The 60,948-nt window shown below is 53.0% G+C and overlaps 4 protein-coding genes across 15 annotated transcripts; 1 reads left to right on the top strand and 3 right to left on the bottom strand.

Annotated features, from left to right (window-relative positions):
* Nucleotides 1–6,103: 6,103 nt before the first annotated feature.
* On the top strand, nt 6,104–6,917 carry SFTA2 (surfactant associated 2). Its single transcript, XM_003272065.2, has 3 exons — nt 6,104–6,238; nt 6,479–6,567; nt 6,701–6,917. The coding sequence occupies exons 1-3, from the start codon at nt 6,178–6,180 to the stop codon at nt 6,785–6,787; spliced, it is 237 nt and encodes a 78-aa protein (XP_003272113.2). The 5' UTR covers nt 6,104–6,177; the 3' UTR covers nt 6,788–6,917.
* A 4,696-nt stretch (nt 6,918–11,613) lies between these two features.
* VARS2 (valyl-tRNA synthetase 2, mitochondrial) lies at nt 11,614–23,952 on the bottom strand. Of its 3 annotated transcripts, none has more exons than XM_030803221.1 (30): nt 23,821–23,952; nt 23,128–23,355; nt 22,928–23,009; nt 22,710–22,810; nt 22,296–22,417; nt 22,116–22,182; nt 21,922–22,019; nt 21,209–21,290; nt 20,944–21,063; nt 20,362–20,473; nt 19,241–19,329; nt 18,307–18,397; nt 17,922–18,049; nt 17,702–17,805; nt 17,389–17,470; nt 16,999–17,075; nt 16,834–16,909; nt 16,446–16,548; nt 16,142–16,212; nt 15,896–16,021; nt 15,583–15,687; nt 15,363–15,431; nt 15,161–15,239; nt 14,906–15,033; nt 14,632–14,784; nt 13,510–13,716; nt 12,687–12,798; nt 12,354–12,529; nt 12,065–12,193; nt 11,614–11,964 (listed from the first exon to the last, which is right to left on the bottom strand). In XM_030803221.1, exons 2-30 carry the CDS (start codon nt 23,326–23,328, stop codon nt 11,863–11,865), a joined length of 3,192 nt encoding a protein of 1,063 aa, XP_030659081.1. In that variant the 5' UTR covers nt 23,329–23,355; nt 23,821–23,952; the 3' UTR covers nt 11,614–11,862. The 3 variants fall into 3 exon arrangements, with proteins under 3 accessions (XP_030659081.1, XP_030659083.1, XP_030659082.1); XM_030803223.1 differs by lacking the exon at nt 23,821–23,952 and adding an exon at nt 23,701–23,793 and having other exon boundaries at nt 23,128–23,365; XM_030803222.1 differs by lacking the exons at nt 21,922–22,019; nt 22,116–22,182; nt 22,296–22,417; ... (2 more) ...; nt 23,128–23,355; nt 23,821–23,952 and having other exon boundaries at nt 20,944–21,073; nt 21,209–21,279.
* A 106-nt stretch (nt 23,953–24,058) lies between these two features.
* GTF2H4 (general transcription factor IIH subunit 4) lies at nt 24,059–30,000 on the bottom strand. Of its 4 annotated transcripts, none has more exons than XM_003272061.4 (14): nt 29,750–30,000; nt 28,985–29,124; nt 28,619–28,723; nt 28,097–28,228; nt 27,412–27,508; nt 27,232–27,320; nt 26,905–27,016; nt 26,675–26,743; nt 26,407–26,490; nt 26,034–26,166; nt 25,722–25,852; nt 25,013–25,060; nt 24,782–24,860; nt 24,059–24,354 (listed from the first exon to the last, which is right to left on the bottom strand). In XM_003272061.4, exons 2-14 carry the CDS (start codon nt 29,119–29,121, stop codon nt 24,182–24,184), a joined length of 1,389 nt encoding a protein of 462 aa, XP_003272109.1. In that variant the 5' UTR covers nt 29,122–29,124; nt 29,750–30,000; the 3' UTR covers nt 24,059–24,181. The 4 variants fall into 4 exon arrangements, with proteins under 4 accessions (XP_003272109.1, XP_030659110.1, XP_030659111.1 ...); XM_030803250.1 differs by having other exon boundaries at nt 29,717–29,962; XM_030803251.1 differs by having other exon boundaries at nt 29,775–29,962.
* Nucleotides 30,001–38,235: 8,235 nt separating this feature from the next.
* On the bottom strand, nt 38,236–57,577 carry DDR1 (discoidin domain receptor tyrosine kinase 1). 7 transcript variants are annotated; one of them, XM_030803229.1, is made up of 21 exons: nt 57,361–57,439; nt 53,771–53,943; nt 52,785–52,840; nt 49,634–49,760; nt 49,438–49,540; nt 49,018–49,246; nt 47,332–47,479; nt 46,970–47,069; nt 46,263–46,449; nt 45,909–46,155; nt 45,293–45,388; nt 45,033–45,184; nt 43,792–43,957; nt 42,888–42,998; nt 41,539–41,783; nt 41,252–41,379; nt 40,793–41,011; nt 40,081–40,315; nt 39,351–39,500; nt 39,098–39,232; nt 38,236–38,868 (listed from the first exon to the last, which is right to left on the bottom strand). In XM_030803229.1, exons 4-21 carry the CDS (start codon nt 49,716–49,718, stop codon nt 38,722–38,724), a joined length of 2,883 nt encoding a protein of 960 aa, XP_030659089.1. In that variant the 5' UTR covers nt 49,719–49,760; nt 52,785–52,840; nt 53,771–53,943; nt 57,361–57,439; the 3' UTR covers nt 38,236–38,721. The 7 variants fall into 7 exon arrangements, with proteins under 7 accessions (XP_030659089.1, XP_030659088.1, XP_030659087.1 ...); XM_030803228.1 differs by lacking the exon at nt 57,361–57,439 and having other exon boundaries at nt 53,771–54,118; XM_030803227.1 differs by lacking the exons at nt 52,785–52,840; nt 53,771–53,943 and having other exon boundaries at nt 57,361–57,577.
* Nucleotides 57,578–60,948: the final 3,371 nt, after the last annotated feature.

The following is a 60,948-nucleotide window of genomic DNA, read 5'->3' as shown; positions in this document are numbered from 1 at the left end:
AGGGTGAATGGGATAGGGGAGTCTGGGAATGAGACTATTTGGGAGAGGAAGAAGGAAGGCGAAAGGGTAGGCACTCAGCTGCCCCTGCCCCACCTTTCATTTGACAGAGTAGCGCTGGCTGGCAGCCTCCCCTTCATGGTGGCAGCTGAAAGGGGTCACGGAGCCACAGCCCCACCCCAGACTCATCTCCCTCTGGAATTGGCAGGCCTGTGAGATGAGGGGAGGGTACAATGGGTTAATCTAGGGACCCGGGAACCTGCTGCTCAGCCCAGCCCTTCCCATGAACTGCTGCTTCCTCTTGGCAACCCAGGCACTCAGCGTTCCTCTTTGAGCAAAAACAGCAATAATAATGAATAAGGCTGTATATTGAGCACTTACTATAATACATGCCAAGCACCATTAGTGCTCTCTCTGCATAAGCTTATTTGATCCTCCCAACCACCCTTTGAAATGGATGCCATCATTTTCATTTCATCCAGGACTCAATTACCTCATCTGTAAAATGAGAAGTAATATTTCCTATATCACTGGCTTGCTGTGAACTAAAATATGTACAGCACCTAGCACATAATCAGTGCGATGCAGTATTATTATTATTTAAGTATTATTATTAATGAAGAATCCGGAGCACAGACAGGTTAAGTAACTTGCACAAGGATTCAAGCCCAGGTGAATGTGGCTCCACAGAACTGGTCCTTCATTGCCTAGAGCTGAGTTGAGTGCTTCCATGTGCCAGTCAGCCTCCAGCACTCCCCCGCCTCTTTCAGTGGCCCCAACACACCGTCCCTGCCAGACTGGTGTTTTTCTCGGCCACTGAGACAAGGGCTGTCTTTCCCCTCCCTGCAACAAGCCCTCCAAGCTGTCATTCCCCTCCCCAAAGCCCTGTTCTCCTCTGAATCCTGGGGCACCAGGTCCCAGCCCCACTGGCACAGGGATCCCACACATTGAACCACAGCGTTGCTCATCTTCTTGATACCGTACATTAGGCTGATAATTGCTGCCAACAATGTGAGAGTGATCAACACAATGGCCTAGTCCGAGACAGAGTCCTTCTGGGGCTTTGGACCTGGGGCACAAAGACAGGGCCAGTGACGGAGGTAAGTGGTGCCTCCAGCCCCCCAGACCCCCACTGCCCTCTGACTTTCCATCTTTCTTTCTGTGACTGATGTCTCTGACTCTGAGACCTCATCTCTCTGTGTTCTCCTATCACCTTGGGAGCAGAATCTCAGAGGGGCTGGGGGTGGGGGTTTAAAGGGCTTCAATCCGAGTCTCAATTGCTTCTTCCCTGTGGACGCATCTGTCAGTCCCAGACTCATCACTGAGGTCCTCACCTCGCTGTCTTTCTCAGGCCCTATTTTCTGCATCCCTGGGTCTGTGATGCCTCTGCACTGGGAGGGTCCTCAGTAGGCACTCTCCTTCCTCCAAGCCCCAGTTCTCCCCACCACTCCACCCTGATTCTTGTCCTTAAGGGGAACCAGAGCCTGATCTGTCTTCCTTCCATTCGTTTCCTGCCATCAGACTTCCTGTGTGGTATTCCCTAAGCTCCCCTTCTAGGAATGAAAGGGAGGGGAGGAGGAAGATGGAAGAAGGAGGGGTGATCTCTGGAAGGAATGCCTCTCGCCCAGGACAGAGAGATTAGATCATGAGGAAGAAAGATTAAAATCTTTCAAGAAAGCAGCCAGGTAACAGACATCTGGCAGTTGGTCTGACCAGAGGCCACCAAAACCCCTTTGAGCTACAGACACATCCTCAGACAGGTTTAAAACACAGTTGAAAGCAGGTGCTAATGACTATCCCTGAACTCCTCCCAAGGAGCCAGGGGTGGCTGCAGGGGAATGAGAGAGAATAGGCCCACCAACCTTTTACTGTAAGTGACCCAATGCCTAGAAGAGTGCCTTAACTGGCCAGGATGCTGAGCCCAGGGGACGTGGTGGCCACCCAGCCATGGTGGCAGTGGAACCCCTAAGACAGCAACACTCAGTGCTGAAGTCCCAGGCACAGGTGGAGCAGTTCCGGGAGCACCGGAGGAGGCAGGTCCTAAGAGGGCAGAGGGAAAAAACAGAAGGGATTCAAGCAAGAGCAAAGCAGAAGTCACATCAAATGCACCCACAGGCAAGACCCTAGCAAGTTTTTGGAATAAATTGATGAACTGATGTTATGAAAATCAAGACTGAGAATAACCAAGACAGTCTCTTAAAAAAAAAATAAGGAGAACTTACACTATCAGATCTCAAGACTTGCTACAAAGCTGCAGTCCTTAAGCGCTGTGGCCCTGGAGTAAGAACTGACTGACAGGCCAGGTGCAGTGGCTCACGCCTGTAATCCCAGCACTTTGGGAGGCCGAGACAGGCGGATCACCTGACATCAGGAGTTCGACACCAGCCTGGCCAACATGGTAAAATCCCGTCTCTACTAAAAATACAAAAAAATTAGCTGGGTGTGGTGGCAGGTGCCTGTAATCCCAGCTACTCAGGAGGCTGAGGCAGGAGAATTGCTTGAACCCAGGAGGCGGAGGTTTCAGTGAGCTGAGATCGCGCCATTGCACTCCAGCCTGGGCAACAAGAGTGAAATTCCATCTCAAAAAGAAAAAACAAAAAAAAAAACCGACCGACAAACCCACACAAATACAGTCACTTGACTTTCAGGATAGATGCTCACCGTTCAATGGTGGGGACAGGGGAGGGTCCTTGGAAATAATGGTTCTGGATATTCATAAGAAGAAAAAATGAATCTTGACTTCCACCTCGCTCCATACACATAAATTAATTTGAGATGGATAATAGACTTAAATTTGAAAGCTAAAATATTAACGTTTCTGGAAGAATGCAGAGGAGAATATTTTCACGACCTTGAAGTAGCCAAAAGAGTCTTAGGATACAACAGGCACTAATCATGACAGAAAAAGGCGATGAATTGGAAAACAGAAAGAGAGGCCCTTGTATAGCCACAAAGGCAAGGGAGCTGCTTCCAGTGAGGTTCTGGGAAACTGCCAGGCTTGCAGGAAGCCCCACCCCAGAGCTACAGACCAAGCGGAAGGGTTCTCCAGAGATGGGTTGAGCAACAGAAATATCACCTGATGATGTGGAGACTGTTCCTGAAGTGCTCCCAGAAACAGCTGGAGCTAAAGGCTGAGGACTGCTGGGAAAACTCCCAGAGGTTGAAGAAACTGTTGAGACACTCCCAGAGGCAGTGGGGAGACTTCTAGAGATAGTGGGGACAGTTGCAGAGATAGTGGGGAGACCTCCAGAGACAGAGGGCAGACTTCCAGAGACAGTAGGGAAACTTTTGGAAATAGTGGGGACAGTTGCAGAAACGGTGGGGAAACCTCCAGAGATAGTGGGAAGACTTCCAGAAACAGTGGGAGACTTCCAGAAACCGGGGAGAGCTCCAGAGACAGAGGGGAGACTTCCAGAGACAGTGGGGAGACTTCCAGAGACAGTGGGGGAAACTTTCAGAGACAGAGGGGAGGCCTGGGGATACTGTGTCAGAAGTCCCCAGTAGGGTCAGCTGAACTGTTGAAAAAAAAGAAAAACCATAGAACGGGGTTAGAAGAGTTGGCCATCCCACTGCGTCCCAAGTTCATGTCCTCCCTCAAGACCCCGTGTCTGGGCCTGAGTGCTCACTGGGTCCGGCCAAGGCCTGCAGGCCCAGGAGCAGCACCAGCACCGTGTCCGTGGCACCAGCTGAAGCGTGTTGGCCAGGCCCATCTCCCAGGCTCTTTAAAGGCTCTGGGGCCTATTACCAGTCCCGGGAGAACCAGGTGTGCCAGGGCCTCCACCAACACCAGAATATCCATCCCCGGGGAGAGGTCACCAAGCTGTCCCAGGGGATTAACCTGTCCCAGCCTGATCCCAGGAAGCACTGGGTGAGGGGGAGAGTAAGTAAGAGCCTGTGGGCTCCCCCACCTGGCCCTTGGGCTCTTCCCGGACTAGGGTCCTGTCCCCCAGGTCTGAGTCAATCCACAGCCCAGACCCTCCTTTAAAAGGGGAGACACAAATATCCTATCCCAAGGTCATCCTCTTGTTCCTAGAAGTACAACCGTTGGAAGTCAGGATGTATGAGTCCCTCAGGGAAGCAGGATTTGGAAGCTGGGGTTGTAGGGGGACCATGAGGGTCTAGGACTGCATCTGACCTTCTGGAAACCTAAGGGTGGGCTGGGAAGGTCAATACCTGAGCCATCTCTCACCCTAGATGGCTGCAGCTTACAGAGCTTTCCGTTCCTTTGACAGGGAAGGGGAAAGGGGAGATTAGGGGCACCAAGGAAGACACATGTCATGTTTGGGGACAGTGTGATATGGAAGGTCAGAACCCAGCTCTGGAGCCAGACAGCCCTGAGTCCTTGGAAGCTCAGCACCAGGGCTGAGTCCACTGCACTGGAATCCACCACTGCTGAGCTGTGCATTCTCTGGCAAGTCACAAGGCCTAAGTCTTAATTTCACCTCTAAAATCGGGGTAATCTAGTACCTACTTCACAGGTGCTTATGAGCTATAAAGGAATACTCAGTGATGAGCCTAGCACATGGCTGCAGAAAGTGTTGGGGAGGCCAGGTGTGGTGGCTCACGCCTGTGATTCCAGCACTCTGGGAGGCCAAGGTGGGTGGATCACCTGAGGTCAGGAGTTGGAGATCAGCCTGGCCAACATGGTGAAACCTCATCTCTACTAAAAATACAAAAATTAGCCAGGTGTGGTGGCGGATGCCTGTAATCCCAGCTACTCTGGAGGTTGAGCCAGGAGAAGATCGCACCACTGCACTCCAGCCTGGGTGACAGGGATGAGACCCTGTCCAAAAAAAAAAAGGAAGGAAAGGAGGGAGGGAGGGAGGGAGGAAGGGAGGGAGGGAGGGCTCCTACTCTTCTCCGAGGAAGATCTCTCTGCGTTCCCAAATTCTACCTCCCGTTGTTCCTCCTGTGCCTGCTGCTCTTCTCCTCCATGCTTTCTTCCCACTGTGGTCTTCCTGTTGTCCTGTGCAAGTCTGGGAGTCATTGGTTGCCCCACTTTACACTTACAGTGCAGACCAGGCCTCTATCTCGGTTTCCCCATCTTGCTTTTGCTCTCCCCGCCTCTGCCCAGTGCTCTCTCTGCCTCTGTCCGTCTGTGCTCAGTCCCGCTGGCTTTGGGGAAGGTGGAGAGGCTGCATAGGGAAGTGGCAGATAGGAAGATGCCGGCCTGTGCCCTTGTGTGTTCAAGCGAGTTTCCATGGCTGGTGTGTCCCTGTGTCTGGCTAGAGGGATGGGTTCTAATCTCTCTGCTACTTGTTGGCTGGGTGACCTTAGCAGGTCACTTACCCTCTCTGTGCCTTACTTTCCTAGTTTCTAAAGAGGGTCAGTAACTCCCTCTGCACATCTGTCCTGTGCTTGCCTGTCCCAGCACTTGCCTGTAGGCATCTCGGCCGGGAGTAGGTGGATGTCCCCTTTTCACGGGTGCGCAAGGCAGGGGTGAGAGGATGTCTGAGGTAACTCGTGTCTCCACCTGACAATCTAGGATGCATTAGAGTAAGTAAAACAGAATGTTCAGCAATGGAAGTTCCCAAGACCAGATTTTTCATCTAGAAAGCCACCAAGGCTGGGGGAGCAGTGTTCACAGTCCATTATAGACCCAACTCCTTGTTCTACTCCTTCTCCTCTTTTCACTACTGCACTTGACTAGTCTTTAAAAAAAATAAAATCCTGAGGGAGCAGGACACATGGGTTCTGGAAGAAACTTGGCTTAATCCACCCCTCCCTTTTGGGCCCACATTCCTGAGCCCTTCGGTGTCAAGAATGATGAAAATTAACTGCAGTTAATAATTAATCTCTAAAGATCCTTGGGAGGCCCAGGCCTGGGTGGGGGCCCAGACACCTGCAGGAGGGACACCTCCCTGGTCCCTGCTTCCCTCTCCATTTCCCTGTCTGTAGGACCAGCACTCACTCCCTCAAACCTGGAGACACAAGGGAGGGGTGGGACACAGAGTGGAAGAGAGGGGACCTCCTTCTATTTTCCCCAAGAGCACAGTGAATGGTCCTCTCCTGGGTCCTCTCTTACTGGGAGAACTGGAAAATCCAGTTGACCAGATTCCCCCTCCCATTTCCCCTCAAACACTTATGCTAAGGCTTGAGTGGGGTGTAGAAAGCAGGCCCGGTAAGGAGAGGCCACCGGGACTTAAGTGTCCCCTCCATCCCAGGAGCGCGGTGGCCACTATGGGGTCTGGGCTGCCCCTTGTCCTCCTCTTGACCCTCCTTGGCAGCTCACATGGAACAGGTGAGGGCTAGAGGGCAGGACTCCTGGGTCCCTGTTGCAAGAAGAGGCCAGAGAAAGGGAGTGGGACTCCATGGTCCCTGAGAAAGACAGAGACACCCCAGTCCTGAGCTTCCAAGAGGCTCTGGAGGGGCATTGCTGGGGAAGAGGAACTGTGCCGGGGAGCGTGGGCAGGAAGGTGCTGTGTCTCCGGAGGAATCAGCCCTGACTGCTGGGTCCTAAGCTGTACTTCTGGATCCGCAGGGCCAGGTATGACTTTGCAACTGAAGCTGAAGGAGTCTTTTCTGACAAATTCCTCCTATGAGTCCAGCTTCCTGGAATTGCTTGAAAAGGTAGTTCTTTGGGAGGGGAAAGGATGGGGCTGTGTGTCTGTGAGTCAGTTTTGGCCTCTGCTGGGGTCTGGTTGTCTCCGTGGTGGGAATGGAGAGCTCTCTTACAGCGCGCCCTTTAACCCTTTGTTACCAGCTCTGCTTCCTCCTCCATCTCCCTTCAGGGACCAGCGTCACCCTCCACCATGCAAGATCTCACCACCAGGTTGTCTGCAACACATGACAGCCACTGAAGCCTGTGTCCTTCTTGGCCCGGGCTTTTGGGCCGGGGGTGCAGGGGGCGGGCCCTGATCCTGTCTTTCAGCAGGCCCCCACCCTCTTGAGTGGCAATAAATAAAATTCAGTATGCTGAATTCAATAACTTGCTTGATTCTGTGGGTCCCTGAGCACAGAGCTGGCAGGAAGAGGGGGTTGGATGCTCAAGTCTCTGACTGTCCCCCTGCTGAGCAGAGGTTTCCAGGGATGGACACTCTCTCCCTCAACGCCAGTGTCACAGGCCTAGAAGGCATCTGGGGAGTTGTTTGGGGACACTCACACACCACACACATATACGCATGCACAGGAACACACACCGAATTGAGATCTTCAGAACACCTGGGAATAAAGAGAAGCAACATTTATTGAAGTCCTGCTTTTCTCCTGTGTCCCTATTTCGATGCTTGCAGCAGTCTTGAATGTGGCATACTAGGTATCATTATCCTATTTTACAGATAAAGAAATTGAAGCTCAGAGAGGGCAAGTCACTCACCTGAGATCTAATAGCAGTGGAGAAGTCAGGCACCAGACAGAGGTCTTGGTTTAAGCAAGATTTTTATTTCATTTCCCTTTGCTTAAGCATTAGGGCCAGGGGCTCAAAAACCAAAGAAAGAGACATAGGCAGAACACCCCCAGGACATGGTTCCCCTGACCCATGGATCCACACATGTAATCAGGGTGGGAGGTGGGTGGGCACTCAGGTGAGAGATGAGGGGTTCAGCTTGTGAGAGAATGCCCAGCCAGGCGCAAGTGCTGGGGAGGAGAGGCCAGGTGCAAGCTGAGCCTGTGCTGGCTAACCACATGAGTATGAGGTAACACCAGCCCAAGGTCATGGTGCCTGGCCGAGGAGCAGGTGTCCCTGAGAACCCAAACATCCTGGAGAGTATCTGGGAACCCACCAAGGAAAACAGTCCATTCGCACACACACAGTAGGCAAAGAGTCAGAAGATTAGCTTGAAAGCAGCTTTAGCATGGGAGGCAGCACGGATCTCTAAAGCTGTCCTGCTGCCATCCAGGAGTGCCTTGTATGTAAGTCCTAAAAAACTCACCAAGCTGGACTTGTCTGAGTCACTTTTTGGCCTCTCAGCTCCCTCCCAGTTTGGGGGAAGGTGTTTTGTTTTGTTTTGTTTTGTTTTGTTTTGTTTTGTTTTGTTTTGTTTTGTTTTTACACTAAGTTTTTCTCATTATTCCTGCACCATCAGATTGTTGTGAGGATCGCACAGGTAAGCTACTTAGGGACATATCGCAGCCTGTCTTATAGGTCGTTGGCAGGATGGTAGGGATTGCTGTTAGGATGGAAACCTGGTCCCAACACATAAGTCCTAGTCCCCTGGGTTCAGGGTCCTCCTTATCCTGATTTCTGAGGCAGGAACTCCCGACCACCTTCTCAAGATTATGTTGGCCAGGCACGGTGTTTCACACCTGTAATCCCAGCACTTTGGGAGGCCAAGGCACGTGGATCACCTGAGGTCAGGAGTTCAAGACCAGCCTGGCCAACATGGTGAAACACCGTCTCTACTAAAAACACAAAATTAGCTGGGCATGGTGGTATGCGCCTGTAGTCCCAGCTACTCGGGGGAGCTGAGGCAGAATTGCTTGAACCTGGGAGGCAGAGGTTGTAGTGAGCCGAGACCACGTACTCCAGCCTGGGATACAGAGCAAGACTCTGTCTCAAAAAAAAAAAAAAAAAAAAAAATTTGATTTCTCACCAGCTCTCAAAACACAAACTTGCAGCTCAGACTTGAGCAGTGGGGGGTACTGATAGGATAGCTCTCTGTCCTCTGTGGTACCCACCCTGCCCCCCATACCTACGCAACCCTCCATTATCTGCATATGAAATTGGAGACTGACTCCTTTGAAGACAGAAGACGACAAGAGTTCAGTATGGAGCATCATTGAAGATGAGGGGAACATAGAAAATGGCAGAGTGGAAACAAACACTTAAAAAATTGGTCTACCTTCCTTCACAACTGTCCTGGGACAATTAGCCCCCAAGGAGAGGTAGCAGGAGGCTCCAAAGAGACTAGTATTTTATGACTTGCCCCTAGCCTGTGGTAGTGGGCAGGTGACACCCATGGGGCAGCTGTGAGGATCCCCAAACAAGTTGGGGGTCTGGATATCTGAATGTCCAAGAAGTTGGTAGAGCAGACAGCTAAAAGCACCTCAACCTGATTCCTAGACCTCAGGGCCTGAGATCACCAGGATGTGATTTCCAGATTATTTTTCTCAAAGAATTGTCTCCCACGACTCAAAACAGAGCAGTGCAGTGAAGAGTGCTTTGGGGTTAACCAGACCTGGGGGTGGCAGAGACTGCTAACTGGCCCCCCTAACAGCCATCCTCCTCCTTTTGGATAGTCATGTAGATTTCAACTCAGCATGTGGCTCATTACATTTCCCAGCCTCCCTTGCAGCTAGCTGTGGCCATGTGATCACGTTCTGTCCAATAGGATGCAAGTAGAAAGGAGATGGGTGACTTCCTGGTAGTATCCTTGAAAAGAAAGGAGCTTCCATTCCAGAGGAGGAAAAGCAAAGTTCTTGAAACAGCCTATAAGGTCTTAGATCAGTGCTTTCCAGTAGAACTTTCTGTGATGATTGAAATGTTTTATAACCATGCTGACAAACATAGTAGCCACTGGCCACATGCAACTACCAAAACACTTGAAATACGGCAAGTACGACTGAGAAACTGAACATTTTATTTTAATGCTTTAGGTAGCCAACCGGCTACCATTTTGGACACAAGCCCCAGATTGCTCGCCTTGAGTCTTCCCTACCCCCCACCAATTCCCCACCCTCACCTCTGTTTCTCCACCTCCCGCCATCCTCCCCTTCTCACTCTGCCCCACCACACTGATCTCCAGGCTACTCTTCAAGCTGTCTGAGTGTGCCTCTGTTTTCCTCTGGCCCTTCCCTTTGTCTGGAATGCTCTTCCTATACCTCCTACAAGCCTTTGCTTAAACCTCACCTTTACAGTGAGTTCTGCCCTGACCCACTATTTAAAAGTACAACCTGCCCCTCCATCACACAAACACATTAGAGTCCCCTTACCTTGTTCTATCCTCTTTTCCTCCCCTGCATTCATGACATTCAAACACAGTATATCGTTCACTTATTTGTATGTTATTTCTGACTGTCCTGCTAGAAGGAAAGTACTACAAGGGCACAGAATTTTGTTTCGTTCACTGATGAGTCTAAGTGTCCAGAATAAGGCCCAGCCCATAGCAGGTGCTCAAAAAAAAAAAAAACCTTGTTGAAACAGAGTAAAAAGAAAAAGAAAACTGCCCATCCCCATCTTTCCCTCCTCCTTCTGGGTGGAAATGCAGACACAGTGATGGGAGCTGGTGCAGACCTTGGACATGCAGTTTGACAATGTATCAGAATGGCAGGAAAATAAGATTGAAGGAGGTGTGGGCCCCCCATTACTGCAGATCTCTGCACTACTTATGCCCAGCAGAAGAAACATCCACCTCATCTAAGCCACCATTATATTTGAAGTTTAGTTATAGCAGCCAGAAAGAGCCTGCACCTAATTAATTGGGTTAGGTCCCAGTGGAGACTTTTCTCTGAGTATGCGTCTTCATCTCCAAAATGGGGGCTGGGTGCAGTGGCTTACACTTGTAATCTCAACACTTTGGGAGGCCGAGGCAGGCAGATTATTTGAGCCCAGAAGTTAAAGACCACCCTGGCCAACACAGCAAAACCCTATCTCTACAAAACAATTTTAAAAATTAGCAGGGCAGGGCCGGACATGGTGGCTCACGCCTGTAATCCAAGCATTTTGGGAGGCCGGGGCAGGCAGATCACTTGAGGTCAGGAGTTCAAAACCAGCCTGGCCAACATGGTGAAACCTTGTCTCTACTAAAAATACAAAAAAAAAATTAGCTGGGTGTGGTGATGGACAACTGTAATCTCAGCTACTCAAGAGGCTAAGGCAGGAGAATCACTTGTACCTGGGAGGTAGAGGTTGCAGTGAGCCAAGATCTCACCACTGCACTCCAGCCTAGGCGACAGAGCAAGACTCCGTCTCCAAAAAAAAAAAGTAGCAGGGAACAGTGGTGCACACCTGTGGTCCCAGCTACTCGGGAGTCTGAGGTAGGAGGATCACTAGAGCCCTGGAGGTTGAGGCTACAGTGAGCCATGATTATGCCACTGCACTCCAGCCTGAGCAACAGAGCGAGACCCTGTCTTAAAAATAAAAATCTCCAAAATGGAGCTAACACCCACCTCATGAGGTTTTCAGTAGGAAGAAATGGCATCGTACATCTAGCACCATAGAAGACTCAACCCAGGACAGGCTACTCAGAGCTGCTGGACAGAATGTACTCTGGGCGTGGAAGGGCCAGGCCCCTGAATTCCATGGAGATGAGACGGTGTTTGGCGTGGGTAAGGTGGCTGGCTGTGCTGTGAATGTGTAACTCAGAGGCTGGGCACTCAGGTGTCAGAGCACAGAAGGTGGGGGCACGCCATCTGCAGCACAGCTTGCAGCCCATCAGGTCTAAAGGAAGTCCTACTTCTCTCAGCACCTCTAGGGATACGGCCAAGGAGCGGGGAAGCTTCCATTTAGTGAGAAGTGGAGGAGAAAGAGCCTGCAAAAGCCAGGGCATTGTCAGTTAGTCCAGAAAGGAGGTAGAACTGGAACCACTGTGCCCATACCCTACCCATGACTAGAAAGTTCCTCTTCCTCCAGCGAGGACCCCCCTCCTCTTTTCCCAGACCAAGCTCTCAGGGGACAACTCAGAAGCACAAAAGTCGCCACTAGGAGCAAAGGGGACCAAAGAGCAACAAACAGACATGTTTGGGATTTCAAAAGTTTATCTGAATCTCCTCATTCCCAGACTTCCAGGTGGGAGGCAGGCCAGGCAGTAATGTGAGCATCTCAAGGACACCACAGTCACTGCAACCAAGCCAGTCTGTGTCCTCATTTACACAATGAAGGCGATGGACCACATAGTCTCTGACGTCCCACTGCACCCTGACAGCTGACAAATCTGTTTGTCCTCAAAGACAGGTCTGAGAGGGAGGAAAACTGATAGGGATGATGAGTTAGAGCTCCGGGCTCCCTGGGGCTGGAGGCTCATCCATCAGCTGCCGGAGGTGAAAGGCTGCCTTGTCCAGTTTTGACAATTCCAGCTGGAGGGAAGAAAGCTGGACAAGGAGAAAAGGAGGTGAGGATCCAGGAATGAGGCCCCTCCTGGCCCACATGCCCTCAGGGGTCGAGCCTTCTGGGGGCCTCCCTCAGCCTTACCTTTTGTTGCCTCTGAGTCCCTGCCTCCCCTTCTGATGGGGTCCTGGCTGTGAGGCCATCAAGCTGCTTCTGCAACTTGTACCTTCGGGCAGCTAACAGAGGTAGCTGGATCTGCGGGTCCACCAGGCCCTGGGGAAGAACAGGGAGAAAAGGCTCAGACATCCGCCTGCTGCCAGGTCTCCATCCTCCATTAGAAGGTACCTTCCCCCACTTTATAGAGCCCAGCCCCTCCCTTCCTCCCAGCATGCTTCCCAAGCCTGCCCTAACCCTCCCCATCCCCTCTGGTCACCTGCAGCTCCATGTAGACCTGAGCCGTGTCACTGAGTGGAGCCTGGGCCCAGCCAGAGGGAGCTGCTGCGCCTGGGGGTAACAGGCCCACAGCCCCACAGTAGCCCAGGGTGCCCAGGGGCTCCAAGAAGGCCTCGAAGAGGCCCTGGTCCCCAGGCTCTGAGCTCTGCAGCAGCACTGGAAAGAAAGAAACTGTCAGGGGCAAGGCCTCAGCTCCTGCCTCCCTTCCTACCCTGCACCTCCTAATGGGGGGTCTGCCCTTCAGGCTCTCCTCTTTTCCCCATCAGCGCCCTTTTCCTGCAGGGATCCGAGCCCAGGACCCGCCTTGCCTCACCTCGCGGCCGGGCTTTGGTGAGCTGGTACGTGGCTCGGAGAGACCTTAGCACCTGCACGACCTCTTGGACCCGGGAGAAGCGCCGCTCCAGCTCTGGCTGGCGCCAGTGCTCCTGGCAATGGGGGGGACCCAGAGTTGGCAAAGGGGCTCCTGGGAGACTCAGCACCAACCCTTCTGGCTCTCTTTTCAACCCATCCACCCCATCTCCTTAGGGCAATGAGATCTGTCCTCAGCACCACAGAAAATCCACTATCTCAAGGAACATGACAAAAAATGAGGCATCATTTAAGAGGTTTTAGATGATCAGTGTTTGATGTCTGTTTAGTTGCTCTGATTGAAATGGCCAACCAAAAATAAATTAAAATTTAAAATGAATTAGTCAAAACTCAAAACCAAATAGGTATAAATTTAAATAGTTAAATTTTAAAATAATTTTTGGGTGAGTTCATAGCATTTATCCTTCTGAAGTTATTAAAGCTGCACTGAGATTTTGGGGACACCCTATTACTAACTTATCCAACTCTCATCACAACCATAACATATACTATTACTGTTCCTAGTTTAAACATGGGGAAACTGAGGCTCGATCACACAGCTCAAAAATAGCAGTCTAGCAACAGAGTCCTGCTCTTCAGCACTACGCTAATACTGTCCCTCAAGACCCTAGGGTCATCGCAGCAACCCTGCAGGAACAATCCATCCTCCCCAGGGCTCCACAGTAAAGTACGAACCATTCCTGCAGATAAGCCCCCTGCAGCAAACCCCTTCAGAAGGTGCTCCCCCCCTTCACCCCCAGGCCCACTCCGAGGTGCTTGGGACTCACCAAGCTGCAGGCGCTGGGGTAGGGGGCAACCGAGATACTGGGGGCAGGGGGGCAACCAGGCCTGGGGGGCAGCCTCTGCCAGAGCTCTTCAGCCAGGAAGGGCATCAGTGGGGCCAGGAGGCGGAGGCCGAGGTCAGCACAGGAGAACAGGACCTGAGGGGGCCCCAGGGGGCGGGGCAAGTGCCACAGCACAGGCTTCACAGCCTCCTGGAGAGAAAGCCAATGGTCAGAGGACAGGTCCAGGGCCACAGCCCTCCTCCCTACAGCCACTGCCCTACCCGCCAGCGGGGCAGGCCATGGGTCCTGGGAGAAAGGGACAGGCAGAAGCACTTAGCACTTCTGATATGATCCACAGTCCTAGGACACGCTCAGCACAAAGAAGGGGAATCCAGGACAGCAATTCTCTGCAGTACATGGGGACAGGATTTCCAGGGAAACATGTAGTTTAGGGAAAAAAATCATTGAGTTTTTTGCTTATCAACAGGGGACAGAGGTTTTTAAAAGGCTGAGCTAGGGCAGTGGTCCACAGCCAGCAGCAGCAGCACCACGTGGGACAAGAAATGAATATTCATAACACCACCCACCCCACCCCAACCTGCTAAAGGAGCCACTCTGGGGTGGCAGGGGGATCCATGGTCAACAAGCCCTCCAGGTGCTTTGGACGTAGGACAGCGTGAGAACTCCTGGTCTAAAGATGGCTGCTAGTCCCTCCCAGGCCTTTCTCAGCACGCAGCCTGCCTATGGGCCAAACTCAGCAACTACAGGGACCAAAAAAATTCCCCTCTGCCTTCTGACACCGACTTGTCACACATTTCTAGAAGTCTCCCTTCTCCTCCTCCTCCTCCCCCTCCCCCCTCCCCCCTCCCCCTCCCCCTCCTCCTCCCCCTCCCCCTCCTCCTCCTCCTCCTCTCCCCAGTGACAGGCACGCAACAGTGCCTGGGCTGCATTGCCAAAACCAGTCCCAGGAAGAGGGGAACTGAGACTCCTTCGTCTCCTCTCCTCTCCTTTCCTGAGGGGACAATTGGGAACTTATTAACTCCAGAGCTCTCTGCCTTGGAATCGGATTTCCAGAGGAATTCGAAGCAGGCATGGGAATACCAAGCCTCCCCCAGCCTCACTCACCAAGTAGACATCACAGAGGTTGTGAAGCCAGAAGTGGTGCAGGGCGTGAGTGACAAGCGAGAGCTCTCGGGTGAGGAAGCCCCGCTCACACTCCCGGGCGGCCAGGGCAAGGCGGCTCAGGATCCAGGCATCCATCGGGGAGGAGGGAGACAGCTGCGGGCAGAGAGGGCAGGATGGCCTGACTCCCCCTCCCCTGCCTCCTTTCCTTCCAGATGCCACCTTGGCCCTCTGACACCTGACTACCCTACTCCCAAGCACCTCTGCTTTCTCTTACCTCCTCAGCAGGCTGTGGCACAAATTTCTCCCCTAAAGCATTGAGGATAAAGCGCAGAGCATTCCAGATCTTGTTGCAGAAATGTCGGCAGCTCTGGACCTCAGAGACTGACAGGCGCAAGTCGCCCGCTGGAAGGGGAGAATCGAGGTAGTCTGCATGTAGGTGGCGGCAGCACCGGAAGTCCTGCCCCTGGCCTGCCCCTGCACAGGTGCCCGCTGCCCTCTGCTCACCCTGACACCCCTCACCCAGGCTTACCCTGAACTCCATGGGAACAGAGTGTGAATCTCAGGGCATCTGTCCCACACTCAGGGATCCCATGAGGAAAGTCCTTTTTCTGCAACCAGAGGAAGAAGAAGGGTGGCAGATGCCTTTGTGGCTGCAGGGCCAGGATCTGGGTTGCAGAGGAAGCCAGAGGCAGTGAGCTAGAGCTGGGAGGCGGCAGGCAGCGATGACTCACCTGTGCTGCAGCCACAATGGCCAGCTCTGCGGGGTCCAAATTTCCACTTCTCAGCTTTTCCTGCAGCACCTGGGGATGGAAGTGGGTAATTCATGGCCCAGGTCGAAGGCCCTGCCTCTGCAAGGGTCACACCTGCTGGCCTCACTCCTCCCTCAGCCTCCCTTCCTCTCTCCTGCAAACCCTGCAAACCCTGTCCTTCTAGTGGGTGCCTCATCCTCACCTGCATCTCCACCCCACAGATGATGTCTCTTGGGTCCAGCACATTCCCCAGGGACTTGCTCATCTTCCGGCCCTGCCTGTCCCGAACCATGGGATGAAGAAGTACCTGGGGGCAGGGAGGGGTTAGCAGAGGGGCGTTTCCTTGGAGGTCCCTTGGGATCTCTGGCCTCCATACTTTTGGGGGTAGGGTAGGAAGTCAATCAGGAAAAAGGAATCAGGAAAGTGGAAAGGACCACATTAGGGGTTAGAAGGGAGGACAAGGTTTGGGGAACACTGGAGTCACAGAAAGCGGCAGGGCACTGAAGGGTTGTTACCTTGCTGAAGGGCAGCTGCCCTGTGAGCTGGGTCCCCAACATGACCATGCGGCCCACCCAGAACAGCAGAAGGTCGCTGCCCGTTTCCAAAAGTGACAGGGGGTAGAAACGAGCAAGGTCTGGGGTCTAGGGGGAAGAGGAGCAGTAAGAGGCCCAGGCCCCGGGCCCCCCTCAAGCCTCTGTGGGGGCCCAGCCATCCCTTCCTTATCGTTTCCGCTTCACTTTTGCCCTCTCAACCCGCCTCACCTCTTGGGGCCAGCCTAGGGCAGAAAAGGGGAACAGGGCAGAAGAAAACCATGTGTCTAGGACATCAGGATCTGAGAAACAGAAAAAGAATGGGGACAGTTGGAACCTTGGCTTCTAGGACCTCAGACCACTGCTGCCACCATTCTAGGCCAACCCCCACCCCCAGAGACCAGGGCTGTCCCCTTTGGCTCCATTCCCAACTTTCCTGACCCTACCTTCTGTATCTTGGGATCTGTTCCCCTCAAAGGCCCAGCTGCCCAAGCCCCCGCTCCCCTGTACATCCCTCCCCAGCTCAGGCACTCACCCCTCTGCAGGGTCAGCTCTGCCTCTGGCCTCCCTGTCAGTTCTGCTGCTACCTCTCTGGCCTCAGCCTCTGACCGCCCAACCACCCAACAGTCCTCTTCTCCCTGCAAAAGTAGGAAGGGGTCAGGGAGAGTGAGGAAGAACAGCTGACAGGTGTAAATGTCACTTGGTTTTCACATCCTCTCATGTGGTCTTAGAGTGGCCAGGTTCCTCCAGGGGTGAGATAAAGAAATGCCACTTCAGGGATCCTTGATCACGCAGAAGGTTACATGACTATGAGCATGAAGCACATTACCAGGCAGGAGCGGGACTTGGCCCTGCGCAGCTCTGACTCCTGGCCTAGGTGCTCTGGGCCACACTCGGCCCTCCGGGTGCTTCTTCCTACCCACCTGCGCGTGGTCCTCTACAACCAGGTAGGCTGGAATCTGATGGCCCCACCACAGCTGCCGGGAGACACACCAGTCCCTGCCGAGAGGACATCCGTGAAGTCTTAGAATAACCAGTCAGTTCCCCCCTCCCCATCTCCACGAGAGCTCCCCTTACCCTATCCTTACCCAATATGGGAAAACCAGTGCTGCCAGTTCTTTTGGTGGAAGGAGGGACTGAGCTCCAGGGCCCCCGACTCCACAGCCTGGAGGGAAAGGGGCCTTTAGACAATGTTGCCCTTCCTGCAGGGCCGCACCTCCACAGATAGGACGAGTGGCCTCTGAGGTCATTTTAAAACTCGGAAAGGACCTCCCAAGCCTCTTGCCAGATTCTGGGCTTGAGTAAGGATATGAGCCAGCCCTTGCTGGGCCGCCCAGCCTGCATCCCACACATCCTCTCAGTTACACAGCTGGAGCGGTCTTCAGGGCAGGAGGTCTCCTGCTCCCCATTTCTTCATTCCAATTCTCAGGGAGCTCCCCCAACCCCTGGCCCCGGTCCTTCCTACACTGCAGCCTCACCTTGGCAGCTCGGGCCCCCATTTCCTGGCAGCGGACAAACCACTGGCTCTTCAGCAGGTATTCTATCACGTCCCCAGAACGGCTGAAAGGGAGACAGGGTGAGTCCACTGCTCTTCCGGCCCTGTGACTTCTCCCAGGGGCACCAGACCCCACGCCATGCCAGGCCCTTGGTACTGAGGATACAAAGTGAATAAAACCCACACGGAGCTCATACTCTAACGGAGGGGTGCAGAGCCCATCCTATTGTCACCCTTAAGCTTCATACATTCCCTTTTGGGGGTAGCCCTTCATAAAGGAGTTAAAATGAGGTTACCTGCAGATGGGCAGTACCATGGGGTGGTTCTGGAGGCCCCGGAACAGGCCCCGTTCACTCAGCACAGACACTATCTTTTCACGGGCCACAAACCGGTGAAGTCCCTGAAGAAAAAGCGGCAAGAGTAAAGATTGAAGGCCTCTAGAGAAATAAGAAACTAGGAGGAGGAGTAGTGGGACAGAGTGCCCCCAAAGGATGGGGTAACATAGGGTGGTACCACCTGCAGCCAGTCCCCGCAGAGGGAGGTCATGGTCCCATCCTCCGCAATGACATTCAGAGGGCTCAAGCCATGTCGGGCCCCCATCTCAGCATCGGCAGGACTGTGAGCTGGAGTCACCTTCACTGCCCCTTGGGGAGCACAGCCATGGTGAGTACTGAAACTGACCTTGGCTTTTGCTTTTCCAGATGTATCATCATCACCCGCACCGCCCCATCACCCGCACCGCCCCAGCCCCTGTGACTTTCTCTGTCTGTGCCTCCCTCCCATTCCCCACTCAGACCACCCTATATGAGGATCTCCCACTCCCACCTTCCTCTTCCTCCTGGTTCCCTCCCCTCTCCTCCAGGACCCCCAACTTTCTCTCCCTCCCCTGACTTCCACTCACCTGTGCCCACATGTGGCTGAACAGCATAGTCTGTGATGAGGGGAAGAGCCTGCCCCATCAAGGGGTGACGAAGCTGTCGCCCGTGGAGATGCTGAAGGGAAGGGAGAGGGATTGGGGACAGGCACCTGTGAGGGTTGGAAGGGTCTGGGCTGGGGCGTGAGAACCCCAGGAATAAGAAGGTAGAAAGTGGAAGGTAGCAAGCTAGAGCAAGGTCAGCACACTCTTAAGGGGCCAGAATGTAGATATTTCAGGCTTTTGGGCCTAGAGACAAATTCAATTTCTGCACAATTACTCTATTCTGCCACTGCAGCAGAGCTGGAGAGGGTATATAATAGCAGCCATAGATAATATAAAGGCTGCAAGCGGCCGGGCGCGGTGGCTCACGCCTGTAATCCCAGCACTTTGGGAGGCCGAGGTGGGCAGATCACGAGGTCAGGAGATCAAGACTATCCTGGCTAACACAGTGACACCCCGTCTCTACTAAGTAACATTACTTAAAAATTACATTACTTTAAAAAAATTAATTACTAATTTTTGTAAAAATACAAAAAATTAGCCGGGCGTGGTAGCAAGTGCCGGGCATGGTGCCACACTCCCAGCTACTCAGGAGGCTGAGGCAGGAGAATTGCTTGAACCCGGGAGGTGGAGGTTGCAGTGAGCCAAGATCGCGCCACTGCCCTCCAGCCTTGGTAACAGAGCGAGACTCCATCTCAAAAAAAAAAAAAGGCCGCAAGCTGGATTAGGACCATGGGCCAGTTTGTCAACCCCTGAGCTACAGAAAAAGTATAAGAGGAGGAAATCGAATCAGAACCACTGAGAGAAGTCTCAGGAAAAGGAAGTAGAAGCAAGAGAGAAAGAGCCACCACTTAAAACCCAAGAGAAGAGAAGGCCATAGGTGGGGCGAGCCAGAGTGCAGGAGCGCACTGGGTATTACTGTGTATCGCGAGTCGTCTGGATGAACAGCCACAGCCACATCTCCAGGCAGCGTCTCTGGCCTCGTGGTTCCTACCACAACCTCTGCATCTGAAGACAAACATTTAAATACTTACAGCTGGTCATCATCCTCACCCCTCACTGCCAACATGGCTAAAGGCAGTAGAACTGGAAAGGGGAAGGGGCAGGGAGTAGTCAAGGTGGAGGAGGCCCCCAGGAGTGACTAGAAAAAAGTAGGAGCAGTGTTTACAGGAACCCAGGGTTTCCCATAAACTGATGACCAGAGGTCTGAGAAGGTGTCTGGTGCTAAGGAATTCCCTGATCATTTGCATGGAAGAAATAGGGGCAGCATTAATTAAAGCAACTATAATAGAATTCTTGCTGGGTGCCCAGAGGACACTGGGGATTCTCAGTGTCCTAATCACAAACGCTGTACATTCTTCAGGGGGAGCACCAGCTCCTCCTACAAGAAGCTTCCTCTGACAATTCCAGCTCATCTGTCTTCCCTTTCTCTGAGCTCTTCAGAACATTTACCGTAAAAACCACACCTTAGAGGCCAGGTTCGGTGGCTCACACCTGTAATCCCAGCACTTTGGGAGGCCGAGGCGGGTGGATCATGAGGTCAGGAGTTCGAGACCAACCTGACCAACATGGTGAAACCCCGTCTCTACTAAAAATACAAAAATCAGCCGGGCCTGGTGGCACGCGCCTGTAATCCCAGCTACTCAGGAGGCTGAGACAGGAGAATCGCTTGAACCTGGGAAGCAGAGGTTGCAGGAGCCGAGATGGTGCCATTGCACTGCAGCCTGGGTGACAGAGTGAGACTCCGTCTCAAAACAAAAAAACAAACAAAACAAACAAACAAAAAAAACCATGCCTTAGAACTGATCTCTTTCCTGGGTAGCGCACTCCTGAAGAATCACACCACACTCTCAAAGGGCAGGGACCACATGCACTTTTTGTACATCCCCCAGAAGACCCTGGGTAAGTGCCCACGCTGAGGCGAACACTACCAAGGTTCATGTGAGAGATGGACTGATGGGTTCCTAGCAGCCCAACATAGGCTCCAGAAAACAGGAAAAATGGAGGTAAACGGGTGACCTTGCAGAGTACTATGCTCACCAGGCTCTCCATCCACGGGGAAGGCAACAGAAAACAGGAGGCCAAAAGACACGGGGGTGGGGCAGCCAGGCAGTCGAAGCTGTGTGTGGCCAGGCAGGGGCCGGTTCTCCACCTGGAGGCGCCGAGAAAGCTGGGTCAGAGGGCAGCCTTTCTGCAAGGCTCATGCCCAGGCTTCACTCTGCCACTCATCCATCTGCCCAGCCTCCCTGCAATCCATCTAAAAGCCATTTGGAGGATTCGGGAGCTACCTCCCTTTGCCCTCACCCAATGCTTGTGCAGTCACACTTCTAATAAATATTCACTGAGCACTTAAGCCATGGCCAGGTATCTTGCCAAGTACCTATGTGAATTCTCATTTAATTTTTACAACACCCCCACAATGCAAGCATTCCATCATCTCTAATTTACAGACTGAGGAAGCTGAGGCTTAAAGAGACTAAACAGCCTGCCAAAAGCCACACAGCTGTCACAGGCAGGCCTCAGATTTGAATCCAGGCACCCTGGCTCCAGAGTCTGAGCTCTTAACCATTGACCACTCTGCCTCAGAGCTCTCACAAACCTGCTTCCCTCTCTCCGCCTCACCTCGATGTCTGAGATGGCTGATCTTAAAGCACATGACCAGTTGACAAGCTGACGGTTCCGGTACAGCAACCCCGCCTTGTAGAGCCGCACAAAAGCTTCAGTCACAGCCACTGAGGAGCCCTGGAATGACCTGAGTGTCCACCTCTAACAGCCGCTTCTCAGCCCATCACCCTGCTCAGGGACCCAGGCATTGCTGCCTCCCTGCCCCACACAGATCCCTAAACATCGCCCAACACTCACAGGGACCAAGGCACAGAACACTCACAACATCCATGGTAAAACACTCTCGATCCCAGTCCAGGGAGGCACCCAGAGCTCGCAGCTGCTCACAGATCTCTCCACCTTTCCTGTGCCCAGAGAGATCCTTGTCAGCAAACACTTCCCAAGCACTTCCTATGTACCAGGCCCAGCGATGCCCCCAGCAATGCCAGGTGTTGGAGGAAAATCAAGTGAGGATGGCATTGATCTAGCCTCTAGAGGCTAATAGAAATGGACTTACAAACCCAGTATGGGGTTTTCTAAGATATTAAAAGAGGCAAAGGGTTCTATAGGAAGACAGGAGGTATAGCCATATTGTGGGAAATCCAAGGATGTTTCACAGAGATGGCATGAGATAACAGACCCAGAAGAATGAGGGTAATTCCATGGGAATTGAAAGGTGGGAATGGGCGAGTGGAAGAAGGTGAGATTTAGACAAGAGAAATTGGGGTAAGTAAAGAGAAAGAAAAAAATATATATATAAAAATACACACACACACACACACACACACACACGAATATTCTAATGCATATATAATATCCACACACATAAGGCTTGGAAACTCCACCAAACATTAAGGGGCTCCAGAGCTTCCATCTCTGAGGAAGTCAGAGCTCTGTCAGGAAGAGCCAAGGATTACAAGTCAGGAGTGATAGTGGTGGGAAGCAAGAAACCAAATCTGCCATCTGGGCCCCCCGAGCCCTGCCCATCATACTCACGCCTCCTTCCAATGCCACACCTCCCTAAGGAAGGCCTCCCGGCTCAGCTCATGTCTCCTCACTCCCCGTTCCTTCCACAGTTGTTTCTCCACCACAGCCTGCAGTTAGATTCAGGGCAAATGAACAGAGTCAGGTTGCTTTGGGGGAAGAAATTGCTTTCACCCAAGAAAAGGAACATGTAACAAAAGACATACTTGTGTAGCAATTCCTGCGTGATCTGAACCAGGGACCCACAGCACTTGATCCCCACGCATCCGGTGCCTGCAACAAAAATGCCCTCCTGTGAGCCCCTGAGCTTAAATGTTTATCCTCACTCATTCCTGCCCTTCCTATTTCCCTTCCAAGAACTCAAGCAGCCCCCACTCCCCTCTCACCAGCGCACGAGGGCATCCTGTATGGCCACCGTGAGTGCGTGGCCAATGTGCAGGGAGCCAGTGACATTGGGAGGTGGGATACACATGGAAAAGGTCTCCCCTGTAGCTTGGGGCAGCCGGGCCTAGAGGAAGAAAAAAAGTCAAAGGGGCAAGAGAGAATTGGATTGGGGAAAGAGCACCCTCTACTGTCTCCAGAACAGAAAGAACTTCAAGGAAGAATTGTCCTACAAATAACAGAGGAGAGTGGAGAAGAGGGAATTGGCCAGGGGGAATCTGCCAAGAGAAATCTTTGGAGACACCAGAGCCAGAAAGAAGACAAGGTCTACATTGTGAGTTCAACTCTGAGGTCCAGTTGTATTCAAGGGCCACTCTGTCCTGGAGACCATTTAGGACCCCTCCTTGCCAGATACTAACCTGATATTCTGGTTTGAAGAAGCCCTCTCGTACCCACCACGGGTACCAGGCAGCCTCAACATATCGGGGGCTGTATGCAGGAGGCAGGGGCCCAGAGACATCTGTGAAGGCAGAGAAGAGTTCCACTAACCACTGAACTTGTCCCCAGGCTGCATTTCGGCAGGCCAAATGGGCAACACATATGTGAAAGAAAAGGCCTTCTTACTTATTCTACTTACCTTTCTTTTCACCGGGTTTCGTAGGGATTTCATACAATACTACCTCCTTAGGCTTCCAGGCCTTAATGGATTCTGCAGGTGACTGAGAAGAGAAAGCAGAAGAGGCTGGGATCCAGTATACCCCAGACTGCATTTCAGCCCGTCTCCTCCAGCCCCTCCCAAGTCTCAGAAACCTAAGGACAAGCTGTCTGACCACTAACCTTGCTCTCCCCTGCTATCTCAGCCTCCAGAGTTGCCTGCTTCTCTCGCAGGCGCTTCTGTTTGGCTTCACGGTTCCTCTGGGAGATGGGAGATCCATGGGGCTCCGAATGTGTAGAAACAGAATGAAACCTGGGGAGGCCCCGTGAGTGCCTCAGCCCCCAGAATGGTGGTCGAAAAGAGGCGAGAGGCAAATGAGGCATCAGGAGTGTTTGGAAAGGGGCCGAGATCTGTTCCGGATAGAGAGAGTGCACATTAGGATATGGGGGTGGAGGAGGGTCACTCCCCTTATTCGATCTTCCCCGTCTCTAATTAGCACAGGTCTGTTATTCCAAGTCTCTATTCCCTCCCACACAACCTTTCCTCCTTTAGAGCTAGAGTGCATGATATCCACAGACAGCGCCATGGAGCCACGGAGACCAGGGCTCTTCCGGAACAGGGCCAGAGTGTCTGGATTTGGCGGTGACCACTGACACTTGAGAGATAGGGCTCAGAAACTCAGGGAGATGACGGGCATCAGCGCGCCGAGGAGCCAGCAAGGAGTCCCGCCAGGGCCGCCGCGATCTCCACCTGCCCAGGGGCCTCCTGCAGTGCTCACAGCCCGGCGCGGCCAGGCCTTCCCGCCCATCCCAAGGCCTGGGCCCAGGACCCGCAGCGTCTCCCACTTCCCAGAAGCCGCCCCGGCGCGCGCTCACCGGGAGGCCCCGCCGCTATCCCAGGGCGCCCCGCGGCGGCAGGGACTGGGGGCTCCACCAAACCCGACCCTGGAACGTGGCCCCGGAGCCGCGCGGCGCATGGTGGCGAGGCCTCGGCCGGCGCATGCGCAGCAGCTGGCTTCGGCCCCACCCTCTCCCTCCCGGTCCAATGGCTGTCGACAAGAGGAGCGAGTCCGCAGCGAAGGCAAACCCCACGGGGAGGCGCCCGGGACCGCAGTGCTAGCTATCACAACTTTATTAGACAAGAAAAGCCCTGACGCGTAAATAAAAAACACCTGAGTTCTGAGGCCCCGCCCCGCCCGGTCCCGCCCGCCGAGGTCCGGGTCCAAGTCCCGCGCTCTCAGGAGCTGTGTTTCTGCCGCTTCCAAAAGCGCTTGACGTCGCTGTGCCCGGCCGGGGTCACCACCATGAGCCGCTTGGCCGAGTTCTCGAACACCAGCACGCCCAGCTCCCGCGCGTGGGCCAGCAGCAGCTCAAAGTCCACTTGCGACAGGAACTGGTTATACAGGACACCTGGGGTCGGCAGGACGGGAGGGGCGCGGGGAGAAGAGGAGAAAGTGAAGCTCGGAGCTCCTGCTGGAAATCCCTCCAGCTCCTTCGTGGCAGCCCTGGACGCAATTTTAGAAACTAATTCTCTATGCTTGTCTGCTCAGGGGTTCATCTTAACACCAGTGTGATCCGGCCATATTCAGAAAGGCCTAATACAAATTACTGTCAATTATTCCCTCTCCTAGCCAAATCCAAAGTGCATTGATTTGGGACGATTTGTTTACTACCGACTCACCCCAAAAACAAAAAAAAAACTGTCTTGCCAGCTTTTCTCTCCTAGTCCATGAAGTAAAAAATAAAATGCATGAAAAGCTTTTACACTTTATCAAGACTGAATTGTCTGCCCTTTCTCTGGCCAATGACCAAGACTTGGCCACCAGAAGCTACTCACCCTCAGTGAACCGGAGTCTGTCCCTTTCCAGCTCCCAGAGGCGGATCTGGTCAGTGATGGTGGGGGGCAGCACAGGTGTCTGCAAGGAGCAAGGGTTGACCGTAGGGACTCAGAATACTGCCCCCAGACAACCTGGCCCTCTGCTCCTTCCCCAGATTTGGATGCCCCTTTTTTTTTCCCATCATCTCATCACCAGCTGCCAGCCTCTGACATCTTGGAGCCTGTCTGTACCTGTTTGAGCATCACTGGGTGGGCTCTTGTCCTTAGGAAATGGATTATCTAGGAAAACAGACAAGAATGGCATGAGGGCTCCAGCAAGAAGGCAGGAAAGCCATCTAAGCTGTCACCTAATGTCACTGGAACATCAGCTTATTCTAAAAACTCGTAACTCCTGTCATCAACTCCACGCATCCCAGTTCAGCTTTTATCCCACGTTGCTGCTCCCAGCAACGTGGGATATTCCTTTTCTGGCACATTCGCCCTTTCCAGTAATGTTTTGTTTTTCTTTCTTTAAAATAGCAGCAGCTACTGTTTTTTTTTTTTTTTTTTTTTAGCACTTATTGCATGGCAGGTGCTGAGCTCAATGCTTTGCCCCTATTCTTCCAGTGAATTATCCCAGCAACCCTGAGGTAAGAACTGTCATTTACTAGATGAGGAAAGTGAGGCTCACAGAGGCAAAACAACTATGTCTAGTTTACGCAGTTAGGATGTGGCAGTGCCGAGGCACAAATCCAGAGCTATACCTCCTCCCTCCATGTTTTTTTCCCCTCAAGGGTCTACCTATTCTCACACTCAAAGCCTTCATTTCTCTTCAAACACAGACAACTCACCACCACCTGTTATAACAGACTCAGAGCTAGCCTTCCATAATGTGACCCTCTGTCCCCCACAGCCCAAGTGCAGCCTGTCTTCCTGCTCTACCTCTCCCAAGTGGGAATACCTGCTGGGCTGTGATGCCACTGGCAATTGCCTGCTGCACACTCTCCCGGGTCACCTGCGCCACCACCATGTTGGGGAACCGATAGAGCATCTCAGAGAAGAGGGCAATGAGGGCAATCTGCAGCTCCGACTCTGAGCCAGGGATAGAAAGAGGATGAGGAGGCCACCCCCACACCCAGACTCCCTCAAGCCCTTCTTTCAAGTGTCATGAGAAATCTCAGAGAGCTCTGTAGACTGCCAGGTAAACATGAACATAAACTGGCATTCCCTCACCCCCAACCTTCTCTTCCAGGGACCCTCCGTCCCGCCTCACCCGTGTAGGCATACAGTCGGTAATTGGTTTCCACGACAATGAAACCTGGCTGATGCACAGTGCCCCCAGCTCCAGAGACACCTGATGAGAGATTGATGGCCAGGCGTGTGGGGTAGTAACGCCGAGATTTCCTCTGAAAAGAATAGGTAGATGCCTTGTCTCAGAAGTCACAGCCTTACATCTTCCTGCCTGAAATATCAGGTCCCTCCCAAGATGCAGAACTTCAACCCCCAACTTCTCTCCCCCGAGAGACCCAAGTATTCAGTTCTGGCAACTGCTTCCTGCTACTGCCCCAAGACCCCACTCCTTTTTAAAGGCGAAGGCAACACACCACCGTTTCTTCCCTGGAAGCCACTTATCTAGGCGCTCATACCTTCCTCTGGAAAACAAGCCCAAACTCACGCAGATGTTGCAGGAAGTTCAACAGAGAATCACTCATACCTTCCACAGAGTAATCCTGAGGAACAGAGGTTTCCAGCTGGGGTCCAAAACACAACCCATCCACCCCCAACCCCATACATTCATTCTGTCTTTCTCCATCTCTGTTCGTTCTGTGTTCATTCTTATCTTCTCACTCTACTCTACTGCCCCACAACTTGCTTTCCCCTTCCCATCTCTATACCTTCCAGCCCCCTGCTTACCTTGCCCAGAGTAGAAAAGCTGAGCTGGAAGAGGAAGGAGAGAATCTCTACTAGGTCCATGCCCCGGCTCTAGGGAGAAAGAGGCAGAGACGAAGGAGGAGGGATGGGAGGGAGACAATGGGAAGAAAGGGACAGAGAAGAGAAAATCAGGGAACAGTCCGTAGGCAGGAGTCTCTCAGTGAGACCTGAGAGGAGCAGAGCATGCTGGCAAGTGGCCCCGGTCTCCTCACCTGGGCTGTCTGCAAATACTGCAACATAAAGTACCAGAGCTGAGCCGGGGTGTCCAGCAACAGGAACTGGAAGCCAGCGGAAGTAATGCAGGGCGGCTCTCCAGGTTCAGTACTAGAGACAAAGACCGGGACAATGATGGTGATATGCAGAGAAAGACTACTATCCCCACTTGTCCGCTCACGTTTTTCTTGGTATCTCTGGCTATATTCTACTCAGCTTGCCTTTTCCAGCTAATGTCCTCTGATCTTGACTAGCCCCAGATACCATTTCTTAGGGACTCAAGGAGATGGCACAGCAGAGAGCTGCTATACCGCCGGCTTCCTCACCTCTTCATGAGCCCAGCCTGGCTGAGGAGCTGAGCCAAGTCCTGGCTGACAGCTGCACTGGGGGAGCCCACCATGAAGTGCAAGACCACCTGAAGAACAGAAGAGAACAGGGAGAGCATGCCCCAAGGGCCATGGGAAATAGAAGCACAAGCAGAGACACACACAGTCCCAAGTGCTTACCTCCCATCGCTCCTCAGCATACTTGTCAAGGGAGGGAACGTCCCGGGCATGCTTGTCTGGTCCCAGCTGACTTGTGTCATCAGACCAGGCCTTCCCCCTATGGCCAGGATGGGCCAATAGTAAGGAACCCTGGCCAGGCGCGGTGGCTCACACCTGTAATCCCTGTACTTTGGGAGGCTGAGATGGGCGGATCACTTGAGGTCAGGAGATCAAGACCAGCCTGGCCAACATGGTGAAACCCCATCTCTACTAAAAATACAAAAAATTAGCCTGGCGTCATGGTGGGTGCCTGTAATCCCAGCTACTCGGGAGGCTGAGGCAGGAGAATCACTTGAACCCAGGAGGTAGGGGCTGCAGTGAGTCAAGATCACACCACTGCACTCTGGCCTTGGTGACAGAGTGAGACTCTGTCTCAAAAACAAACAAAACAGACAACAAAAAAAGAGTAAGGAACCCTGTCTGTGTTCCTTGCCACCCTTCTGCCATCTTTCCACCCTTATCCTCGGGGCCATGAGTTGGGGACATTTCCTACACCACACACTACATCTGGTCCAACTTACTGCTAAAGGAGTTCCCAACGTGGAGACCACAAGATTCCGGGGAGGCCCCCAAGAGCTCCCCCTCCCAAAGTTTAATAAACAGCAGTTCCCCTGCCCTAGCTTAGGAAGAGAAAGAAGTGACATACCCACCCAGAAGAGCAATGCGGAGGTTCTGGCGGAAAATGGGGTTGAGGATGAGGCCCTGGAGCCCGCCTGGGAGCAGCTGGGTGTGCCAGATCCGGAGGCCACTCAGTAGCCCTGTACTTTCCTCCTGAGCCCTGGAACAGAAGCAGAGAGGTGAGTAGGGTATTTGGAGAACAAAAAGGAGGCCCATAAAAGCCACCATCTCTGCCTGTTCTGAACTTGCTGATCCTTGGAACACTGTTCCACAGAGTAAAATTAGTATCTTCTTAAGATAAATTCTTTACTGCATTACCTATCAGAGCCTCATTACAGATATCACACATAACTCTTTAAGAGGGAAGATATATTTGAAAGCAAGAGGTCAGCCGGGAAATAAATAAAAGGGAAAAGGCAGTAGCAGAGTTTCCCAAATGTATTTATTTTTAAGTTTTGTGATATACCTATTAACACTTCCTGGAAGTGCTCCAAGGAACAGCAGTTTGGGAATGTAGCTGTTGAGAAATTTGTATCTGGCTGAGACTTACTTGCTGAATTCCTTCTTTACCCACAGGGCTACAGCAGCTTGTGGCAAAGGCTGCTCCAGAAAGAGCATCCGCATCACCCAGTTCTTAGCCAAGGATGGGAGCTCCCTGTACAGGGATAGAAGTCAAAGGTTAATATGAGAAGCTGCATTGTATCTGCATCTCTGCCCTCAATTACCTCTCAAACATCTCATCTCACTCCACAACAACTTTACCAGTCCTGCTGTTTTGGTCCCCACATTTTGGAGCAATTTCCAACCCTCGCCCCCAGTCCCCACCCCCACTCCAGACTGCTAAGCTTTTACCTATGATATTTCATTCCAGTCCGCAGACCCCATTACATTTCCCTGCCATGAAGGGGCTCCTCACCTGAAGACAGCCAGACAAGTGGCAGGGTGCCCATACAATCGGTCCAATACCCCAGGGCTCAGGCCCCCTAAGAATTCCTGCAGATTCCTGCATTGTAGGTGTACTCGGTTCAGCCCCCTTGAAGGGGTGCTCTCCATCACCTGAGGAATGCAAACGTCAGAAGTGCACCCCCACCATCCATGCCAGTGTCACCCCTGACCTTTCTGATTCCAGATCCATCAGTCCCCACAATAACCCCACCTTTTCTGTGGCCTCCTTTCCCATGTCACTCATCTCCTCTGCTTTCTCCCAAACCTGACCAATCTCCCTCCCTTTCTTGCCTCCTCACCCTATTTCTGCCCTTCAACTCCAGTCTTCCTTCAATTAACAAGTGACAGAATTGTTAACTGTCCTGTGTTTGCAAGATCATTTTGTATTTCAATGACTTGTCTCATCTTTGGCTAAACAGGGACAAAGAAAATCGAGCCCACACCTCTCTCTTCCATCCCTCCTGGTCAAATCAGTCTATAAGCTCCAAATCTGCCCATGCTTCCTATCTTCTATCTCTTAGCCCACTTCTGCTAAGTACGGCGGTAACCTCTCCCCTCCATGCTTCCCAAATCTAAAGCCACCTCTTTTCCCTTCCCAAGTCTACTTCACGTCATTCACCCTGACCCACGCCTTCCGATCTCCTAGCTTCTCCCTGCCTTCCTCTCACTCCTCGCCTCTCACTCACCTCTCTCTCTCTCATACCTCTGCCACTCCCGCCCTCCTAGGTCCCCTCACCACTCTGTCGATCCTCCTCGCGCACCCCGAATCTCGGGCCGTCGCTTAATCGGAGCCAAAGTCTCGCATTGGCTCCTGGAGATTGAGGGAAATATGGTGAAAAAATGCGAGGAAAAGATGGGGAAAGCGACGAAAGATTTCACAGGCAAGAGCGCAGAATAGAGAATTCAGAAGAGAACGGAGGTAAGGGGAGGAGTGAAAAGTAAAGAGGATGAGAATACACGCAGCACTCTCCCGGCGCGGGGGATGCTGGGAATTGGAGTCTTGTCTTTGCTCTCCTTAGAGCCGGCTGAAGCGCCTCTGACTACAAATCCCGAAAGGCACCGTGGGGAAGCCGAAAGGCGAGGAGCCGGCTTTTAATTGAGCGAACGGGAGACACCAGAAGCCGGACCAGTTGGTTCCGCGAAGGCAGAACCAGCTCCGCCCACGCTGCTAACGGCGCGTGTAACCGGCTGGAGCGGGAGGCGGTTCCGGGAAAGTAGAAGTGCCTGGAGGGCTTCCTTGCGGAGGCGTGCTATGGCGACTTGGTGGTGAGCCGAGTGAGCACAATTACTCCCCGTAAAATTGGGATAATACACACTCCGGGCCGGGCGCGGTGACTCACGCCTGTAATCTCAGCACTTTGGGAGGCCGAGGCGGGCGAATCACCCGAGGTCAGGAGTTCGAGACCAGCCTGGCCAACATGGTGAAACCCCGCTTTTACTAAAAATACAAAAATTAGCCGGGCGTGGTGGCGGGTACCTGTAATCCCAGCTACTCGGGAGGCTGAGGCAGGTGAATCGCTTGAACCCTGGAGGCGGAAGTTGCAGTGAGCCAAGACCATGCCATTGCACGCCAGCCTGGGCGACAAGAGCGAAACTCCGTCTCAAAAAAAAAGAAAAGAAAAGAAAAGAAAAAGGAGAGGAGAGGGCAGGGGAGGGGAGGGGAGGGAGGGGATTCACACTCCGGACGGTTTCCACGAGTTAACGATTAACACGATCCAGTGCACCTTACTTGGCCCTAAGTACACAGTAAATCTTAATTTCTGCCTCCACCACTCCTCAAACCGTTTACTTAGAAGACCCAGATAAATACAGTTTTTAAGACACCAACAATTTGCTCTGATTTGATTTATGAACCTACTACAGAGAAAGGCAGAGGTCTTCACCCAAACCCAGAACTCCACGTTTCCCGAAATTCCTATAAGCAGATTTTGTTATTCCTATTTTATAGACTGGAAGACGGGAGCCTGGCGAGATTAAGAAATTTGCCTGCAGCTTGGCGAGGTGGCTCAGAGCTGTGACCCCAGCTACTTGGGAGGCTGAGGCAGGAGGATCACTTGAGACTAGGAGTTTGAGGCTACAGTGAGCTATGATTGTGCCAGCCTGGGTGACAGAGTGAGACCCCCATCTCTCTCTCTCTTTTTTTTTTGAAACGGAGTCTCTCACTCTGTCACCCAGGCTGGAGTGCAGTGGCATGATCTCAGCTCACGGCAACCTCAGCCTCCCGGGTTCAAGCTATTCTCTTACCTCAGCCTCCCAAGTAGCTGGGACTACAGGTGTGCGCCACCACGCCCAGCTAATTCTGGTATTTTTAGTAGAGATAGGGTTTCACCATGTTGGCCAGGCTGGTCTCAGGGTTTCACCATGTTGGCCAGGCTAGTCTCAAACTCCTGACCTCAGGTGATCCACCTGCCTCAGCTTCCCAAAGTGTTGGGATTACAGGCGTGAGCCACTGCGCCCAGCCTGAGACCCCCATCTCTAAAAAAAAAAAAAAAAAAAAAAATTAAAAAAAAAATCCCTACAATCAGACAGAAAGTGCCCAAGCTGGGATTTGAAGCACATTTGCAAGAGACCAGGGATCAAAATGGTAATGACTATGTAAGACTTCATCATACTTTGTAGCCCACCCATGTTTTCTGTTGTCCCTGTTTTTTTAGCAATTAATGTTTTAAAATCTTCAAAGAACAGCTAAAAATTGACAAAGCTTCTTTATGGCAAACTTTAGGTAAGGTTGAAAGACAATTTACAATCTAGGAAGAAATGGTTGATGAAATAAACAAAATACAAAAAGCTGTTACAAAGCAATAAGAAAAAGAAACATAATAGAAAGATTGGGACAGACCACTGCTTACTAGTTAGCCCTGCTCAGCAAGGAGCAGCTTAAAAAAAAAAAGAAGAAGAAAGAAAAGAAAAAGAAAAGAAAGAGGCCTGGTGGGGTGGCTCAGGCCTGTAATCCCAACACTTTGGGAGGCCAAAGAAGGTGGATCATTTTAGCTCAGGAGTTCCAGACCAGCCTGGGCATCATACAGAAACTCCATCTCTACAAAAACAAAACAAAAATTAGCTAGGTGTAGTGGTGTGCTCCTGCAGTCCCAGCTGCTCGAGAGGCTGAGGTAGAAGGATCACTTGGGCCCAGGAGATTGAGGCTGCAGTGAGCAATGATAGCACCACTGCACTCCAGCCCGAGCAACAGTGTGATACCCTGTCCCAAAAGGAGAGGGGAAGAGAGGAGAGGACAGGGGAGAATTGGGGAGGGGAGAACTGGGGAGGGGAGAGGAAGGGAGGGGGAGGGAGGGGGAAAGAAGGAAAGAGAAAGAAAGATTGGCCAAAGCAAAAAGAAGTTAAACAGAATATCAGAAATGTTTTAAAAATCAAAAAATTGGCTGGGCATGGTGGCTCACGCCTGTAATCCCAACACTTTGGGAGGCTGAGGCGGGTGGATCACCCGAGATCAGGAGTTCGAGACCAGCCTGGCCAAGATGGTGAAACCCGTCTCTATTAAAAATACAAAAATTAGCCAGGTGTGGTGGCAGGTGCCTATAATCCCAGCTACTCGGGAGGCTGAGGCAGGAGAATCGCTTGAACCCGGGAGGTGGATTTTGCAGTGAGCCGAGATCGCGCCATTGCACTCCAGCCTGGGGGACAAGAGCGAGACTTCGTCTCAAAAAAAAAAAAAAAAAAAAAAAAAAAAAATTCAAAAAAGTAGCCAGGCCTGGCCGCCCCGTCTGGGAAGTGAGGAGCGCCTCCGCCCGGCCGCCCCGTGTCTGGGAAGTGAGGAGCGCCTCTGCCCGGCCGCTCCGTCTGGGAGGTCTACCACGGAGGCCAGAAGCAATGTGGGGGCTGGACGTGGTGGCTCACGCCTGTGGTCCCGGCACTCTGGGGGGCGAGGCGGGTTGATCACTTCGGGCTAGGAGTTCGAGACCAGTCTGGCCAACTTGGCGAAACATGAAAAATACAACAGACAAACCAACCAACCAACTCAGTGACAACAAAACAGGTCTACCCTGGAGTCATACTCTAATTTTTTCTATTTTCCTCCCTTTCTGATCCTTTATCCCACTTTCTTTTTCTTCCTCTTCCTTCGCCCTCTTCTTTGTCAAATAGAGGATTGAGTTATTATCACTGATCCATATAAAGTCCCTCTCTCATTTATTTTAACTCCCACCCCCCATTTCTATTCCCTGACTTCCCATGTGTAACCTTCCTAATATGTTTGATACGCATCTTTTTGTTTGTATGTATTTTTAGAAAATGTTTATTGTTTTTGTGTGCAAAAAAAATTAATAAAAAAAAAATGGGAAAAAAAAAAATTAGCCAGGCCTGGTTCTGTGGTCCCAGCTACTCAGGAGGCTGAGGCAGGAGGATTGTTTGGACCCAGGAGGTCAAGGCTGCACTGAGCTGTGATCATGCCACTGCACTCCAGTCTGAGCTATAGAGTAAGACCCTGTCTCAAAAAAAAAAAAAAAAAAAGGAAGAAAAAAAGAAAAAAGAAAGAAAGAAAAAAAGAAAAGAAAAGAGAAAAAGAAATTAGCTGGGTATGCACACACCTGTAGTCCTAGCTACTCAGGAGGCTGAGGTAGGAAGATCGCTTGAGTCCAGCAGTTCAAGGCTGTAGTGAGCTACAATTACACCACTGCACTCCAGCCTGGCCGCAGAATTAGACTCTCTCTTAAAAATAAATATATAGGCCAGGCGCCGTGGCTCACGCCTGTAATGCCAGCACTTTGGGAGGCCAAGGCAGGTGGATCACCTGAGGTCAGAAGTTCCAGACTAGCCTGGTCAACATTTTAGTAGAAACCTTGTCTCTACTAAAAACACAAAAATTAGCTGGCGTGGTGACAGGCACCTGTAATCCCAGCTACTTGGGAGGCTGAGGCAGGAGAATCACTTGAACCCGGGAGGCAGAGGTTGCAGTGAGCTGAGACCACGCCATTGCACTCCAGCCTGGGCAAGAGTGAAACTCCATCTCAAAATAAATAAATAAATAAATAAATATAAAAATAAATAAATCGGCCAGAGGCAGTGGCTCACACCTATAATCTCAGCACTTTGGGAGGCTGAGGCGGGTGGATCACTTGAGGTCAGAAGTTCGAGACTAGCCTGGGCAGGTGAAACCCCGTCTCTACTGAAAACACAAAAATTAGCCAGGCATAGTGGCGGGTGCCTGTAATCCCAGCTACTTGGGAGGCTGAGGCAGGAGAATCGCTTGAACCCAGTAGGCTGAGGTTGCAGTAAGCTGAGATCACATCACTGCACTCCAGCATGGGCAACAGAGCAAGACTCTATCTAAAAATAAATACATAAATAAAATTAAAATATAAAAGTTTAGCAAAAAAGAAATTAAGAATTGACAACCTCAATGTTGACCAGGGTATAGGAGCATACTCATACACTTTTGCTGAAAATTGAGGCCAGGTCCAGTAGCTCATGCCTATAATCTCAGCACTTTGAAGGGAGGCCAAGCCAGGCAGATCGCTTGAGCCCCGAAGTTTGAGACCAGCCTGGGCAACATGGTGAAACCCTGTCTCTACAAAAAATACAAAAATTAGCTGGGCATGAGGGTGCATGCCTGTAGGCCCAGCTACTTGGGAGGCTGAGGCAGGAGGGTTGTTTGAGCCCTGGAGGTGGAGGTTGCAGCGAGCTGAGATCACACCATTGCACTCCAGACTGGGCAACAAAACGAGACTCTGTCTCAAATTAAAAAAAAAAAAAAAAAAAAAAAAAAAAAAATTGAAATAGGCACACCCCTTTCGGAGGGGGTGAGGGGACAGAGTCTTACAGTGTCACCCAGGCCAAATGCAGTGGCATGATCTTGGCTCACTGCAATCTCTGTCTCCCAGATTCAAGCGATTCTTGTGCCTCAGCCTTCCGAGTACTTGGGATTACAGGCATGAACCATCATGCCCGGCTTTACTGTTGACTGACTGTGCTACTTTGGGCAAGTTGCTTAACCTAACAGAATTTTCTTCTCTGTGAAATAATTTTAACTACTTCATATATTGTATTAAGTAAGATATGTAGTAATTTCAATACCTGGTATACAGTGGGTGCTCAGTAATATATTATCATCATTATTGTAACTTTCACTTATTAATCCTAGTTCTAGTTCTGTAACTACATAGAATCTATGTTAGTCCATCAGATATTTGATACAATTCTTTCTTTCAACCAATATTGAGCCCTGTGTTCCAAGATTTTGCCCTCGTGCAACTTATAGTTTAGTGGGGGGGCAAGTATAAAAAGATATGTAAAATTACACACCAATACATGTAAAAACTATGCACAAATACATGTAAAATTACACACGTAATAAGTGCTACAAAGAAGAGATTCATGTGCTCTGAGATTATCAGTAGGGGATTTGACCTGGTTGGGGAAGTCAGGAAAGACTGCTGAAGGGCAAGCGGGAGTTAACAAGGCACAGACTGCAGGGAACATTGTTCCAGGTGAGGGAACAGCATGCCCTGAAGGCCACGTGGCAGGAAGTACTGTGGCCCATTGGGTGAATCTGAAAGAAGGCCAGTGGTGCACAGAGGAGAGCAAGCGGGTGGGGGAGGATGCTAGAGAGGTATGTGAGGGCCAACCTTGGCCAGAAGGATCTTGTTCTTCATTTTAAGATTAATGAAAAGCCACTGCTGGATTTGAAGTGAAAGATTAGGGTCAGATTTGTGTGTTTTAAAGGTAACTGTGGTTGCAGGGCAGAAAACAACCCAGAGAGGAGCAGAGGCAGATCTGGGTGACAGCTGGGAGACCACTACAGGAGTCCAGGCAAGATGGAGGCAGCATGTGCCAGGAGGGCGATGGAGACAGAGATGACAAGTTCCAGGGAGATTTGGGAGGCACAATCAACAGCGCTTTGTGCTGGACTGGACTTGGGAGGTGGAAGGTAAGGGAGAAGGAGCTCGGGGATGCCACCTTGTGCGGCCTGTGCAGCTGAGTGGATGCTGCTGCCATTCACTGAGTCAGTAGACTGTGGAGGAGAAGCAGGTTTGGACAAGCAGGGCCTGACTTTTAAATTAACTGCAGGTGGGGCTGGGCGCGGTGGCTCACGCCTGTAATCCCAGCACCTTGGGAGGCTGAGGTGGGCGGATCACGAGCTCAGGAGTTTGAGACCAGCCTGGCCAATACGGTGAGACCCCGTCTCTACTAAAAATACAAAAACATTAGCCGGGCATGGTGGTACACACCTGTAATCCCAGCTACTTGGGAGGCTGAGGCAGAAGAATCGCTTGAACCCAGGAGGCGGAGGTTGCAGTGAGCTGAGATTGTGCCATGGCACTCCAGCCTGGGCAAGAGAGCGAGACCCAGTCTCAAAAAAAAAAAAAATTAACTCCAGGTATTTCTGTTTGAAAGACAGTTCTGGGCTCAGAGGTTTGGGTTATCAGGCTCACTGCCGTGGCTTCCATTGCTCATTATTCTGGGATCTGGCCTCTAAACTGTAACCTATCGGTGCACAATTTAAATCATAGTGCACAGTGGTTTGACCTGTGTAGGTTTTAGCAGGACTGTTAGATTCATGACCAAGGGCCTATTAATTCAACTTCACATTGATTTATCTTTATTGTGATCCTCATTATCCAATTGGCTCATTTTGTGAATATCATCAACCAAAACCCCAGGGTCTTTATGTCACATGAATGGCCATCAAGATGGGTCTGCCTTGTCCCATCCCTGCAACTGACTTTTTTTTAAATTTTCTTTTTATTTTGAGACAGGGTCTTGCTCTGTCACCCACGCTGGAGTGAAGTGATGCAATCATGGCTCATTGCAGCCTCAACCTCCTAGGCTCAAGTTATCCTCCCACATTGGCCTCCCGAGTTGCTGGTGCACACCACTAAGCCTAGCTAATTTTATATATATATGTATAAATGGGGGCCAGAGTTGGGCTCACTATTTTGCCCAGGCTGGTTCGAAACTCCTGGGCTCAAGAAATCCTCCCACCTCAGCTTTCCATACTGTTGAGATTACACGGCATGAGCCACCCCACTGGCCGATTTTTTCTTTCCAACCAAATTTGAACCCTTTAATTGTTCTCTTGGTGGTTGCAGCTCATCCTTCCAAGCCTCTGAGATAACTGAGGCTCTTGATTCTGGTTTCTGGTTCTGGTTTCCATTCTAACAACCCATCCCCCACCCCCAGTGGGGCATTTGCACACTTTATCAGCATAACCCAGGGATTCTCCCCTGGGATTTCCAGACCCTGGGGAGCCAGATGGGTTCTAGAATTTGGGCAAGAAAAAGAAACTACACCTTTTACTAACCTCTAATAGAAACTTAGCATTTCCTCCAATTATGAATATGGGTAAAACCGCCAGTAGTATTAGCAGTATCTGTGACTTGTCACTAATTGACACCACAGCTACTTTTATGTCTCACTGTGATTGTTGTAGAAATCTCAAATATGGCTTATGCTCATTAGTATTTGGAAAATGTCAGTAGTTTATTACACCTGTTTTTAGATCTTGTTATTAAATACATTAAAAAGAAGCACATTAGTTTCATCATTTTTTAGCATTTTGGTAAACTGTTTCCATTGGTTTCCCTTATAATCCTATACATTTTATGGGTTTTGTTGTTGTTGTTGTTTTGTTTTTGAGACAGTCTCACTCTGTTGCCCAGGCTGGAGCACAGTGGTGTGATCTCAGCTCACTGTAACCCCCACCTCCCAGGTTCTAAGCAATTCTCCTGCCTCGGCCTCCTGAGTAGCTGAGATTACAGGCACATGCCACCACGCCCTGCTAATTTTTGTATCTTTAGTAAAGATGGGGTTTTGCTGTGTTGGCCAGGTTGGTCTTGAACTCCTGGCCTCAAGTGATCTACCCACCTCAGCCTCCCAAAGCGCTGGGATTACAGGGGTGAGCCACTGCGCCTGGCCCATTTTATAAGTTTTAAAACCTAATTCTGAGGACTCAGTAGACCTCTACAGACTGCTAAAGGGGTTTATGGCACAAAAAAGGTTCAGCACCCCTGGCCTGACTGCATTCCTTCCAGGCCTCTGCCAGAGCACCCCTCTGAGTTGAGAAGGGTCATGCACTCAGACATTCATGCATCTCCTGAGGTCCCACAGGCAAAGGCTTGGATTATGCAGAAACAGAAACAATGCTGGGCAAAATAGGTGATGGCAAATGGAATGGGGAGAGGGAGGAAAAAAGGAAGATGGGAAGTGGGTTCAGAGGGAGGTGCAGGAGGCAGAGTTGCCAAATTCCCAAGGAACCCACTCACACAGTTGTGGAAAACTCAACCTTTATTATTACCTGCCTAGTGCAGGGGATTAAAATTGCCTCAAGCTAGGTCCATATATTAGTGTAAAAATCTGTGTCTCTCCCCCCAAAAATGTACAAACCCCAAGTGATTATAGAAAAATCAATGTGGCAGCTACACTAGAAATGTCCAACCCCAAGGCTATGGGCCATTGCTCCCTCTTTCCCCCTAATCCCAATATTTACTCCACAGAAACGTACAGGCTTAGAGAAGTTCTAGCTACAAGACTGCAGGTGGGAAGTGGGGGTGACTGAGGGCTGGGGCGGGGCTACCCCCAGGTCCAGTGTTTCAGGTGATGGAGGAAGAAGCCCAAGCTGAGGACAAGTCCAGGAGCAGGCACAAGGAAACATTTTCCTCTCCTTCTTGTCCTCCTCACCCCCAGATTCTCAGCCAGTGGGGTCCAGTGTGTGACAGGGAGAGGAAGCTGGGGGCGCAGCCACCTCTCCAGGAATCAGTGTTGTCCAGTGGGGCCCAGGTGCTCCAATGGGCCATGTCCAGTGTCTATCCTATATTTCCCCCCACCCTTCCCCAAGGGATGGCTGGAGGAGGTTGGAGAGGATCCCATCCACAGGGCCAGCTGGGTGGGCGACAGGGGCTTCTGGGAAGGAAGAACAGGAAGGGGACATGAGAGTGTGTCCAGGAAGGGGAGAAGGGGCATCAGCTCCCTGGGTGGGCCCAGCCCACCTGCAGTCTCACTGCCTCTATTAGAGGTGATGGGCTGTCGGGAGGGGAAGGGCAGAGGTGCCATTGGGTCCTCTTGTTTTAGTGTCACTGGCTTCCCCTGGATCGCTCCCTGAGGGAGGGGCAGCTGGATGTGTGATTCACACCGTGTTGAGTGCATCCTCTGCCAGGAACCGATGCAGCTGGGAAAAGGGTGGTCGCTGCTCAGACTCCCGGCTCCAGCACCGAAGCATCAGCTCATATAGGCCCTGCGGGCAGGCAGGCGGCCGGGACAGGTACACCTGCATTGTGGCAGTATGGATGAGAGTCAGGGAACAAATGTTCTTTAGTCTCCAAGATGAAAACTCTGCCCCTTCTGTCCCCCGCCTCAGACCCATCGTCCCTCTCCTCCACTCTGACCTGCCGGCCCTGGTCCCGGAAGAACTCCCCCGCATTCTCGATGACCTGCTCGTCGGTGAGCTGCCCAAAGGGCTGGGCCCTGCAGAGCATCAGCACCTCCCACAGGGTCACGCCAAAGGCCCACACGTCACTCGCAGTCGTGAACTTCCCCTGGGATGCAGAGAAGGCAGCAAAAACAGACAGGGACATCAGGCAACACAGACCCTCCTCCCTTCCTGTGGGAAGCCCCAGATCCACTCTGGGCTCCGCTCAGGCCTGATTCCTCCTAACGCCAGGCTCTCCACTCTCCTCCACTGGCCACCTTTTCCAACTCCTCTCCCTGGGGCTCTGCCTTTCCTCTCCATGCTCTGGTCTTCTCTCCAGGGCCCTGGCCCACCTCTTCTTTCTGCTCCTCCTTCCTCTCCATCCACCCCCACTTTCTGGTCTTGACCCTCAGTCTCCCTACCCAACCCCTTCTATCTCCAGCTTCCTCCCCCAACCTCGTCTCTTGAGCTCTCTGCCACCCTGTCTCCATCCCCAGTACCCACTTTTGGCTCCTAGACTCTTGCCCATCACACTGCAGCTCCTGCTTTCCCCAGTCCCTTGGGCCAGGAGAACCTCATTTTACAGATGAGATTCTGTAAAATGCAACCCAGAGAAAGTGCGTGACTGATGAAGACCAGGGCTGCTAGTGGCGGCCAGTGTTCTCCCACCTGCCCTGCCCCAACCTGGCTGTCCTCAGGCTGCTCACCATGAGGATGCACTCCCAGGCCATCCAGCGGATGGGCAGCACTGCCCGGCCCTGCACACGGTAATAGTCCCCAGCATAGAGGTTCCGGCTCATGCCAAAGTCTGCGATTTTGATCGTGAAATTTTCCCCAACTAGGCAGTTCCGCGTGGCCAGGTCCCGATGTACAAAGTTCAGTGTGGCCAGATAGCGCATGCCGGAGGCGATCTGGGCTGCCACATGCAACAGCATTGGGTAGCTGAGAAGGGAACCGACAGAAGGTCACTGGGGGCAGCTTCGCAGATTCCCATCCAGGAGAAGAGAGAGAGCCCACTCCCCGGGCATGGTCACTCCGGCTCCCCATGTGGAGGTGGAACGCCCACGGGAGGCCAAGGGCCACTTCCCTCTCAATCTCCCAGGCCTGGCCAACACTAGGGGGCTCTTCTTTTATTGTGCTCCCCAATCTGGACTCAGAGGGGAGTGAGGGTGAGAGAAAGCAGAAGGGACGTCATGGCAGGGCCCAAGTCCCTTCACCACTCTTGCGTAGTCACCTCCAGCCTTTCTGTCCATGTTCCTGGGTTAACTTGTCACACATTCCTTATCCCAGGCCCTCCTGGAATCTCTCCCTCCCTTCCCACCCCCATGCTCCCCTCTTTTCCTCCAGGCTGAAGCGAGGGGAGAGGAGGAGATCCCCTTGGGGAATTCTCAGCAAAGCCCAGCCTGGGTAAGCAGGTACCTGATGGTGGGCCCCTGCGCAGCCTGCCCGTCCCCAGGGGCCCCCTCGGCTGCCTTGTCCTCCAGCTGGTGGGCACTGAGGAACTGGTTGAGGTCACCGTTCTCCATGTAGTCAGTAATCATGCAGAGGGGGTCATCCTGCACACACACGCCCAGCAGCCGGATGATGTTTGGGTCCTTGAGCCTCGACATGATCTTCACCTCCTTCAGGAAATCATTCCTGGAGAACAAGGAGAAGGTGAAGAGGAATGCCGAGTGGGCCGCCTGCACCTTCCCCCACGCCCCCACCGCCCCCCCTGCCCCGCCTCAGGGGACCAGGCATCCCCACCCCCAGCATACATGCAAATCCCCTCCCAGAGACGCCACCCCTCTGTTGGGCTCTGCCATTATTCTCTCTAGGTGGCTCCCCACTCTTCACGGCCTCCCCTCCCGTCTTCCAGATGCCATCCCTGGTCCTCACCTGGCATTCTTGGTGGCATCTGGCCGTAAGATCTTGACAGCTACCAGCAAGGGGTGTCCCTTACGCACATTAAGGGGGAAATCAAGACTGACCAGATCTTGAGGGCTGTCGACCTCACACAGGTGCACCTGGAGAAAGAGGATCGTTTGCTAGGCGGTCACAGGGTCAAACGGATTAACACAGTCACAAATGACTAAGGTTCCTGGCCGGGGGGATGTGCAGGCATGGCATCAGAGCAACCCAATAGGGCCAGACACTACTGATGGCTGGGGAGGCACCCTCCTTACCTCCCCAAACTGGCCCTCGCCAAGCTTCTCCTTGAAGCGGAGCCTCGATCGAGGGAAATCCACTCTGGGGGGCCCATCCCCGACTGCCCCTGGGGGCAGTGCAGGCACAGCATAGGTGTTGCCCCCGGTGACGCCCTGCAGGGTAACAATGTCAGCCTCGGCATAATGGGGGACGCTGTTCTGGGGAGGTGGGGGCAGAAGCGGGGTGCCTGGCTTCTCAGGCTCCATATAGTCCCCACTGTAGGCTGCAGGGGTGAGGGGAAAGAAGACAGGACGAGGCATCAGGAACAGCCCGAGAGCTATAGTTCCTCATACCTCAGCCTCCCAGAGGGCCCTGTGTCTCCCGGTCTAGTGAGAGACTGGGTCTATGCTGTATCTTCCCAGTATTCCATGCACCGACCTCAAACCAGGAAGACACTGGCATGGGATGAGAGTTAGCTATTCCAGAGGTTTTCAAGGCAATGAATGTGGCTGAGCAAAACTGTTATAAAGTCTTACTCTTTAGGGCCTCCCTAAGGTCTCTCAAGAGACTGTGAGATAAATCTTGGCTGGAAGAAGAATTCCTCCCCAGAAATTCTCCCACCTCAGGATGGTCGCAGCATCCAGGCACCCTCCACCTTCCAAACCCTTGTCCCGTTCACCACAGCTCCCTCCCCTTCACTTAGCTGCTCTCCCGTCACTTTCAGCCTGGCTCCCCTGGGGCCAAGCCCTCCCAACTCTTTCAACCCAACACACCAAGCTCAACAACAAGCAGAGACAGAGGCACACAGAGAGGAGGGAGGGTAACAGCTGCTCACAGCCCCAACACAAGTTGTCTACAGACAAGAGAGGAAGCAGAGCTGTCCCCTCTTAGCCCTGGGGTAGGGGCCACAATGAGAAGGCAACACTGAGGAGAGGAGGGACAGATGGAAAGGGTTGGGGCGTGAGCCTTCACCTCTGGGACTGCAGAGAGAGGACACATGTTGGGGAGAGGGCAAACACCCAGGGTGAGAGCCCTCCTCCTCACAGCTCTAGAGAGAGTGGAGAATAAAGGAGGAGTTACAATAGTCTGGGGCCACCACAGCAACCTCCTGTCTAGCTCTGGAGAGCTGAAGAGATGGCGTGGAAGAGGAGGAGGGAGAAGAGTTGGGGACCAGTAAGCTTTCTACTCCTCAGCTCAAGGGGGGGACCTTTAAAAAGAGCAAGCAGCAGCAGAGATGAGCTAAGGGCACAAGAGCTTCCTCCTTGGGAGCTCAGGAGAGCAGAATAGGCCACAGTGGGGAGAGGAGGAAGTGCAAGGTGTGAGGGCTTTTCCCTGCCCCAGTAGAGGTATGGGGAGCCTGGCGGAGCCCAGGGGCAGAGGGGCTTACCCTGGGTGTTGGTGGGTTTGGCCCAGGCAGGTGTGGGGGGGCCCGGGCCTCGAGGGGGACGGGCGTAAGTGGCCAGAAGGAGGCGGTAGGCTGGATTGGAGAGCAGCAACGCTGTCGGGAGAAGGAGGAGGGGAAACACGGGGAAGGGATGAGACTCAAGGCTAGACAGACAGGGAGACCTTGAATAGGGCAAGACCAGGGCTGATGGGATGATTGCATTAAGAGACAGACAAGATAAAACAAGGATCTGCAGAGTGATGGATGGCTGGCTGGATAATGAATGCACGGACAGATGGGACGTATGAATAGATGGATGGATGATAAACAGATGTTTTGTTGGATGGATGGATAATAGATGGAAAGATGGATGTATGAATATAGATGGATAGATGAATGATGGATATGGGTGGGTGGATGGATGGATGGATGAATAGATTTATGAATATAGATAGAAGGATAGATGATGGAAGATTGATGGATGAATAGATTTATGAATATAGATAGAAGGATAGATGATGGAAGACTGATGGATGGATGCAAGGATGTAAGACTATGGATGGAAGAATGGGTGATGGAGGATGGATGGATAGAAGGAACAAACATGGTGAGTCTAATACAAAGCGGAGGTGCCAGGGAGACACAATGAGAGGGTACAACAAAGATAGAGAGATGTCTGTGGGACACAGACAAGATAGGACCACAGGGGACTATGGGCAATACATGGGGAACTCTTGAGAGAGACTGCATGGTAGGGACAAAGAGTGATATAGACAGTAACCAGGGGCACAGAAAGAAAAAAACAAGTGGAAACTGGGGAAGACAGGAAAAAAAGAAAATGGGAAAGGGATACAATAAGAAAACAGCAGAGAGGACAGAGGTGCGACTGGAACAAGGCAGGTCTTACCAGAGCCACTGGGGACACAGGGAGCGGAGTGGGGCGGATTCCCACGAGGCCGGGGCTCCTGGTACGGGGGTGGCTCTCTAGGACCTGGGCGGTTGTTGATGAGGATAGTGTCTCCAGGGACAGAGAGGTGAACCGTCAGCTCCTCTTCCAACACCCTCCGTTCAGCCTTGTCATGGGGATGGGAGGCATCACCCGTGTTGCTCAGCACACACGACCTGGCCCTCTGCTGTGTCCATCCTTGCGTTCCCTCCCTTAGCCCTCACAAGAGCCCTACAGCTGTAGACTATCAGCACCATCTTACAGGTAGAGAAAGGGAAGCTCAAGAGCATGGAGGTAACTTCCCTGTCCCACAGTGAGATTCCAACCCTCATCTGCCCAGTCCATAACTATCAACCGTTGTTTTTGTTTTTGTTTTTTTTGAGATGGAATTTTGCTCGTGGCCCAGGCTGAAGTGAAATGGCACGATCTCAGCTCACTGCAATCTTCGCCTCCCAGGTTCAAGAGATTCAAGCCTCAGCCTCCCGAGTAGCTGGGATTACAGGCATGAGCCACCATGCCTGGCTAATTTTGTATTCTTCGTAGAGATGGGATTTCACCATGTTGGTCAGGCTAGTCTCGAACTCTTGACCTCAGATGATCCTCCCCCCTCGGCCTCCCAAAGTGCTAGGATTACAGGCATGAGCCACCGTGTCCAGTCATCAACCTTAATGTATATTACTGCCATTGGATTCCAGCCGGAAGACATGGCTTGGGGTGTGCCAGGCGTCTTCCCTTTGCCCCTCCAACCCCACTCTCTGCCTGTCTCCACCCTGCTTCTGCCCCAAGGCTGACCAGTGTAGACTGCACCAACAGGCCTGGTTTGGGTTGGCCAGAGAGGAGCCTGGCAGGAGTTTGGGGCAGAAAGTGAGGTCAGGGCATCTATTCTCCCAGGCCCTTCCTGAGGGGTAGACATGGGCCAGCTGCATCCCAGGACCAAAGTCTCCTGCCCCTGTCAAGGTGCCCTCTCCACAGACTCTCTCCTCTGGGTCATGGTATTTGCTCCTCTCCACTGAGCAGACCCGGAGCTGGGGAGCAGCCCTCCTTGTGAGCCCCATACCCTCTTTGACATGGTGTAAGTGGTCTCTTTACTAAGCCCTCCTCTTGGGATGCTAGTGGGCTGTGCCCTGCAGGTCCCACTGGACCCTGGCTCGTGCCAGGGCCTGGCCTCCCCCCGCCACTCCACATGCCGCGGCTGTGCCCACCTTGCTGAGGAGCCTGCGCCAGTGCAGCCGCCAGAGCATGAGGGCAATGATGAGCAGCAGGAGCAGGATGATGGCCACCAGGCAGCCGATGAGGATGGCGGTCGGGCTCCCCTCAGCCTTGGCCACGGGCTGCTGGCCTCTGGGCTCCAGCTCTGGTGGAGGCAGCAGGGTCAGCACCACAGGAGGGTCCCACCCTAGCCGAGGGGGAGGCCCAGGGAGAAGGGTGCAGAGGGTCCACACGCCCACCCAAGACTGCTCACCCAAGCTGCTGAAGTTGGTGGGAGGTGGGCCAGGCGGCCACCAGGGGGCTGGCAGAAAGGTGCCTCCCAGTGCCGGAGAGGAATTGTTCACCACATCTGGGAAGAAGGAACAAAAAGAAAGGAGGGAGGTAAATGAGGAGGAGACCCAAGGGAGGCAGTGGATTGCTGTGCAAAGCAGCAGAAGCATGGGTGATTCTCAACAGACAACCACTGACCAGTGGGGGCTGGGGGAGCAGGATCCTGGAAGTCCCCAGCTGTGGTGGGTGTTAACCCTATAGTTGCTGGATTGTGGGGGGTGGAGGACAGGTATCTGGAGACTTAGAGAAGAGGCTATTTCTCAACGAATACAGAAGTATTTCAATATTTTAACAACCAGTACTGTCATATTGGCTCAATAATAGTCATGGGCAAGGGGCTTACAAAGGAGAAGACAGATATGCAGAGAACAAGAGGCAGAAAGGGGCTCAAGCTATTTGGGGCACCCCTAATTGAGAAGTTTCAGTGGGTGATGGGTAGATATGATGCAAGGAATGAATATTTTAGGGACACTGCAGGGTTAGGAATGAAATCAGTTGTCAATTTCAGGGACTGGGGACTGAGCTACTCCAGGGCTTACCAGAGATGAAGGAGATTTCGCTGAAGAGTAACCAGGGTCCCGCAAAGAGGAAGCGGCACTGCAGAAAGCGAGCCACACGGCCGCCAAGGGGCACTGAGACAGCCCGGGCTCTGGGGTCCCCCAGGTTGCCCCCTAGGTTGTGGCGGATGGGCTCCCCCTCCCAGGCCATGGCAGGGCCACGCCGGAAGCGACATTCCACCCCGCCAGGCAGACGGGCTCCCAGCGTGTGCATGTTGTTACAGTGGACCTGGGGGGAAGGGAAGAGGGCACAGGGTCAAGGCTAGGCGTGCTGGGGGCACCCCAATGGCACCCCACATGGCTTCAGAGCCCTCCTCGAGAGCCGGACTCACTCACCTGCATAGCCTGGAAGGCCCTCAGCCGGTCAAACTCAAACTCCATCTCCACGTAGCCACTGGAGAAGCTGTGGTTGCTCCATCCCACATAGTCATAGCCTGGCCAGACCCGCAGCTCCTGACTCTTCCTAAAGTCATCCAGCCCCACTACACCATCTGCCAGCTGGCCCAGACCCCCATACTGCAATCTGGAGAAGAGGGGACCAAGGAAGAGGAGGTTGGAAGGGAAGAGGGTCTTGACATCCAGGCACTCTGCCCCGCCAGCCTCCGGCACAGTGGCCTGGCCAGCCTGGCTCCTGTCCACTAGTCCCATTCCCACCCCATCTCACACTCATGCAGCTGGCCCTTCTCTTCTCTCCACCCCTACCCTAGCACTATCACAGGTACTTTGCAGGTCACATCCAGTACAAAGGCACCACCTCTAAGGGGCACCATTTCAATCTATGATGTGCATATTTATTGCAGCAATTTCCAACAATGTGTGTTAGCAAAGGGGTGCCTTTTTTGTACAGTGTCATATGGGCTAGTGGTCACCCTAGTCCTACCCTTTGAGGCCCCACCTAACCCATCCCTCTTCTCAGTTCTTCCACCTCACTCCCCACCCTACTTACCAGCCCCCCTACACACACACACACACACACACACACACACACACACAGAGTCCTGCCTCCCACCCCAAACTCCATATCCTGCAGGGGCCTTTCTTACCCGCCCACGGTATGTCCGTCATAGGTGGAGTCGTTGAGGTACACGGCCTCAGATAAGTACATTGTCTGCCCCACAGGGGCGGTGTAAGACAAGAGTCCATCTGGGGCAGGGTGAGAGTATAGGCGTCAAGAGGCACGAAGGCTCTATCCCCCATCCCTGCATCAGGCCTGGGCAGGTTTCAGGTCCCTTCTCGTATCCCTCCACTGGCTCATTGGCATGGAGGAGATGACGCTGGCTAGCCCCCTCCTCAGAGTGACAGCTTCCCAGCAGGAGAAAGGGGATCCTGGATGCCCATTCTCCACACTCCCCACCCTCCAGTCCCCCGCTCAGGAAACAGATTCCCAGGGAGCTGAGCCACTCACCCCTCCAGAGGCAGCCATAGAGCTCTACCCGCAGACAGACACTCATGACCCGGTCAGCCCGGGGATAGAAGCGAACCAGTCGGGCAACCATGGGGGGCCCAAGGTCCTTCAGCACCACTCCCTCAGGGTCCTCATTGCCTGAGATCACCTGTGGGCCAGGAAACAGGGGGTGGGTGGGACAGGGTCCAGGTCAGATCTTACTTCCCAGCCATCAGCTGCTCCCTGGCCCAGTCCACAGTGGCCACTTAGAGACCCATGAGGGGTGGCACCGAGCACACAGCACTGTGGGGCACAGCCAGGCATGGGTGAAATGAAGATCTGCAGCTGAGACCTCTGGCCCTCTCGCAGCTCTGATGTTCCATCCTCAGACTCCAGGCTCAGCTGCCCTCTTCTCCTTGCCTGGCTCCATCCATTTGTCTCCAAGCCTATCATCCCATTGTGCCCAGATTCTCCCCAATCCTCACAGCCCTGCACCCCTGCCTCAGCTTCCCCTTCATTTCAGCCCATTCCCTCTGTTCATTCAGCAGAAGTTGGCTGAGTGCCTGCTCTGTGCCAGGCACGTTCTCAGTGGTGAACGTCACTCCCCACCCTTGCAGGACTGAGATCCTAGCAGGGGAAACAGCTGCGAAGAACAAGAGGCAGGGAGTATGGACAAAGCAGTGCGGTGGGTGGCCAGAAAAGGCTCTCTGAGGAGGTGACACCTGGCAGAGAACTGAATGGAGTGAGGGAGAGCCTGTGGTTATTTAGGGGAGGAGCTTTGCAGGCACAGAGAAAATGTCCGGAAGCTGTGGGAATGAGCCCTGGCTTGTTCCAGCAACAAGAAAGGCAGCCTGGCCAAGGAGGCGCAAGAAACAAGTGATGCAGGCAGGAGCCAGGTCAGGCTGAGCATCCTGCACCAGCTAGGGGCTCAGCTTTTGTTCTGGCAGAGTGGAAAGCCAGGACGGGGGTGTCAGCTAGGTGTGACGTATCTGATTTACATGCTCTAAGGTCCACTGGATGCCGCCCCCCGGGTGGAGATTTGACTCCCGGCAGAAAAGGGCAGAAGCAGGGAGACACATTTGGCATCTACTGCACTCATCTAAGCTGGAGATGGCGGGCAGGTGGCCTAGGGCAGTAGAAGTGGAGTGGTGAGGAGTGACTGCACTCAGGAACACTATGGAGGTAGAACAGACTGGGCTGCTGATGCTTTGGAAGTAGGTGAGAGAAAAAGAGGAATCAAGGATATCATCTTAGCTTATAGCCTAGGCAACCAGGCAATGGTGATACCACTTGCTGAGCTGGAGAATGCCAGGGGAGGAGCAGGTTTAGGTTGGGAATGGGAATCAAATTCAGCTTGGGAAGTTAAACGTACGTTTGAGATGACCATTAGACATCTAGTTGGCTGGCTACAGTGCTTGTAATCCCAGCACTTTGGGAGGCTAAGGTGGGAGGATCACTGAGCCCAGGAGTTCAAGACCAGCCTGGGCAACATAGCAAGACCCCATCTGTTAAAAAAAAAAAAAAAAGACATCTAGGTGGAGAAGTCCAAAAGGTGGCCAGGTTTACAATATTGTTTGGAGCTCAGCTGAGAGGCTTAGGCTGGAGATGATATAAACTGGAGAGTCATCAGCATATAGGTGGTGTTTAAAGTACAGCTGGAAGTGAGGAGAGCCAACCTCCTCTGGGTGCTGCCCCTGCCAGCCTCACCTCCTGACCCCAGCGGTCCTTCCAGTCCATCCAGCGGCGACCATCCCGGGAGTAACGCAGCCGGTAGCTCCGGGAGAACTCCTTGCCCAGGCCCCCGGCATGCCGTCCCTGGGTGCCCACCAGAGCCACCAGGTGCAGTCGTTGTAGATCCACCTGCAAGTACTCCTCCTCCTTGGGAAACACCGACCCTGCAGGGCACCAGGCCCCATCCCCATCACTGCTCTCCAACCTGAGGGTGAAGAGGGGCACAGAGAACATCTGGCCCCAGGTCTGCCTCCATCTCCAGTACTTAAACCCCACTTCATTCACCTCCTCAGACTGCAGGGGTTTCACTGGCATGGGCAGAGGGGTTGGAGGGGAAGTAGAGGTCCCAAGAGCTCCCCTCGGGGCAGCTACAGGTGTGCCAGGTGTGCCAAGTACCTGCTGTGGCGGGCGGCAGTGGAATCTGACCAGGAGCTGGAAGCAGAGATGTCACTGTCTGGGATGGTCCGGTCCTGCATGCCCAGGGCATAGCGGCACTTGGCTGAGTAAAAAGCAGGCATGTAACAGGTCAAGGCCCCCAACTCTCTACCTCCCAAGCCCTGGCCCTCAGGGACCCATGATTCAGTCTCCTCACCAGGATCAAAATGTCCCTTCATGTCAGCATCTCCACTTGCCACCAAGAGCAGCAGCAGTAAAGATGACAGGGCCTCTGGCCCCATAGCTCCTGATCCCTCAGGCCTAAGGGGGTGGGGGCAGCATCTCTGCAAGGGATAAAATGGGTGATGGGTAAGTTAATCAGGGGACTGAGTCATAGCTGACAGCAACAGACAGAATGGGCCACTTTGGGGATAATAACAGTAAAACAACAACAATGGTCATTGTTTAACAGCATCAGCTATATTTTTAGAATGCTTCCCCTGTGCCAGACACTGGCCTAAACCCTTACACAGAATCCATAATTTTATCTTCACAGTCACTCCATAAGGTAGATACTATTACTATCCATATTTAACACATGAAGAAACTAGGGCAGAGATCAGTTAAACAACTTCCTAAAGCCCCATTTCTCCAATTAGGAATGGGCAAAATATCCCCATAAACAATGGCTTAGAACAAAAAACAAGTGTGCAAAAAATGTTTATAACACATACAACAGGAAAAGGTTTAATAACTACAATAAACTAAGGCCCCTTAGGAACTGACAAGAAAAAATATATAAGTAACCCAATAAAGAAACAGCCAAAGAATGTGAATAGTCATTTCACAGAAAAGCAAAGCCGAATTGCCAACAAACATTTTTTTTAATGGTCAAATTCACTAGCCTCAGGGAAATACCAAGCAGATTGACAAGATATTTTTTTAAGGCTGTAACATATAAAAGTGGTGGAAAGTGATGAAAAGGGAGGTACCATGCTCGATGGCAGAAATGAGTATTATCCTCTAGGTGGAAAGCAATCTAGCAATGTCTATTATAATTAAAAATGCACATTCTCTTCGACCCAGCATTCCCTCTCCTAACGATCTACCCAAATGCAGAGAGAGAAGCACCAGGAAGTGAGAACATATGTGCAGGGCCAGGCACGGTGGCTCACACCTGTAACCCCAGCGCTTTGGGAGGCCGAGATGGAGGATCACTTGAGGCCAGGAGTTAGAGACCAGCCTGGTCAACATAGTGAGACCCCACCTCTTTAAAAAAAGTGAAAAATAAAAATAAAAAAGAAGATCCTCAAAGATGTTTATTATGGCACCTTTTGTAAGACATAAATCTGTAAGATATGTGAATGCCCACAGGGGACAGGCTGGAATTTAAAAAAAAAGGTTTATTGACTACTATGCAGCTATGAAAAGTAACAAAGAGGCAATAAATTTCTAACTTTGTGTAATTTCCGTGTATATCTGTTGAATATGAAAAGCAAGCTACAGAAGTATAAAAAATTATCCCACTTTTTGAAAACAGAATAAACAAGCACCCATGTTTGTATATATACCTGTGTGTATGTCTAGAAGGAAAGAATATATAATAGAATATAACAAGAGTGAACATGAATGGGGCAAAAGAAAGCAAATTTAAAAAGACAGGCTGATTGTACTATTTTTCTAAATCCTGTAACACAAATGCATTTATGTAAAATCATATGATATGTAAAAGAATATGAAAATCATTTTGACTTTTAAAAAATAAATATGTCCCAGGAAAGGTTGGGCAATTCCTTGTTGAGCATATGATAGAATTAAACATCAGATAAGCCTGGACCAGCTCACCCTGCTGCCCTCCCACATAGGAGTCCAGAATTCTAAGAGAAGGGCAGAGGGGACCCCAGCACCTTCTAGTCTTACTGTCCGCTATAGCCCTCTAGGCCCAGGGTGGTCCCTGGACCATCAGCAATACCTGGAAGCATGGAAGAAATCAGAATCTCAGGCTCACCCTTGACCTGCTGAATCAGAATCTGCATTTTAACACAATTCCCAGGTGACCTGTGCCCATTAAAGTTTGAAAATCCCTACTCTGTTCCTCAGGCCCAGGAAGCTTACCCCACATAAAACAATTCTAAATGGTATCTCCTTACAAACCCAAGTAACTACTCTCCCCTCCCCTGCTGCAGGAAAAGCTATCCTAACCTGTACTGGTCCCAGAGCCCTGCACTGAAGTCTCCAGGCCCTAGAGTCCTGAGGGACTCGACTGTCACCTCTTATCAGATTCAGGGCATCTTGGGCCCAGTTATCCCTGCTCTGCCTTCCTGAGACCCAGACATCCAGTCCCCCCAGTTCCCACTTCCAGAAGGTGGCTGCCTCTGAGGGACTGAGGAAAGGCTGAGTTGCCTTGGAGACGAGGGCGGGTCTAAAGACAAGGAAGGCAGGTCACCCCAGGAGGTAGGAGGAGTGGGGGATACTCCCCCATCCCTTTGTCCTCCTCCAGCTGCTCCCACAATGCACTAGGGCAGGAATGTAAGAGGCAGCTGAGACCCCAGAGCTCTGAAGCAGCAGCTGAGAGGGACGACTGAGTTGTGGGGGGCACTCAGTTATCAAGGAGAGGCTAGAACCAGAAGGCATCATGCCTGGTCCCTTAGGGTCCAGCGCCGGGCAGCAGGCTGCCAGAGTCCCAGGAGACTGGCTCGGAATTCCTGGGTGCCACTGTCCACCCCCACCTCTCTCGGGAACAGCGGGGCTCTTGTTCCCCTGAGTAACCTTCATGCCTATCCCAGATGAGTCATCAGAGCCACACAGAGCCGAGAGGAGCCCGGGGCAGAGATACAAAGGCAGGCAGAGGATAGGAGGCAGGCGGAGACAGAGCGAGAGCCACAATGCAAGAGGTAAATAGAGCAGGCTCAGAAACACGGGGCGCAGAGCCAAGCAGAGGAGCACAGACAAGCACAGAGACATCTGGGCTGTCTGTTCTCCAACACCCCCAGTCACCTCATCTCTCTCCACTGGGTCTTCAGCCCATAGTCAGAGACACAGAGGGCAAGAGAGGACAGGCCCAGAAGACCTTCCCCAATCCCACGCCCTTCCACCCCATTACAACCAAAGACACACCAGGGGCCAGGCCACCCTGCCTCAAGCCCTTCACGCTTCTCTCCCAACCCCCATGTCCCACTCAGACAACACCCACACAGCTCTGTACACACACATACACGGTGAGACACACAAACTTACTGAACTGGCTGTAAACAGTGAGGCTAAATGTGGCATGCACACACCCCCCTCTCAGTGTCTCTGACAACCCTCACAGAGTTTCTGAGACAGAGCAAACACAGAAGCTCATGCATACATCAACCCGTCCACACCTTGGCATTCCTTCAAGTCCAACCCCATCGCTCAGTGAATAGCCACCTTCAGACACCTGTGAACATGAAATGACAGACACCACATGCTCCTGTGACCAGAAGACAGCATGAGACACACACGCCCGGGCCCTTGGGCACAGGATCCCCGGAGAACTGGGGCCCAGCCTCTAACACACATGGGTGACCAAGCCAGAGCGACGTCGAGGGGGCAGGGAACACGTGGGCGCTGGGTGGGAAGAGTGGCAATAAGGACAACAGCCTTTCCCTGTCTTTCCACTCACTCTCCTTTCACCTGTCTCCACCACACCACTCAGTCCTGGACACACCTACAGGCCCTCAGCAACAGCCAGCGAGCTTGGGCGCCTGCCTCTGGCTGCTGGAAGTGCTGGGAAGAAATGTTCAGCCAAGAGCCAGGCGTGGGGGGTGGGACCCTGAGGCTGGCGCTCACCGGCAGTGACATTCTCTCATGCCAGAGCCAACTGACCATCCAGCCGGGAAGAGTGGTGTCACTGGTGGGTTAGAATGGCAGTCCCTCTTTTTGCTGGACTGTGACCAGACTGACCAACTGGGTGTTGGCTGAGCGGAGGCTTAGCAGTTAGTAGATGCCCGCAGGGACTGGCCAGGTGGAGGGCAGGCCCGGCTTTCCAGGCGATAGATAAGCTGACTCAATGGGGCTGCACAGGAGCACCTCCTCCCGGGGCTCAGTTCCTCCACACTGAGTGACGGGGGACTTGCCTCGATGCTGGAGGCTCAAAACTCTTTCTGGGAGGTCAGGGGCTTCACCTCCCCCCAGTCCCCGCCCCTGGTTTTCAGACGGTAAGCCAGAGCATCGGGGAGGCTGGCAGGGAGGCTTAGAAGAGCTGGACGACCAAGCGTGGCCCGGGACGTCCTGCCTCCCCCGCCCCTCGCCCTGCAGGAGCCGCCGCGCGCCCCCACCCCAAGAGCCCCAGGCCTCCGCCCGCGGGGTCCACCGCCGCTCTCCCTACCTCTCATCGCTCTTCCCGACAGACCCAGGCGTCCAACCCGGGAGCGGGGCCTCTTCGGCGGCGGGGCGAGGGGCGGGGGAGGCGGAGGGAGCCAGGAGCCGGGAGCCGGGAGCGGGAGGCGCCGGCGGGGCTCGGGTGTCGGGAGGCGGCTCCCGCGAGCAGCTGTCGGGGGCCTGTTCCGGGGAGAGGAGCCAGGGCTGGGGCGGCTCGGGCCCAGGCGCCGCCTCCCCCTCGCCTCGGCTCCCTCCCTTCCTCCTCCCGCTCCTCGCTCCGCTCCCTCCCCTCGGCCTTCTCGCCGCGCGTTCGGGCTCGCAGCCCTCCCTTCCCCCTCCCGGACCCAGTAGTCCCGGTGGCTCCCACGCCCGGCGCCGCGCTCCAGACCCCGCGCCCGCCGCGCCCGCCACGCCCACCCCGCGCACCAGCGCCCGGCCTGGCCTCCCCGAGGTAACCCGCCCGCCAAGCCCGCCTGGGCGCTCTCAGGCCGCCCAGCCGCCCGCGCCGCTGCCCCCGGCCGGCTCCGCGCCCAGCCCCCTCCACCCACTCGCAGCCCACCCCCGCTTCCCCAAACGAGAACCTCCAAAGCTGGCGCCCCAGGGGGCTGGCTGCAGTCCCGCTCAGGGCCCACGAGGGGAAGACGCCCCTCCTACTTCTGGGCTCGGTTCCTGGTGGGAGAGGCAAAGGGGAGCAGCCCCAGGGCACAGAGGAAGAAGCAGGTTCCCACAGGCTCGGCCCAGCCCAGCTGGGGGAGTTAGCCCAGAGAAGGGAGCAGAGCTCAGGCCTCAGGACTCACCTGTCCAGCCAGGCCCCAGACCGCTCTTCTCACTCCACCAACCTTTGCTCCTCTGTCGCAGCCTGTGCGCTCCCGCCCCTACGACCCAACCTGGAAGGCCCCAGACCCTGAGGGCGGGCCCACTCTCTTCTAACCCTCTCCTCTCAGTTCCTCTCTCTGCAGGGCCTTCTAAGGGACCCTGAGGTCCAGACGCCCAGGCCCTGATTCCCCTGGGCTCCCAACGGAGTGGAGTGGGAGGGGGACTCAGGAGTCCTCAGGCCAAGCTCCCTCAGGCCCAGCCAGCTCTGGCCCTAGTGGGCCGGAGGGTCTGATCACTGGCCAGAAGAGGCCAAAAATGAGGCCAGGACAAAGTTGGGTGGTCGGGAGGAGGAAGAAGAGGAGCAGGAGAAGGATGGAGGCACAGTGAAAATCACACACAGTGAAAAGGAAGGGGACCAAGAGACCCAGGGAAGATGACACAGTGAGACTGAGTAGGCAAAGCAACTGAGAGAGCTGCTGGGCAGAGGGTGGAGTGGGACAGAACAGCTTGTGGTGGGAGGTGCTTTTTCCCCACTCAGCACGACCTCAGCCCCTCACCTGTCTCCACACCCCCACACCTGCTCACCACCTAGACAATGTCACGGTCACAGGAAGGTCTCGCTCCACTGCACATCTCCGCCCCAGGAACCTCACAGTAGATAAAAACATACCCTTCTTGCAGTCCCAGACAACAATCCCAAGAAAGAAACACGAAGTCCCAACCAGACAAGTACACAAAAGCACTACCAGGAAGAAGCTGGCCCTTGGGAAAGGCCGAGGCATACATGGGCACTAGTTCAGAAGCCCAAGGACATTCCACCGGCTGAGGGACCTGCTAACAGACAGCCCCAGGGTCACTCGAAGAGCAGCTTCTTCCCGCCTTCCTGTCCCACCAAGCCCCCAGGGATTCCCCCAGAACACCTACCCCTCCAGAGACAGCAGCTGGGGAATCCAGGCCCAGGAGACGCTGGACTGGGGGTGGGGCCAGCCTGGGGGTGGGGCCAAGTCTTCCCAAGTCACCTCACCTGGCAGCCCGCAGCCCCTCCTTCCAGGAGCTGTGCTCTGGGAAAGCCCCAACAGGCCTGCCAGGCAAGCTACAGCCCGTCATACCCTGGTGGGACATTCCACACCCCAGGCCCACGCTGACCCCAGCTAAGTGGTATGGCAGTGCCAGACGGAGGGGTCCACTGGGGAGAGCAGAAGGAGCTAGAGAGTCCTGAAACCTTTGTCCCCTCTTCTCACTGCCTCAGGAGAAATTCCTAGTGGTGATGCCCCCTCGCCCCAGCTCCAGGCTGGAGGAGTGGGAGGGATGCAAGGCTGGGGCCCAGTGGAGTCAAGTGACAACGGAAAGGGAGCTGGAGCCAGCTGGAATGCGGGACTCGGAGCCGAGATTCCCAGGGGCCTGAGAGGGAAATCCCAGCCATCCTGGGGCCCAGAGAGCAGCACCAAAGGCCAAGAGGGCCTGATTACCCATCCGTGGTCCCCAGAGCCCATTCCACAAATCCTGCATCACTCTGAACCTCAGAGGCCCCCTGTGTCCCCCAGAACCCCCAAATGACCCTCTACCATCCCCTCCCATCCTGGGCTTCCCTCCCCTTCAAGCCAGTGGCAGCCTGCTGCCCAGGAAGGAGAGAATGGGAAACAGCTGAAAAAAATGTGAGGAGAGGCACGTAGGAGAGGGGAGAAGGCAGCTTCAGGGCTGCAGACCACCTGGCCACAGGAGGGAAGCCCAGCACGACCAGCGAGCGAGAGGATGGACCAGATGGGCCCCTACACGTACACTAGCTGCGGTCCCCTTCCAGGAGCTGCAGCTGCCTCTGGAGGAGCAGGCTGGGTCAGCAGCTGGGGAGAGTAAGAAGCGACGGGTGGGGGGCAGGGTGAAGGAGTGTACAAGGCTTTGGGTTTGAGTCAGACCTGATGCCACTGAATACAAACTGGAAACTGAGGCCAGGGAGCGAAGGTGGAGATTGAGATGATGTAGCTCTGGGAGAGAGATGAAACAGCTCAGCTATGGTTGGGGAAGAAAGGGGCGAGGGACCAGAAGAGGGAGAGGAGGCTGATGGTCAGATGGGGACAATGGTGAGGGAATTCCCAGAAAGACAGGAGATGGACTGAGGTCAAGGCCGAGGAGACAGGTCTGAGAGAAGAAAAGGAGGATGAAGACAGGGTCCACACAGCAAAAGGTGGGGAGCCCCAGGGGCTCAGAGGAGGAGACTGAAGTTTGGGAAGAAAAGGGCTGAACTGGATAAAGGAACTGAAGTGGACGCGGGAAGGAAACAGTGTTGGAAACAAACTCCTAAGAGAGGAAGGCAGGGAACTGAGGAGGCCTGAGAGCTGGGCAGACAGACCAAGGGGACAAGAAGCAAGGACAAGGGAAGAAGGGGCTGGAGTGAAACAGAGAGTGGAGGGAAAGAGGAGGGAGACTGGGACGCAGAGTGTGAAGCTAAGGGACACGGGGAGATGAGAAGTATAAAAGGCTAAGAAAGGAAGAGGCACCTGTGGGACAGATGGGGACACGAGGCCCAAAGAATCGAACCTGTTTCTGGACAACGGTCCCCCATTGGGGACACCGTAGCCCCTCAGCCCATTTGCCACACCATGGCACCCAACTCTATTCCCTGTCTTTCCCCTCCTCCCTGCCAAGCTCTGGGCTGCTCCCCTCCTCCCAACACACCTCCAGCCTCCAGCCGGGGACCGCCTGGTCCCTGCCCACAAGGGGAGGGCCCAGCTCCAGTGCCCACTCCTGCCCTCCCAGTTCATCTCTGGCTTCCCCCCCTCTCACCTCCAGCTCAGGATTCTCTTAGGTCCCAGTCACCCCAGTCTCAGGCCTTTGGGGTCGGGTCTGGGGCTGCCAACGCTGCCTGGCTTTGTCCGAGCGTCCAGGGCCCCGGGCCCAGGAGGAGCAGCTGCCCGGGCCAGCTGCGGCTGGCTTCGATGTGACCATGGCAACCAAGTCCCGTTCCCCTCACCGAGCCTCTAGGCCCCCGCAGAGAGGGACTGAGCAGCATGGCTGTGGAGAAAGGGAGGGGAGGCTGAGAACTGTGAAACAGAACCAAAGGGATACCCCAGACAAAGAAACCCCAGACAAAAGGAGATGAAGGGAGGCAGAGGAAGCAGAAAGCAGCGTTGGGGGTGGTGGCCAGGAGCTCAGGCCCTCCAGAGGGGGAGAATCTAGGAGAGATGGAGAAAGAGGCAGAAGCAGGGGCTGATTTGTGTGGGAGACGAGAGATTAGAATTGACTGGCAGAGGTCCTTTAGAGACTCCTTCTGGGCCCCTGAGAATTCACTTCCTTCTCCCAGGATTTTGCACCCTGGAGAGAACCAGAATCCCAGTTTCTTAGTTGGCTGCCTCGAAAATATTATATATGGCGAGAGCTTCCCTCCAATTACACCAATGGCCATAGGAAATATCTGAGAACAAAAGGCACTCTCAGTTTTCACAAACAACCCCAATTTCAAAGCCTAAACCATCACCTCTTAAATACTAATGGCAATGGCGCCAGTTGTGGTGGCTCACGCCTATAATCCCAGCACTTTGGGAGGCCAAGGAGGGAGGATCACTTGAGCCAAGAAGTTCGAGACCAGCTTGGACAACATGGCACAACCCCATCTCTACAAAAAATACCAAAATTAGCTGGGTGTGGTGATGCGCACCAGGAGGCTGGGTGGGAGGATCACCTGAGCCCGGGAGGTCAAGGCTGCAGTGTGCCATGATTGCACCACTGCACTCCAGCCTGGGCAACAGAGCAAGACCCTGCCTAAAAAAAAAGGCATTGTCAGACAATGTTCAGACAATCCTTGGTTTGGAAACTATGATCCCAAAGCCAAAGGTGATGAATTAGGCTTGGAGGGACTGGAGGAGGGAAGAGGAGTAACGAGGCCGCCTCTCACAGCATGCAAGAGGAAGCAGAGTATCAAATGGGAGGGGAGAAAGCAGGGCTCTGCATCTGAGAGGGAGGGTTAAGGTTCCGACTCACCATCTGGCTTCTCTTGGCTGAGTCTACATCAGTAAGAGGGAGATAATGGTCACTGGCCCAGAGTCTGTTTAGAAGATAATGAGATAGCATCTGTAAGGTACAGGCCCACTGAAAAAAGCAACCATCCAAACTCCACTAACATGATCTCTCTCTGTGGACTTCTCATGTGTCACTTGGGATCTCCGAGTGCCACCTCCCAAGTCATTCCACAACAGTTGTTATTAAGAGTTTGCTTTGAGAGGCTGAGGTAGGTGGATCACCTGAGGTCAGGAGTTCGAGATCAGCCTGGCCAACGTGGTGAAACCCCATCTCTACTAAAAATAGAAAAAAATTAGCTGGGTATGGTGGTGCGCGTCTGTAACCCCAGCTACTTGGGAGGCTGAAGCAGGAGAATCGCTTGCACCTGAGAGGTGGAGGTTGCAGTGAGCCGAGATCACACCACTGCACTCCAGCCTGGGTGACAGAGGGAGACTCTGTCTCAAAAAATAATAATAATAAAATAAGAGTTTGCATAGGGCACCAGGTGCAGTGGCTCATGACTATCATCCCAGCACTTTGGGAGGCCGAGTCAGGCAGATCACCTGAGGTCAGGAGTTCAAGACCAGCCTGACCAACGTGGTGAAACCCTGTCTCTACTAAAAATACAAAAAAATCAGGCAGGCATGGTGGCGGGTACCTGTAATCCCAGCTACTTGGGAAGCTGAGGCAGAAGAATCGCTTGAACCCAAGAGGTGGAGGTTGCAGTGAGCCGAGAAAGTGCCATTGCACTCCAGCCTGGGAGACAAGAGTGAAAGTCCCTCTCAAAAAAAAAAAAAAAAAAAAAAAAAAAAAAAAAGAGTTTGCATAGGGCAGGGCTCTGACAGCGAGAGCTATGAAAGATGCATTCAGTAATGGAACCCACTCCCCATCTTCCAGGCCTTTACAATCTAGAGAGTGTTAGGCGTATATATGTATGTAGTCACAGAAGACAGAACACCATGCTACAGGCAGAGCTGGAAAGGGTCGTGGGAACCCAGGGAAGGAGGAGGCCAGGTCCTCCGAAGTGAGACAGGAGACAAGACTCAGGAAGACCTCAGGGAGGAGCTGGAGCTTGAACTGGGCCTTAAGTCATGCTAAGATTTGCAGAGATGAGGCAAGGCCATTCCTGGCCAGAGAAGCAGAGGAGCCAAGGCAGGGAGGCGTGAATATGGCTATGTCCAAGTGCAGCCTCGCCTGGAAGAAGGGTTCGTCCCATGAGTGAAACCAGAAAGGCAGATTTGGAACCTATCATTGAGTAGTTTGGCTTATTCTGAAGGTGAGGAGAAAGAATCTTGGGGTTTTGAGCTGGGAAATGACATGTTTAGATTTGTGTTCTTTTAAACGTGGTTTTTGGCAGCAGCATGTGGGATGCAGAGTTCAGAGTAATGGCTGAGGGGAGGGAGGAGTTAATCCCACTTTATCCTGTGCACGTCCCATGGTGCTCCCCCTAAGCCTCCAGCCAGGACAGCAGTGCACATGCTAGGTGTTTTACTAGCATTTTCAACCGTCCTGTGTTTGCCTCCTCAGGGCCCTCTGACATGAGTGGGGCAGGGCTCTCATAAAAAGAAAACCTTGTAATCTCAGCTACCCAGAAGCTGAGGCAGGAGGATGGCTTGAGCCCCAGAGTTCGAGGTAACAGTAACTATGATTTACCTTGAATTGCAGTGGCAATTTAATTGCCATTTAATGGCAAGTGGCTGCTTCCTACCCAGAACTTCCCCTGGATTCCTCTATTTCAGTCTTCCAAAATGGAAAGGGGGGTGTAGAATGGCTCCCTGGGCCTCCAGACTGGACCGACCCTGGACCGACCACTAAGCCTGCTGAGTCCTGCCTTTGCGGAAGCCCCGCCTTGGTAAACTTATAGGAATATTCTTTAGGCCTTATGGTCCGGGCAGTGAACAGGAAGGCCACTTGGGGGCGCTTGCTGCACAGGTGACCAATCCCAATTACTGGAAAATGGAAGGAAAGTGAAAGCGGCCGGGAAAGAGATTCAGGCTTGGGCAGGGAATGGCGGGAAGAACCCCAAAGCAGCAGACCCAAGAGAGAGGTCAGAAAGGCTGACTGGAAGCCCAGGGCAGCTGCGGGGCTATTTAGGGTACAGTGACCTAATTTGCACATATAGGAGATGTTTGTCATTTATAGGCAGAATGTTAGAATATTCAATTTCTCTTTTCTATTGCCCTTTGCTAAAAAGCCTGTGGAATTCTCAGCAGCCTCTTAGGATCCCTGAGCCTTGCTGTGAGCCAGGCTCTGCTCTTAGCGCTTTCCAGAGCCATCTCATTTGGCCCACACAGCAGTTCTGTGATGTGGCATTTTGAAACATGCCCACTTAGGGTAGAAACTGAGAGAAAACTTGCACTCCATCCCCATCCTCCA

This window comes from Nomascus leucogenys, chromosome 22a (genome assembly GCF_006542625.1).
Source record: "Nomascus leucogenys isolate Asia chromosome 22a, Asia_NLE_v1, whole genome shotgun sequence".
NCBI lineage: Eukaryota > Metazoa > Chordata > Mammalia > Primates > Hylobatidae > Nomascus > Nomascus leucogenys.
This window is presented reverse-complemented; position numbering and strand designations above follow the sequence as displayed.

What these genes read in the sequence shown, in the direction of transcription:
- SFTA2 (XM_003272065.2), top strand. Translation starts at nt 6,178, where the DNA reads ATGGGGTCTGGGCTGCCCCTTGTCCTCCTCTTGACCCTCCTTGGCAGC. An exon ending in TGGCAGCTCACATGGAACAG is followed by an intron (nt 6,239 to 6,478) that starts GTGAGGGCTAGA and finishes CTGGATCCGCAG; the next exon opens with GGCCAGGTATGACTTTGCAA. An exon ending in TCCTGGAATTGCTTGAAAAG is followed by an intron (nt 6,568 to 6,700) that starts GTAGTTCTTTGG and finishes CTTTGTTACCAG; the next exon opens with CTCTGCTTCCTCCTCCATCT.
- VARS2 (XM_030803223.1), bottom strand. Translation starts at nt 23,753, where the DNA reads ATGGGCGGGAAGGCCTGGCCGCGCCGGGCTGTGAGCACTGCAGGAGGC. An exon ending in TCTGCGGGGACTGGCTGCAG is followed by an intron (nt 17,806 to 17,921) that starts GTGGTACCACCC and finishes CTTTTTCTTCAG; the next exon opens with GGACTTCACCGGTTTGTGGC. An exon ending in AGAGCTGACCCTGCAGAGGG is followed by an intron (nt 16,213 to 16,445) that starts GTGAGTGCCTGA and finishes TCTGTTTCTCAG; the next exon opens with ATCCTGATGTCCTAGACACA.
- GTF2H4 (XM_003272061.4), bottom strand. Translation starts at nt 29,121, where the DNA reads ATGGAGAGCACCCCTTCAAGGGGGCTGAACCGAGTACACCTACAATGC. An exon ending in GGCTTGTTTTCCAGAGGAAG is followed by an intron (nt 26,167 to 26,406) that starts GTATGAGCGCCT and finishes TATTCTTTTCAG; the next exon opens with AGGAAATCTCGGCGTTACTA. An exon ending in CCGACTGTATGCCTACACGG is followed by an intron (nt 25,853 to 26,033) that starts GTGAGGCGGGAC and finishes TCCCTGGCTCAG; the next exon opens with AGTCGGAGCTGCAGATTGCC.
- DDR1 (XM_030803226.1), bottom strand. Translation starts at nt 52,689, where the DNA reads ATGCCACATTTAGCCTCACTGTTTACAGCCAGTTCA. An exon ending in CGAAATCTCCTTCATCTCTG is followed by an intron (nt 45,389 to 45,908) that starts GTAAGCCCTGGA and finishes CCTTCTTCCCAG; the next exon opens with ATGTGGTGAACAATTCCTCT. An exon ending in GCGAGGGCCAGTTTGGGGAG is followed by an intron (nt 41,380 to 41,538) that starts GTAAGGAGGGTG and finishes CTCTTTCTCCAG; the next exon opens with GTGCACCTGTGTGAGGTCGA.